Raw genomic sequence first — 72089 nt, 5'->3', positions numbered from 1 at the left:
TGAGACACACTATGACACTCACTGAGACGCACTGTAACACTCTGTGACTCTATCTGCCACACTGGAACAACTATGTCACTCTCTGCCCCTCTCTGAGAGACTGTGACACACTATGACACTCTCCAACACACTGTGACACTCTCTGAGACACACTGTGACACTCTCCAACACACTGTGACACTTTCTGAGAGACTATGACACCTTGTGTCATTCTCTGACAGACTGTGACACACTGTGACGCTCTCTGACACTCTCTGAGAAACACTGTGACACTCTCTCACAGACTGTGACCCTCTCTGAGCCAAATGCTGACACTCTCTGGCACTCTCTGAGACACAGTATGACACACTGTGACACTTTCTGACTCTCTCTGACACACTCTGAAATACAATGTAACATTCTCTGACAGACTGTCACAATGTGACACTCTCTGAGGCAAACTGTGACACTCTCTGACAGACGGTGACACCCTGTGATACTCTTTGACACCGACAGTGACCCTTTCTGACTTTACCTGACTCTTTGAGACACACCGTGACACTCACCGAGACACACTGTGACACGCTCTGACTCTCTATGAAAATCTCTTAGACACACACTGTGACACTCTTTGACAATCTCTCAGACACACTGTAACACTCTCTGACTCTCTCTGACACTTTGAGATGCACTGTGACACTCTCTTATCCTATCTGACAATCCCTGAGACACACTGTGACACTCTCTGACTCTGTCTGAAACACACTGTGGCACTCGCTGACAGGTTGCGACACTTTATATCTCTCCCTGAATCTTTGATATACATGGTGACACTCTCTGACTCTCTGTAAAACTCTCTGTGGCACTCTCTGACTCTGTCTGAGACACACTGTGACACTCTGTGACTCTATCTGCCACACTGGAACACACTATGTCACTCTGTGCCCCTCTCTGAGACGCACTGTGACACTCTCTGACAGACTGCGACACTCTCTGGGACACACTGAGACACTCTCTGACACAATGTGACACTCTCTGACAGACGGTGACATTTTCTGAGACACTGTGACACTCTGAGACACACTGTGACATTTTTGGACGCTCTCTCACACTCTCTGTGACACAATGTGACTCTCTCTGACACACTGAGATACACTGTGACGCTCTCTGACACTCTCTGGGAAACACTTTGACACTCTCTGACAAACTGTGACCCTCTCTGAGCCACATGCTGACAATCCGACACTCTCTGACACTCTCTGAGACACAGTATGACACACTGTGACACTTTCTGATGCTCTCTGACACACTCTGAAATACAATGTAACATTCTCTGACAGACTGTCACAATGTGACACTCTCTGAGACAAACTGTGACACTCTCTGACTCTCTCTCAGACACACTGTTACATTTCTGACAGACTGTGATAGACTGAAACACACTGTGAACTCTCTGACTCTCTCTGAGGCACACTGTGACACTCTGACAGACTGTGATACACTGAAGCACTCTCTGAGACACCCTGTGACACTCTCTGACACTCTCCAACACACTGTGACACTCTGCGAGACACAATGTAACACTCACTGATACTCTCCAACATACTGTGACACTCTCTGAGACACACTGTGACACTCTCTGAGACACACTGTGACACTCTCTGAGACAAACAGTGACACACTCTAACTCTCTCTGAGACGCACTGTGACACTCTCTGACAGACTGTGACACACTGAAATACTCTCTGCGAGACTGTGACAGACTGTGACTCTCTCTGAGACACACTGTGGCACTCTCTGACATTCTCTGAAACACACTGTGACACTCACTGACAGATTGTGACACATTGTGACACTCTCTGACACTCTCTGACACAGACTGTGAGACTCTCAGCCACAGGCTGAGACACACAGACACTCTCTGACACTCTCCAACATACTGTGACACTATCTGAGACACACTGTGACACTCTCTGACACTCTCCAACACACAGTGAAACTCTGAGCCAAACAGTGACACTCTCTGACACTCTCTGTGACATACTGTGACACTTTCTAGCACATCTGAAACACTCTGTGATACTCTCTGACAAACGGTGACACACTGTGACACTCTCTGACACCGACCGTGACCCTTTCTGACTCTACCTGACTCTCTGAGACACACTGTGACAGTCACTGAGACACACTGTGACACTCTCTGACTCTCTTTGAAAATCTCTGAGACACACTGTGACACTCTCTGACTCTCTCTGAAACACACTGTGACACTCGCTGACTCTCTCTGAAACTCTCTGTGACACTCTCTGACACACGCTGAGACACACTGTGACACTCTCTGGCACTTTCTCCTACTCACTGCGACACTCTCCTATCCTATCTCACACTCTCTGAGACAGACTGAGACACTTTCTGAGACACACTGTGACACTCTCCGACTCTCTCTGAGGCACACTGTGATATTCTCTGACTCTCTCTGAGGCGTACTGTGACACTCTCTGACAGACTGTGACTAACTGAAACCATCTGTGACACTCTCTGACTCTCTCTGAGGCACACGGTGACACTCTCTGACACTCTCCAACACACTGTGACACTCTCTGTGACATACTCTGACACATTCTAGCACTCCGTGACACTCTCTGACAGACGGTGACACACCGTGACACTCTCTGACACCGACTGTGACCCTTTCTGACTCTACTTGACTCTCTGAGACACACTGTGACAGTCATTGCGACACACTGTGATACTCTCTGACTCTCTATGAAAATCTCTGAGACACACTGTGACACTCTCTGACTCTCTCTGAAACACACTGTGGCACTCGCTGACAGATTGTGACATTTTATGACTCTCCCTGAATCTCTGAGACACACGGTGACACTCTCTGACTCTCTCTGAAACTCTCTGTGGCACTCTCTGACACTGTCTGAGACACACTATGACACTCACTGAGACGCACTGTAACACTCTGTGACTCTATCTGCCACACTGGAACAACTATGTCACTCTCTGCCCCTCTCTGAGAGACTGTGACACACTATGACACTCTCCAACACACTGTGACACTCTCTGAGACACACTGTGACACTCTCCAACACACTGTGACACTTTCTGAGAGACTATGACACCTTGTGTCATTCTCTGACAGACTGTGACACACTGTGACGCTCTCTGACACTCTCTGAGAAACACTGTGACACTCTCTCACAGACTGTGACCCTCTCTGAGCCAAATGCTGACACTCTCTGGCACTCTCTGAGACACAGTATGACACACTGTGACACTTTCTGACTCTCTCTGACACACTCTGAAATACAATGTAACATTCTCTGACAGACTGTCACAATGTGACACTCTCTGAGGCAAACTGTGACACTCTCTGACAGACGGTGACACCCTGTGATACTCTTTGACACCGACAGTGACCCTTTCTGACTTTACCTGACTCTTTGAGACACACCGTGACACTCACCGAGACACACTGTGACACGCTCTGACTCTCTATGAAAATCTCTTAGACACACACTGTGACACTCTTTGACAATCTCTCAGACACACTGTAACACTCTCTGACTCTCTCTGACACTTTGAGATGCACTGTGACACTCTCTTATCCTATCTGACAATCCCTGAGACACACTGTGACACTCTCTGACTGTCTGAAACGCACTGTGGCACTCGCTGACAGATTGCGACACTTTATATCTCTCCCTGAATCTTTGATATACATGGTGACACTCTCTGACTCTCTGTAAAACTCTCTGTGGCACTCTCTGACTCTGTCTGAGACACACTGTGACACTCGCTGAGACACACTGTGACACTCTGTGACTCTATCTGCCACACTGGAACACTCTATGTCACTCTCTGTCCCTCTCTGAGACACACTGTGACACTCTCTGACAGACTGCGACACTCTCTGGGACACACTGAGACATTCTCTGACACACTGTGGCACTCTCTGACAGACGGTGACATTTTCTGAGACTTTGTGACACTCTCTGAGACACACTGTGACACTTGCTGTTACTCTCTCTGACTCTCTGAGACACTCGGTCACTCTCTGAGACACACTGTGACTTTTTTCGACACTCTCTCACACTCTCTGAGACACCCTATGCCACTCTCTGACTCTCTCTGACACACTGAGATACACTGTGACGCTCTCTGACACTCTCTAAGAAACACTGTGACACTCTCTGACAGACTGTCACCCTCTCTGAGTAAATGCTGACATTCTCTGACACTCTCTAAGACACGGTATGACACACTGTGACACTTTATGACTCTCTGACACACTCTGAAATACAATGTAACATTCTCTGACAGATTGTGTCACAATGTGACACTCTCTCAGATAAACTGTGACTCTTTCTGACTCTCTCTGACTCTCTGAGACACACTGTCATCCTCTCATAGATACACTGTGACACTCTCTGACAATCTCTGAGGCACACTGTGACACTCTCTGACAGACTGTGTCACACTGAGACACTCTCAAACACAGGTTGTGTCACTTTCTGACTCTATCTCTCTCTCTCTGACTCTATGAGACACACTGTGACACTCACTGAGACACAATCTTACACTTTCTGACACTCTCTGACTCGCACTGTGACACTCACTGAGACACACTGTGACACTTTCTGACTCTCATTGAGGCGCACTGTGACACTCTCTGACAGACTGTGATACACTGAAGCACACTGTGACACTCACTGACTCTCTCTGAGGCACAGTATGACGTACTGTGACACTCTCTGACTTACTCTGACAGTCTCTGAGACACACTGTGACACTCTCTGACTCTCTCTGAGACACTTTGTGATACAGTCTGACTCTCTTTGACACTCCGAGGCACAGTATAACATCCTGTAACACTCTCTGACTCACTCAGACAACTCTTTGAGACACACTGTGACACTCTCTCACAGACTGTGAACCTCTCTGAGCCAGATGCTGACACTCTCTGACATCCTCTGAGACACAGTAAGACACGCTGTGACACTTTCGGACTCTCTCTGACACACTCTGAAATACAATGTAACATTCTCTGACAGACTGTCACATTGTGACGCTCTCTGCGACACACTGTGACACTCTCTGACTCTCTCTGAAATACACTGTTACACTCTCTGACAGACTGTGACACACTGAAACACTCTCTGAGAGACTGTGACACACGGTGACACTCTCTGAGACACACTGTGACACTCTCCAACACACTGTGACACTTTCTGACAGACTATGACACATTGTGACATTCTCTGACAGACTGCGACACACTGTGACGCTCTCTGACACTCTCTGAGAAACACTGTGACACTCTCTCACAGACTGTGACCCACTCTGAGCCAAATGCTGACACTCTGACACTCTCTGAGACACAGTATGACACACTGTGACACTTTCTGACTCTCTCTGACACACTCTGAAAGACAATGTAACATTCTCTGACAGACTGTCACATTGTGACGCTCTCTGAGACAAACTGTGCCTCTTTCTGACTCTCTCTGACTCTCAGTGACACACTGTGACACTCTCTGACTGTCTCTGAAATACTCTGTTACACTCTCTGACAGACTGTGACACACTGAAACACTCTCGGACAGACTGTGACACATTGTGACACTCTCTGACAATCTCTGAAACAGACTGTGATACTCTCTGACACAGGCAGAGACACACTGTAACACTCTCTGACACTCTCCAACACACTGCGACAATCTCTGAGACACACTTGACACTCTCCAACACACTGTGACACTTTCTGACAGACTATGACACATTGTGGCATTCTCTGACAGACTGTGACACACTGTGACGCTCTCTGACACTCTCTGAGAAACACTGTGACACTCTCTCACAGACTGTGACCCTCTCTGAGCCAAATGCTGACACTCTCTGACACTCTCTGAGACAAAGTATGACACACTGTGACACTTTCTGACTCTCTCTGACACACTCTGAAATACAATGTAACATTCTCTGACAGACTGTGACATTGTGACACTCTCTGAGACAAACTGTGACTCTTTCCGACTCTCTCTGACTCTCTGAGACACGCTGTGACATTCTCTCACTCTCTCTGAAACACACTGTTACACTCTCTGAGAGACTGTGACACACTGTGACACTCTCTGAGACACACTTTGACACTCTCTGACAGACTGTGACACACTGAAACACTCTCTGAGAGACTGTGACAGTCTTTGACACTCTCTGAGACACATTGTGACATTCTCTGACAGACTGTGACACATTGTGACACTCTCAGACACAGGCAGAGACACACTGTAACACTCTCTGACACTCTCCAACACACTGTGACACTCTCTGAGACTCACTGTGACACTCTCTGTGACATACTCTGACAATTTCTAGCGCTCTGTGACACTCTCTGACAGACGGTGACACACTGTGACACTCTCTGACACCGACTGTGACCCTTTATGACTCTACCTGACTCTCTGAGACACACTTTGACAGTCACTGAGACACACTGTGACACTCTCTGACTCTCTATGAAAATCTCTGAGACACACTGTGACACTCTCTGACTCTCTCTGAAACACACTGTGGTCTTGCTGACAGATTGTGACACTTTATGACTCTCCCTGAATCTCTGAGACACACGGTGACACTCTCTGACTCTCTCTGAAACTCTCTGTGGCACTCTCTGACACTGTCTGAGATACACTGTGACACTCACTGAGACACTCTATGACACTCTGTGACTCTATCTGCCACACTGGAACACACTGTGCCACTCTCTGCCCCTCTCTGAGACGCACTGTGACACACTCTAACAGACTGCGACACTCTCTGGGACACACTGAGACACTCTCTGAGACACTGTGACACTCTCTGACAGACGGTGACATTTTATGAGGCACTGTGACACTCTCTGAGACACAGTGTATCATTTTTTGACGCTCTCTCACACTCTCTGACTCTCTCTGAGGCACAATGTGACGTCACTCTCTGACTCTCTCTGAGGCACAATGTGTCTCTCTCTGACACACTGAGATACACTGTGACGCTCACTGACACTCTCTGGGAAACACTGTGACACTCTCTGACATACTGTGACCCTCTCTGAGCCACATGCTGACAATCTGACACTCTCTGACACTCTCTGAGACACAGTATGACACACTGTGACACTTTCTGACCCTTTCCGACACACTCTGAAATACAATGTAACATTCTCTGACAGACTGTCACAATGTGACACTCTCTGAGACGCACTGTGACACTCTCTGACAGACTGTGATAGACAGAAACACACTGTGACACTCTCTGACTCTCTCTGAGGCACACTGTGACACTCTCTGACAGACTGTGACACACTGAAACAATGTCTGAGAGACTCTGACAGACTGTGACACTCTCTGAGACACACTGTGACACTCTCTGACTCTCTGAAACACACTGTGACACTCGCTGAATCTCTCTGAAACTCTCTGTGACAATCTCTGACTCTCTCTGAGGCACAATGTGACTCTCTCTGACACACTGAGATACACTGTGACACTCTCTGACACTCTCTGACACTTTGAGATGCACCGTGACACTCTCTGATCCTATCTGACACTCTCGGAGACACACTGTGATACAGTCTGACTCTATCTGACACTCTCTGAGGCACAGTATGACGTACTGTGACACTCTCTGACTCTCTAAGACAAACTGTGACACTTCCTAACAGACTGTGACGCACTGAAACACGCTCTGACTCTATCTGACACTCTCTTAGACACACTGTGACACTCTCTGACTCTCGCTGACACTTTGAGATGCACTATGACACTCCCTGATCCTATCTGACACTCTCTGAGACACACTGTGACACTCTCTGACTCTCTCTGAAACACACTGTGACACTCTCTGAGAAACTGTGACACACTGCGACACTCTCTGAGACACACCGGGATCTTCTTTGAGATTTGGAGAAGCACTATGACACTCTCTGACAGAAAGTGACACACTCTGACACTCTATAAGACACACTGTGACACTCTCTGATCGTATCTGACACTCTCTGACTCTCTCTGAGACTATCTTAGACACATTGTGACATTCTCTGACTCTCTCTGAAACACACTGTGACACTCTGAGAAACTGTGACACACTGTGACACTCTCTGAGACTCTCTGAGACACACTGGGGCCCTCTCTGAGATTTGGATAAGCACTGTGACACTCTCTGACAGAATGTGACACACTCTGACACTCTATAAGACACACTGTGACACTCTCTGATCGTATCTGACACTCTCTGACTCTCTCTGAGACTATCTTAGACATATTGTGACTCTCTCTGAGGCACATATTGACACTATCTGACACGCTGTGACACTCTCTGAGACAGACTGTGACACTTTATGACTCTCTCTGTCTCTCTGAGACGCACTGTGAAACTCACTGAGACACACTGTGACACTCTCTGACAAACTGTGACACACTGTGACACTCTCTGACACTCTCTGAGACTGTCTTAGACACACTGTGACACTCTCTGACTCTCTCTCTGAGGCCCAATTTGACACTACCTCACACACTGTGATACTCTCTGAGACAGAATGTGACACGTTCTGACTCTCTCCAACTCTCTGAGACACAGTGTGAAACTCGCTGAGACACAATATGACACTCTCTGACTCTTTCTGACATTCTCATAGACACACTGTGACACTCTCTGACTCACTCTGAAATCTCTGAGACACACTGTGAAACTCACTGAGACACAATGTGACATTCTCTAACAGACTGTGACACTCTCCGACTCTCTGACAATCTCATAGACACACTGTGACACTCTCTGATTCTCTCTGACACTTTCTGAGACACACTCTGAAACTCTCTGAGAGACTGTGACACACTGACACTCTCTCACACTCTCTTCGACACACTGCCACTCTGACACTCTTTTTGACACACGGTGACATCCTCTGACTCTCTCTGTCACTCTCTGAGATACACTGTGTCATGCTCTGACAGACTGTGACAATTATTGTGACACACTATGACACTCTCTGAACGACTGTGACACTCTCTGACACACGGTGACATTTTCTGAAACACTGTGACTCTCTCTGAGACACACTGTGACACTTTCTATCTCTCTCTGACTCCCTGAGACACACTGTGACACTCTCTGACCCGCTCTGACACTCTCTGAGACAGACAGTTACACTCACTGACTCTCTTTGACACATACTGTGACACTTTCTGACTCTCTCCGACACAATTTGATACAGTCTGACTCTATCAGAAACTCTGAGACACAGTCTAACATACTGTGACACTCTCTGACTCACTCTGACATCTCTGAGACACACTGTGACACTCTCTCACAGACTGTGACACGCTCTGAGCCAAATGCTGACACTCTCTAACACTCTCTGAGACACAGTATGACACACTGTGACACTTTCTGACTCTCTCTGAGATTACTCAGCAATACACTGTAAGATTCTCTGACAGATTGTGTCACACTGTGACACGCTCTGAGAAACACTGTGACAATTTCTGACTCTGTCTTACACTCTGAGACACACTGTGAAACTCTCTTAGACTCACTGTGACCCTCTGTGACACTCTCTGAAAGACCATGACACACTGAGACACTCTCACAGACAGACTGTGACACATTCTTACTCTCTCTGACACTCTCTGAGGCACACTGTGACACTCTCTGACAGACTGTGATACACTGAGACAATCTCAAAGACAGACTGTGACTCTTTCTCATTCTCTCTGGCTCACTCTGAAATATACTGTAATCTTCTCTGACAGACTGTGACACACTGTCACACTCTCAGAGACAGACTGTGACACTTTCTGACTCTCTCTGAAACACACTGTGACACTCTCTGAGAGACTGTGACACACTGTGACACTCTCTGAGTCTCTTTGAGGCACACTGGGACCCGCTCTGACAATTTGAGACGCACTGGGATACTCTCTGACAGACTGTGACACACTGTGACACACTCTGACACTGTCTGCGGCACACTGGGCCCCAACTGATAATTTGAGACGCACTGTGACACTCTCTGATCCTATCCGACACTCTCTGAGAAACTGTGACACTCTCTGACTCGCTCTGAGGCTCACATTGACACTATCTGACACGCTGTGAAACTCTCTGAGACAGACTGTGACACTGTCTGACTCTCTCTGTCTCTCTGAGACGCACTGTGAAACTCACTGAAACACACTGTGACACTCTCTGACAGACTGTGACACACTGTGACACTCTCTGATACAGATTGTGACATTTTCTGACTCTCTCTGTCTCTCTGAGACGCACTGTGAAACTCACTGAGACACACTGTGACACTCTCTGACAGACTGTGACACACTGTGACACTCTCTGATACAGATTGTGACATTTTCTGACTCTCTCTGTCTCTCTGAGATGCATTGTGAAACTCACTGAGACCCTCTGTGACACTCTCTGACAGACTGTGACACACTGTGACACTCTCTGACTCAATCTGAGACTATCTCAGACACATTGTGACACTCTCTGACTCTCTCTGAGGCACACTTTGACACTATCTGACACACTGTGATATTCTCTGAGACAAACTGTGACACGTACTGACTTTTTCTGACTCTCTGAGACAAACTGTGAAACTCACTTAGACACAATGTGACATTCTCTAACAGACTGTGACACTCTCTGACTCTCTCTGACATTCTCATAGACACACTGTTACACTCTCTGATTCTCTCTGACACTTTCTGAGACACACTGTGACACTCTCTGACAGACTGTGACACACTGTGATACTCTCTGAGACAGACTGTGACACTTTCTGACTCTCTCTGTCTCTCTGAGACGCACTGTGAAACTCACTGAGACACTCTGTGACACTCTCTGACAGACTGTGACACACTCTGACTCTCTCTGAGACTATCTTAGACACACTGTAACACTCTCTGACTTTCTCTGAAACACAGTTTGACACTATCTGACACACTGTGATACTCTCTGAGACAGACTGTGACACGTTCTGACTCTCTCTGACTCTCTGAGACACACCCTGAAGCTCACTGAGACACAATGTGACATTCTCTAACAGACTGTGATATTCTCTGATTCTCTCTGACAATCTCATAGACACGCTGTGGCACTCTCTAATTCTCTCTGACACTCTCTGAGACACACTGTGACACTCTCTGACAGACTGTGTCACACTGTGACACTCTTTGAGGCACACCGTGACACCCTGAGAGACTGTGACACACTGACACTCTCTGAACCTCTCTTAGACACACTGCGACAGTCTTTCACTCTGTCTGACACTCTCTTAGGCATACTGTGACACCCTCTGACTCTCTCTGTCACTCTCTGAGATACACTGTGTCATGCTCTGACAGACTGTGACAATTTCTGTGACACACTATGACACTCTTTGAACGACTCTGACATACTGTGACAATTTCTGTGTCACACTATGACACTCTCTTAACGACTGTGACACTCTCTGACACAGTGACATTTTCTGAAACACTGTGACTCTCTCTGAGACACACTGTGACACTTTCTGTCTCTCTCTGACTCCCTGAGACACACTGTGAAACTCTCTGACCCGCTCTGATACTCTATGAGACGGACAGTTACACTCACTGACTCTCTGTGACACACACTGTGACACTTTCTGACTCTCTCTGACACAATTTGATACAGTCTGACTCTATCTGACACTCTCTGAGGCACAGTATGACATACTGTGACACTCTCTGACTCACTCTGACATCTCTGAGACACACTGTGACACTCTCTCACAGATTGTGACACTCTCAGCCAAATGCTGACACTCTCTGAGACACAGTTTGACACACTGTGACACTTTCTGACTCTCTCTGAGATTACTCTGCAACACACTGTAAGATTCTCTAACAGATTGTGTCACACTGTGACACTCTCTGAGAAACACTGTGACAATTTCTGACTCTCTCTAACACTCTGAGACACACTGTGAAACTCTCTTAGACTCACTGTGACCCTCTGTGACACTCTCTGAAAGGCCATGACACACTGAGACACTCCCAAAGACAGACTGTGACACATTCTTATTCTCTCTGACACTCTCTGAGGCACACTGTGACACTCTCTGACAGACTGTGACAGACTGTGACACTCTCTGAAACACACTGTGACACTCTCTGACCGACTGTGACACACTTTGACAATCTCTGAGACACAATGACACTCTCTGTCAGACTCTGACACTCTGACTCTCTCTGACACTCTCTTAGACACACTGAGACACTTTCTGAGACGCACTGCGACACTGTCTGACCTTATGTGACACTCTGTGAGACACACTGTCACACTCTCTAACAGACTATGATACACTGTGACAATTTGAGACGCACTGTGACACTCTGCGATCCTATCTGACCCTCTCTGAGACACACTGTGACACTCTCTGCGACACAGTGCTACACTCTCTGACACTCTGAGACACACTGTGACACTGCCAGAGACAGACTGTGACAGTTTCTGACTCTCCCTGTCTCTCTGGCACACACTGTGAAACTCTCTGATCCTATCGGACTCTCTCTGAGACACACTGTGACACTCTCTGACAGACTGTGATACACTGTGACACTCTCTGACACTTTCGTAGAGACACTGTGACACTTTCTGACTCTCGCAGACCCACTGTAACATTCTCTTAGACAGTTTGTGACACTTTCTCACTCTCTCTGACGCACACTGTGACACTCTCTGACAGACTGTGACACACTGAGACGCTCTCAAAGACAGACTGTGACACTTTCTGACTCTCTCTGACACTTTCTGAGGCACACTGTGACACTCTCTTTCAGATTGACACACTTAGAAACTCTCTGAGACAGACTGTGACGCTTTCTGACTCTCTCTGACTCATTCTTAAATATACTGTAAACTTCTCTGACAGACTGTGACACACTGTCACACTCTCTGGGAGAGACTGTGACACTTTCTGACTCTCTCTGACTCTCTGAGACACTCTGTGACACTCACTGAGACACACTGAGACACTCTCTGATCCTACCTGATACTCTCTGAGATAGGCTGTGACGCTCTCTGACACTCTCTGAGACACATTATAACACTCTGTGACAGACTGCGACACATTGTGACACGTTCTGACTCTGAGACACACGCTGACTCTCTCAGACACTTTCTGAGACACACTGTGACACTATCTGACTCTCTCTGATACCCTCTGAGGCACAGCACGACACACTGTGACACACTCTGACAGGTTGTGACAAACTGACATTCTCTGACAATCTCTTAGACACATTGTGACACTCTCTGACTCTCTCTGTCATCCTCTGAGATATACTGTGTCACGCTCTGACGAACTGTGGCAATTTCTGTGACACACTATGACACTCTCTGAACGACTGTGACACGCTCTGACACACGGTGACATTTTCTGAAACACTGTGACTCTCTCTGAGACACACTGTGACACTTTCTGTCTCTCTCTGACTCCCTGAGACACACTGTGACACTCTCTGACCCGCTCTGACACTCTCTGAGACAGACAGTTACACTCACTGACACTCTCTGACACACACTGTGACACTTTCTGACTCTCTCTGACACACTGTGATACAGTCTGACTATCTGACACTCTCTGAGGCACAGTATGACATGCTGTGACACTCTCTGACTCACTCTGACATCTCTGAGACACACAGTGACACTCTCAGAGCAAAATGCTGACACTCTCTGACCCTCTCTGAGACACAGTATGACACACTGTGACACTCTCTGGGAGAGACTGTGAAACTTTCTGACTCTCTCCGACTCTCTGGGACACACTGTGACACACACTGAGACACACTGAGACACTCTCTGACAGACTGTGACACTCTCTGACTCCCCCTGAGAGTATCTTAGACACACTGTGACACTCTCTGACACTCTCTGAGACACACTGTGCCACACTCTGACACACTGTGACACACTCTGAGATAGACTGTGACACTCTGTGATACTCTCTGAGACAGTCTGTGACACGTTATGACTCTCTCTGACTCTCTGAGACACACGGTGAAACTCACTGAGACACAATGTGACAATCTCTGACAGACTGTGACACTCTCTGACTCTCACTGATATACACTGTGACACACTCTGAGAGACTGTGACACACTGTGACTCTCTCTGACACTTGCTTAGACACACTGTGACACTCTCTTATCCTACCTGACACTCTCTGAGACACGCTGTGACGCTCTCTGACACTCTCTGAGACACACTATGACACTGTGACAGACTGCGACACATTGTGACACTTTCTGACACTCTGAGACACATGCTGACTCTCTCTGACACTCTCTGAGACAGACTGTGACACTTTCTGACTCTCTCTGATACCCTCTGAGGCACAGCACGACACACTGTGACACACTCTGACAGGTTGTGACAAACTGTGACATTCTCTGACACTTTCTTAGACACATTGTGACACTCTCTGACTCTGTCTGTCATCCTCTGAGATACACTGTGTCACGCTCTGACAAACTGTGACAATTTCTGTGACGCACTATGACACTCTCTGAACAACTGTGACACGCTCTGACATTTTCTGAGACACTGTGACTCTCTCTGAGACACACTGTGACACTTTCTGTTTCTCGCTGACTCCCTGGGACACACTGTGACACTCTCTGACCCGCTCTGACACACACTGTGACACTTTCTGACTTTCTCTGAGATACACTGTGATACAGTCTGACTCTCTCTGACACTCTCTGAGGCACAGTATGACATACTGTGACACTCGCTTACTCACTCTGGCATCTCTGTAACACACTGACGCTCTCTCACAGACTGTGACATGCTCTGAGCCAAAATCTGACACGCTCTGAAAATCTCTGAGGCACGGTATGAAACACTCTGACACTTTCTGACTCTCTCTGAGATACTCTGCAATACGCTGTAAGATTCTCTGACAGATTGTGTCACACTGTGACCCTCTCTGAGAAAAGCTGTGACACTTTCTGACTCTCTCTAACACTCTGAGACACTCTTTGAAACCCTCTTAGACTCACTGGGACCCTCTGTGACACTCTCTGAAAGACTGTGACACACTGCGACACCCTCAAAGACAGACTTGACACTTTCGGAGTCTCCATGAGACTCTCTGAATCACACTGTGACACTCAGACAGACTGTGGCACTTTCTGACACTCTCTGACTCACTCTGGAATATACTGTAGCCCTGTCTGACTGACTGTGACACTATCTGAGATAGACTGTGACACTTTCTGACTCTCTGAGACACACTGTGACACTCACTGAGACACACTGTGACACTCTCTGACAGACTGTGATACTCTCTGACTCTCTCTGAGACTATCTTAGACACACTGAGACAGTCTCTGACTCTCTCTGAGGTTCACTTTGACACTATCTGACACACTGTGACACTGTCTGAGACAGACTGTGACACTTTCTGACTCTCTCTGTCTCTCTGAGACGCAATGTGAAACTCACTGAGACACTCTGTGACATTCCCTGACAGACTGTGACACACTGTGATACTCTGAGACAGACTGTGACACGTTCTGACTGTCTCTGACTCTCTGAGACACACTGTGAAACTCACTGAGACACAATGTGACATTCTCTAACAGACTGTGACACTCTCCGACTCTCTGACAATCTCACAGACACACTGTGACACTCTCTGATTCTGTCTGACACTTTCTGAGACACACTGTGACACTCTCTGAGAGACTGTGACACACTGACACTCTCTCACACACTCTTAGACACACTGCAACACTCTCTGACACTCTGGCACACTGTGACATCCTCTGACTCTCTCTGTCACTCTCTGAGATACACTGTGTCATGCTCTGACAAACTGTGGCAATTTCTGTGACACACTATGACACTCTCTGAACGACTGTGACACTCTCTGACACACGGTGACATTTTCTGAAACACTGTGACTCTCTCTGAGACACACTGTGACACTTTCTGTCTCTCTCTGACTCCCTGAGACACACTGTGACACTCTCTGACCCGCTCTGACACTCTCTGAGACAGACAGTTACACTTACTGACTCTCTCTGACACACACTGTGACACTTTCTGACTCTCTCTGACACACTGTGATACAGTCTGACCAATCATGCCAGAAGAGAGCAGAAGAGACCAGACGATGAGGAAGGCGGAGAGGAGACAGGTGCAAGAGACCCCGGGAGAAGTACCTGTCAGGAACAAGTTGAAGCTTTTGGAAGCAGAGACTGATGACACTGCCAGTTCGCAAGGCAGCCACGTTTGTCAATCAAAACTTGCCGCAGAGGCAGAGCGGAAGAGTCGGACATCGCACAGAGCCGTGGTAATAGGGGACTCCATCGTGAGAGGAACTGACCGGGGTTTTGTAGCAGCAGACGGGATTTAAGGATGGTGTGTTGCCTTCCTGGTGCTAGAGGGAAAGACATCGCGGACAGAGTGCAGGAAATCCTCAAGGATGAGGGTGAAGACCCAGAGGTGATGGTACATGTCGGCACAAATGATGACGGGAAGAAGAGGAGGAACATACTACAGCGAGACTTCGGAGAAGTAGGAAGAAGTCTGAAAAGCAGGATGTCCAAGGTGGTTATCTCCGGTTTGCTTCCAGTTCCTCGGGCTAGTGTGGCCAGAAACAGGGAGATAATCGACTTGAACGTGTGGTTGGGGAACTGGTGCAGGAAGCAAGGATTTAAGTTCTTGGATCACTGGGGTATATTTTGTGGTAAGCATAAATTCTACAAGAGAGACGGCTTGCACCTTAATAGGTTAGGGACCAGCATTCTGGCAGGCAAGTTTTCTACTGCAACACCGCTACATTTAAACTAAGTAGCGGGGTGCAGGGGACAAGCTGGATGTTTAAAAAGGAAATTGAAGGGAAACTTAGAACAAGAGAAGTCAAGAAAGACAACTGTATCAATGAGGCAGAAAACTCGAAAAGGCATCATGCTGTAAGGTTGAGTGAAATAAGGTTTGATGGGAAGGGTTGAGAGCAGGAACAAATTAAAAATACTATACGTGAATGCACGAAGCATCAGACATAAGATGGATGAGCATGAGGCTCTTTTGAAAATTGTCAGATACGATATTGTGAGGATAACTGAGACGTGGCTTCAAGTTGACAGGGCCTGGGAAATGAATATTCAAGGCTACACGTGCTATCGTAAGGACAGACTGATGGGCAGAGAGGGTGGGGTGGCCAAGTTGGTAAGGGACGATATTCAGTCCCTTGCGCGGGGGGACCTAGAGTCAGGGAATGTAGAGTCAGTGTGGATAGAGATTCGAAATACTAAGGGTAAAAAGACCTTCTTGGGAGTCATCTACAGGCCCCCAAACAGGAGTCTGGATGTCGGATGTAAGTTAAATCAGGAGCTGAAATTGGCCTGTCGCAAAGATGTCACTACAGTTGTTATGGGGGATTGTAACATGCATGTAGACTGATAAAATCAGGATGGTATTGGGCCTCAAGAAAGAGACTTTGTGGAGTGCCTCAGAGATGGATTCTTAGAGCAGCTGGTGCTGGAGCCGACCAGGAAGAAGGCAATTCTGGATCTGGTATTGTGTAACGAACCAGAATTGGTCACAGACCTCGAAGTGAAGGAGCCATTGGGAAGTAGTGACCATAATACAATAAGCTTCAATCTGCAATTTGAGAGGGAGAGGGTACAGTCGGAAGTGACAGTACTTCTGTTGAATAAAGGGAACTATGGAGCTATGAGGGAAGAGCTGGCCAAAGTTCAATGGTGCAATACCTTAGCAGGGATGACCGTGGAGGAACAATGGCGGATATTTCTGTGTATAATGCAGAAGTTGCTGGATCAGTTCATTTCTAAAAGGAAGAAAGATCCCAGGAAGAGGCATGGGCGGCCGTGGCTGACGAGGGAAGTAAAGAAACATATCAAGTTAAAAGAGAAAAAGTATAACATAGCTAAGATAACTGGGGAAACTGAGGACTGGGAAGCTTTTAAAGAGCAACAGAGGATTACTAAGAAGGAAATACGCAGAGGAAAAATGAGGTACGAAGGTAAACTGGCCAAGAATATTAAGGAGGAGAGGAAAAGCTTTTTTATGTATGTGCAAGGTAAAAAAATGTCTAGGACTAAAATTGGGCCCTTGAAGACAGAAACAGGGGAATATATAACGAGGAACAAAGAAATGGCAGAGGAATTAAATGGGTACTTCAGATCTGTGTTCACTGGGGAAGACACAAACAATCTCCCTGAGGTAACAGTGGCTGAAGGACCTGAACTTAAGAGAATTAATATTTGCCAGGATTTGGTGTTGTAGAGACTGTTATGTCTGAAGGTTGATAAGTCTCCGGGGCCTAATGGTCTGCATCCCAGGGTACTGAAGGAGGTGGCTAGGGAAAGCGTGGATGCGTTGGTGATTATTTTCCAGAGTTCAATAGATTTGCGGTCGGTTCCTGATGATTGGAGGGTGGCTAATGTTATACCACTTTTTAAGAAAGGTGGGCGAGAGAAAGCAGGAAAATTATAGACCAGTTAGTCTGACCTCAGTGGTGGGAAAAATGCTGGAGTATATTATAAAGGATGAAATTACTGCACAACCGGGTAGGAGTAACAGGATAGGACAGAGTCAGCATGGATTTATGAAGGGGAAATCATGCTTGACTAATCTTCTTGAATTTTTTGAGGATGTAACTCTGAAGTTGGACGAGGGAGATCCAGTAGATGTAGTGTAACTGGACTTTCAGAAAGCTTCTGATACAGTCCCACACAGGAGGTTAGTGAGTTAAATTAGGGCGCATGGTATTGGGGGCAAAGTACTAGATTGGATTGAAAATTGGTTGGCTAACAGGAAACAAAGGGTAGTGATAAACGGCTCCATTTCAGAATGGCAGGCAGTGACCAGTGGGGTACCGCAGGGATCCGTGGTGGGACAGCAGCTTTTTACAATATATGTTAATGATATAGAAGATGGTATCAGCAATAACATTAGCAAATTTGCTGATGATACAAAGGTGGGTTGCAGGGTGAATTGTGATGAGGATGTTAGGAGATTACAGGGTGACCTGGACAAGATAAGTGAGTGGGCAAATGCATGGCAGATGCAGTTTAATGTGGATAAATGTATGGTTATCCACTTTGGTGGCAAGAACAGGAAGGCAGATTACTACCTCAGTGGAATCAATTTATGTAAAGGGGCAGTACAGAGAGATCTGGGTGTTCTTGACACCAGTCAATGAAGGCAAGCATGCAGGTACAGCAGGTAGTGAAGAAGGATAATAGCATGCTGGCCTTTATAACAAGAGGAATTGAGTATAGAAGCAAAGAGGTGCTTCTTCAGCTGTACAGGGCCCTGGTGAGACCACACCTGGAGTATTGTGTGCAGTTCTGGTCTCCAAATTTGAGAAAAGACATTCTGGCTATTGAGGGAGTCCAGCGTAGATTCACGAGGTCAATTCCTGGAATGGCAGGATTACCTTACACTGAAAGACTGAAGGGACTGGGCTTGTATACCCTTGAGTTTAGAAGACTGAGAGGGGATCTGATTGAGACATGTAAGATTATGAAAGGATTGGACACTCTGGCAGTAGGAAACATATTTCCACTGATGGGTGAGTGCTGAACCAGAGGACACAGCTTAAAAATACGGGGTAGACCTTTTAGGATAGAGCTCAGGAGAAACTTCTTCACCCAGAGAGTGGTGGCTGTGTGGAATGCTCTGCCCCAGAGGGCAGTGGAGGCCCATTCTCTGGATTCATTTAAAAAAGAGTTGGAGAGAGCTCTCAAAGATAGTGGAATCAAGGGTTATGGAGATAAGGCAGGAACAGGATACTGATTAGGAAAGATCAGCCATGATTATATTGAATGGCAGTGCAGACTCGAAGGGCTGAATGGCCTACTCCTGCACCTATTGTCTATTGTCTATTGTCTATTGTCACTCTGTTTTACCCGGCGAAAAAGTTTCTGATTGTCTACTCTCTCTATTCCTCTGATCATCTTATACACCTCTATCAAGTCACCCCTCATCTTTCTCCGTTCCAACGAGAAAAGGCCTAGCTCAACCTATCCTCGTACGACCTATTCTCCATTCCAGGCAACATCCTGGTAAATCTTCTCTGCACCCTCTCCAAAGCTTCCACATCTTTCCTAAAGTGAGACGACCAGAACTGCACACAGTACTCCAAATGTGGCCGAACCAAAGTCCTGTACAGCTGTAACATCACTTCACGACTCTTGAATTCAATCCCTCTGCTAATGAACGCTAATACACCATAGGCCTTCTTACAAGCTGTATCCACCTCAGTGGCAACTTTCAAAGATCCATGAACATAGACCCCAAGATCCCTCTGCTCCTCCACCTTACTAAGAACCCTACCGTTAACCCTGTATTCCGCATTCTTATTTGTCTTTCCAAAATGGACAACCTCACACTTGGCAGGGTTGAACTCCATCTGCCATTCCTCAGCCCAGCTCTGTATCATATCTTAATCCCTTTGCAGTCGACAACAGCCCTCCTCACTCTCCACAACTCCACCAATCTTCGTATCATCTGCAAATTTACTGACCCACCCTTCGACTCCCTCTTCCAAGTCATTAATAAAAATTACAAACAGCAGAGGACCCAGAACTGATCCCTGCGGAACTCCACTTGTAACTGGGCTCCAGACTGAATAGTTACCTTCGACCACCACTCTCTGACTTCGACCAGTTCGCCAGTTTTCTATCCAATTGGCCAAATTTCCCTCTATCCCATGCCTCCTGACTTTCCGCATAAGCCTACCATGGGGAACCTTATCAAATGCCTTACTAAAATCCATGTATACGACATCCACTGCTCTACCCTCATCCACATGCTTGGTCACCTCCTCAAAGACATATTTGTTTCTCAGTTTGCCACTTGTTATTAGGGATTAGTAGGACAATCAAATCGAGGTGATGACCCATTCTTATTTCTCTGTTCCACTAATATAGCTTTACTGGGTGATCCCACAGGAATATCCTCTCTAAGTACTGCTGGGATGAGTCATGCAATCAAAAGACATCACCACGCGTCCTCTCTTGCCTCCCCTTCGATGCTTCCTGCAGTTCCTCTACCTTGAAACAATGAGCTGCCAGTCCTGCCCCTCTCTCAGCTGTGTTTCTGTAATAACTATAATCTCCCAGTCCTATGTTCAAATCCATATCCTGAGTTCATCTACCTTAGCTGTCAGGCTCCTTGCATTGAAATAAATGCAGTTTAATCATCAGTTCCCCCTCCCCCATTTCCTGCTATGTTCTTTCCTGCCTTATCTCTTGAAATGGCTCTCTTTAACTTGTGAACCAGCCTCAATCGTCTTTCTGACCCTTCGACTGTTTAAGATACAATACCCTGCCAGATTAGATTATATCCTCTCTAGCAGCTCTAACAATTCGCCCCATCAGGATGTGGGTCCCCCTCCCGCTCCCAGTTCAGGTGCCTTCCCCACCCGGTCCATCTGTGCTGACACCTTCAGGGATCTTTGGGTTGTCCACTCAGGTCCCTGTGTTCCTCACCACTCCGCAAGGTCCGAACACTCATTATGTCTGTCCTTCGCTTATCGTACCTCCCACAGGTATGACCTCACATTGAACTGAACTAAACTCTGCTCAGATTATCATCTAATCGTCATCAGACTGTAGCCTGAGACCATCCCCCTCACTCTAAACAACATCTTCACCTTTCATGTCATCTGAAAACCGACTAATGATATCTTCTGCTTTCACATCGAAGTTATTATTCCCCAGAATAACCAGCGATCGTTCCTGCACAGATCCCTGTGGTATACCCGCTGGTGAAACAATTTCAAACACGAAAAAGATAATCCAAAAATTTTGTATCCAATTTGCCAACTTGCCTTGGATCCCATGGGCTCTTTCCTTTTGATCCTTGCATTTGCAAGTGTTGATTCATCCTCAGAATGGTATCCAATAATATCCCCCCACCCCCCACCCCTGCTGTCAGACTATCTGCTCTGTAATTACCTGGCCTATCCCTGCTGCCCTTCCTGAACAAATGAACCACATTCGCAATCCTTCAGTCATTCGGCACTTCACCTGTGGCCAGCAAAGTATTAAATATATCCACCAGGCCCCAGCAGTCTCCTCTCTTACCTGCCATAGCAGCCTCGGATACATTCATTGGGCACTGGGGATTTCTCCACCTTTATGCCTGTGAAAACATTTAATACCTCCTCCTTATTGATCTTACCATGTTCGAGAACATCACCATCCCGTCTGAAATCCCCGGCTACAATGTCTTTCTCCTGCGTGAATACAGATGGGACGTATTCATTGAAGATCTCACCTACTTCCTCTGGCTCCATGCACAGATTGTTTCTTTGGTTTCTATTCGGCCTCACCCTTTCCTCAGTTACCCTTTTATTCTAACTATTCTGACAAAGTACCTTGTGGCTTTTCCTTCATAGTATCTGACAAGGATTTTTCACAGCCATTTCTAAGGACCCCGTTGCACTCCCTGTACTTGTGAATGGCTTCACCTGGTTTTATTGCACTGTGGTTTCTTCATCAAACTCACGATATCGCTTGATCTCTATTCGCTGGACTTGCGGCCTTTACTACTCCCTCTTCATGAACACAATGGGATCGGGTCCTGTGAAATGAGTATCAGGCGTTAGGTCAGAAGTTAAAAAGCAGGACCTCAAGGGCAGTGATCTCTAGATTACTCCTAGTTCCACATGCCCCAGTGAGCATAGACATAGAAAGATAGGCCGGGTGGATGTATGCCTGAGGAGCTGTTGGAGGGGCCAGGGTTTTCAGTTCTTGGATCATTGGGGTCTCTTCTGGGATAGAGGTGACCTGTATAAGGGGGTGGATAGGTTAGAAATGAACCAGAGGGGCACCAGTATCACTGCGGGGAGATTTGCTCGTGTTACCCTGGGAGGTTTAATCTAGTTTGGCAGCAAATTGGGACTCTGATTAAGAGAGGGACCATCGAAAAGTCAGGGGAAAATACATTAGCCATCGAGAGCAAGTTTCCTATTCAGGATATCCAGGGGCACAGACGAGGGAGGGAAAAGACTTCTGGTTTAAAGTTCATTTGTTTCAATGCATGAGACCTGACTGGTGAGGCAGATGAGCTCAGAGCATGAATTAGTTCTGGGGACTGGGATATTATAGCCATAACCGAAACATGGCTGAGAGAAGGGCAGGACTAGCAGCTCAGTGTTCCACGATACAGAAACTACAGGCGGGACAGAAGGACAAGTAAGTGAGGAGGGGAGTTGACCTTTTGATAAGGGAGGACATAACAAAAGTGATTAGAAAGAATACGCTTAAAGAGTCATCAAATGAGGCCAAATGTTTAGAACTTAGAAACAAAACAGGGGTGGTCACTCTGTTGGGATTGTTTTATGGACTCCCAAATAGCCAGCAGGTACTAGAGGAGCAGATGTGTAGAGAGATTGGCGATACCTGTCGGAATAATAGAGTAGTATTGGTTCGAGATTTTAATTTTCCCAGTATTGACTGGACCACCCAAAAATTAAAAGCCCATACTGAGTGCAATTTGTCAAATATGTCCAAGAACGTTTCCTAAATCAAGATGCAACTCTAACTAGGCCTAACTCTACTCAGGTGGGTGCAAGACTGGACCTCCCCTCAGAAAACGAGGTCAGACAAGTGACTGAAGTGTCAGTCGGAGAGCACTTTGGGTCCAGTGACCACAACTGTCTTAGTTTTAACATAGTTATGGAAAAAGATCAGACAGGTCCACAGATTAAGGTGTGAAACTGGAGTAGGGCCAGGTTTGGTGCCATGAGGCAGGATCTAGCAGAGGTCGATTGGGTGAATTAAAAATAAAACAAAACCAGGTTATACTCCAACAGGTTTATCTCAAAGCACCAGCTTTCAAAGCGCAGGTGATCATCCTAAAAGATGAAAACTTAAACTAAATGTGTTTGATATTACATTTCATGACACTGCAATCCTGTTGCTATAAATTCTGTGCCTTATGATTGTGCTCCACAACCACGTGATGAAGCAGCGCTCTGAAACCTAGTGCCTCCAGATAAACCTGCTGGACTGGAAGCTGGTGTTGTGTGATTTTTAACTTTGCCCGTCCCAGTCACCACCAGCTCCTCCACATCATGCTACCGTCAACTGGGTGAGTCTGTTTGAAGGAAAAGGAATGACTGGCAAATGGGAGCCTTTTAAAAGTGTGATATTAAGAATCCAGGGCAAATTTGTCCCTGTTAGAGTGAAGGGAACAGCTGGCAGGTTTAGGGATTTGTGGCTTATGAGGGTAATTGAAGTTCCGGTCTGGAAAATGAAGGTGGTATACATTGGATTTAAGCTTTCCGAATCTACCTTACCTAGCTCACCAGACTGATTGACACAATCAATCTGTGAAGACCCTACAATCCTCTCAGGTCTCTGCAGCATTCCAATCTCTAGAACCCGCTCCAATGCCTGTGACTCTCCCGATCCAGCTCCTATAAGATTCCCTATCTGTGTGACATCCAACCGTCGCCAGCACACACCCTGTCAATGCAAGCTCCTCCAGTCTCTCTATCTATCCGCCCATCTCTATAACCTTCTCCAGCTCTTACAACCCTCTCTGTGTAAACGTCACCCTCCCCTACAACCTTTCCCACTTTGACCAAATTGTAAGAAATTACTAATGCTCCCTTATCAGTGAAACTGTCTCCAACCAAAATTGCCCTTGTTATCTCCAGGAAAATCTGTCTGATTCCACATCCTCCATGTCTAAATAACCTGCACAGCCTTCCTGTATCTATAAACATCTACTGTCACGACTACCCTCCATATATCTGTATGTTCTTCCAGTCTATACAAACGTCTTTATCTATGTCATCTGCTCCGTTCCCTAAGCACTCCCTATCTGTGTAAATCTCCCCAACCTAACAACATCCTTATCCCTGTATCCTCCCAATTTGCCCATCTCCATGAAACCCCTGTAGGTCGTCCAGCTCTCCACATTTCTGTAATACCCGGTGGCTTTATGGCCTTCCCTTCCTGTGAAACCACGTCCAGTCCCCACAACCCTCCCAGTCTGGGTCATCTGCTCCAGATCAGACCATTGCTGTCTCTGTAAGCTCCGACAATCCTCGCCACCTTTCCTATATGTGTCTCTTCCTTCAGACCCCATCCTTTCCAGCTTTCTTGAATCTCTTCGTGCCGTTGTAACCGTCCCTATTTAGAACATGGAACAGCACAGCACAGTGCAGGCCCTTCAGCCCTCGATGTAGTGCTGATCTTTTAGCCTACACTAACCTATGAAGGTTTTCTGCAGAATCCTCCAGTTTTAAACCCGCCCTGTTTCGTACATTCCTCCAGTCCCTACAACACTCAAACTGTGAAACTTCTACAAGTCCCTACAATCCTCCTTAGCTCTCTGACCTCCTTTATGAGCATCAACCCACAAAATTACCGAAGCCTCTTTTGGTCACTGCAATGTTCCTAATATCTGCAAAACCCTCCAGTCCTGATATCTCTCTTTCTCCATAACATCCACTTTTTCCAGTGCCTTTCTGGGGAACACTGCAGAAGATGGAAGAGTTGTAGAGACCGGGCCATGTTACAGTGGCAGGAAGGGCTGCCGAACCTGGAGGGTGGTTCTAATATAGGAAGGGACGTGGATCATGCAGGAGGTTAGAGGTAGCAGGATTCATAGAACCTGCAGGATGGGATCGAGAATCGGTTGTGGAACCTGAAGAATGTTACAATTTGAACCACAGATCTTTTTTGACTGGACCATTGGACTGATCGTAATGTCGTAATTCTGGACATCATTACCAGAATGGCTGGGCACAGTTGCAGGTTCCCAGGCTGGGAGATGTGAGTTCAGATGTGAATCTATTTACCCATTCTGTCTGTGTGCCTGACACTGACCTGGTGCGGCTATGGTACACAGCACTCTCCATTCATCTGGTAACCTCCAGATCTATGTAACTGGCAGAGCTCACCTCATGGAAGCCTTCATTTGGAATGTTCTTTATTTTAATATTTTTAAGTGGCAGTTGCATGAGATGCAGGATTGGGGAGTTTCCATTTTGAGAAAATGAAAGTTTTACCTTTAACCCTGACCCATGCAATGGAGTTTTGTTTTTGTTTTTGTTTTCTGCAGACTGCCACTCAGATGATTGTGTAACCAGGGAATCTGAGTGCAGATGGTCTTTGCATGGGAGAGTGTGTATTTACCAGTTTATGTCGGCTAGGAGAATATATAACTGTGTAAAAACCTCACCGACCCGTTAAGGGGTGAGTGCACTGGGTCTTGAGCACCAGGAGCTGGGAAACCTCATGCTGTTTTTATGTGGGGCTTGACACCAGACTGGGTGAGAGCAGTTCCCTTAGTAAATAACAGGTATGGAGCTTGGGATCCTCCTGCTGTGTTTGACCTTGTGCCATATCGTTACCTCCCTCTCATGAGTGAGCGTGACATGTTCTCCAGTCCTGACAGTGTCCACACCCTGTAAACCCTTCCAGCTGTTGAACACTCCCTTCTCTCTCACGCTGTCCAACCCTTCCAACCTGACCTTCGTCTCGTATCTCCTGCAGCCCCAAACGACCTTGCTCTTTGTTATTGCATTGCCTTGCTTTGAGCTGTGTGGAAGTAGGTTTGGGCCACTGACAAATATGATAACGCCCCCACTCTCCATTTTGGTCAAACATTTCTGCTTGTTTGTCTCTCTCCCATAAGGGGAAGTGGGCATCGTTTCAGCATCCACCCTGCCCATTTTCCTGAGGATCTGTACATTTTAATGAGGACAACTGTCCTCCTGATGACCGTCAGTGACACAGCACTGAAGTGACATGTTTATGGTCCTCTATTCTCTGCGACTGTTTCCTTTTGCTCTACCCCTCCCTCATTCTGAAACCTCCCTCAGTCTGGACAGTGCTCCAAACCAATAAGTCCTGAGAATGCTCCAACCTCCCTATCTCTGTAAACTCCTCACACTCCTACAATTCTCTTTGTGTTTATGAACCCCTCCAGCTTCTACAGTCCAATCAAATTATTGCATCTCCTACAGCCCTCACCATCTCTGTATCCTCCAGTCACTACATTTCTCCATGCCTCTGTACACCACTCCAGCCCCTTCCAATCTGTCAATATCTGCAAGGTCCTGCAGTTCCACAAAACAGCCATCAACATGGAACCTCCACCAGAGACCACTACCCTATATATCTCTGTAATCCCCTGCTGTTCTCTCTATCTCTGTTCCCAGCTTCAGTCCTGACAACCCTTCTTCCATGTACAACATCATCAAGACCCTGTAATCCTCCCAATCGGTGCAACCTCCACCAGACCTTACAACACTGCCATGGTCTCTGACTGCTTGCAGTAAATTCAAACTTCCGGAATTGTATAACATCTCATTTCTCCATGTGCCTCTCTATCATGATGAGCTGCTCCAAACCTTACAAACTTTCCTGCCTATGTACACCATTACGTTGATACATCACTTCTATTTCCTGTAATGTTCTGCACACCCTACAATCCTCCCTGTTTTTGTGAGTACTGCCGACCACAAGTACTCTTCCTATCTGTGTAAATGTCTCTAGTCACTCCAACCCCTTTACTGTGTAGCCCCCACCAGACCCTAAATCCATCGCTATGTGTGTAACCTTCTTCAGGTCTATATCCTCCAACTTGCTGAAACCTGCTCTCACCGTTGCAACCCCCATTATTTTGTAACATTAATTAGTCTGTAAAACCATCCCTATCAGTGTGTTCTCCTCCACTGTGTATCACAAAATCATGAAGGGTGTAGACACAGTGGATAGAGACAAGCTTTTTCCCAGGGTGAAGGATTCAATAACAAGAGGTCACGATTTCAAGGTGAGAGGTGGAAAGTTTAAGGGGGATACACGCGGCAAGTACTTCACACAGAGGGTGGTGGTTGTCTGGAATGCGTTGCTAGCAGAGGTGGTAGAGGCAGGCACGGTAGATTCATTTAAGATGCGTCTGGACAGATGCATGAGGAGGTGGGGAGCAGAGGGATACATATGCTTAGGAATTGGGCGACAGGTTAGACAGTAGAGTTGGACCGGCTCAGGCTTGGAGGGCAAAGGGTCTGTTCCTGGGCTGTAGATTTTCTTTGTTCTTTGTGTACAACACTCCTGGTCTGTGTAATCTCTTTAAATCCTTCATTTCCTATATGCCTATGTATTGGTGTAACTGTTTTGAGGCCATTATATTCTCCTTTCTATGTGTAAACAGCTCCACACACGCTGCAGCCTATCCTTTGCTCATAAGCGACTCAAGTCTCTCTCAACCCTTTCTATGACTGTAACCTCCTCCAGTCTCAACACACCTCCCTATCCCTATCATATTTTCGTACATGCACAACACTCACGCTCACTGAAATATCTTCCAGTGCTTAAAACCAGCTCTCCCTCTAACTTTCTCCAGTCTATAACTCCCTCCCTATCCCTGGAACATTGTCTAGTCCATACAACACTCCCTAACTCTGTCAAATTCTACAGTCCACAACTTATTCCCTATCCCTGTAACATTCTCCAGTCCATATTATCCACCCTATGCCTGTAGCATTCTCCTATGCATACCATCCTTACTGTCCGTTTAATATTCTGGAGACCACACCAATTTCCCTATCCCTGTAATATTCTCCAGTCCATACCATCATCCCTATCCCTCTTACCTGTTGTTAAATGTACCACATCCTCGTATCCTGTGAATGATTCTACACCCTGCTCAATGTAATCCCTATAATGAGCCACAATTCGACACAAATCCCTATCTGGAATCTATTCAAATCGGCTCTATTCTGTAATTTCCTCCAAACAATAAATCTTATCTCCAGCGAACTTTATCTAGCACCTGTAACTATCCTTCACCCTGTCCAGCCCCCAAACGTCTCTCTAACTTTGTGACCTCTCTCCATCCCTCAAAGCCCCACTTTCAGCAAAACGCGCCCTGCATTTGCAACAGGCAGATGGAATGACAGCATTACGTGTCGAACTATGATTATGGAACTATGATATGATCGAAGTATGATTATGGAGACGTGGCTGCCGAATAACCATGGATAGGATGTGATTGTTGAAGGGTTTCAGCAGCATCAGCAAAACGCCAATCAAGGTCCAGTTGTTAGGTAAGGATACAGTCAGTGCATCAGTGAGACAGCCAGTTTAATCTGGGAATCAAAATTTAGAGTCACTTTGGGTGGAGGTGAGAAATAGCAAGGGAGACCTGGAAGATCAAACTACAATCCATGGAATCCATGGTGGTTGATAAGTTGGATACAACATTTTCTTGGTGTTAGTAAACAGAGGAATGTGGAGCAGTGAATTTCGGATTGGAGGTCTGTAGCCAGTGGTGTTTCACAAGGATCAGTGCTGCGATTTTTGTTTGTAATTTATCTCTGAGAATAAGATGAAAAGGTCAGCAGTTTGATAAGGAATTTTGCAGATGACGTTTGGAAAGACATGTAACGTTTAGGGGAAGTTAGGTGAATTAAAGATAGTGAAGAAGATTGTTAAAGGTTGCAGCAGTGGAACTACTGGAACTCTGGGCACCGAAATGGCAAATCGAATTTGATCGGGACTAGTGTGAAGTAATGCATTTATGAAGTCAAATGGAAGAGGGAAGTACTCTAATTGGAAACATTGATAAACATTGATAAACAGATGACCTTGGGTGCAAATCCGTAGCTCCCTTAAAATAACAACACAGCAGGATGTGGTGGTAAAGGAGAAGTGTGGTATGCTTCCTTTCATTGGTCACAGTATTGAGTTCAGACGTTTGCATGTCATGTTGTGACTGATTGAAACTGAATTCGGCCATGTCTGGAATGTTGCATGTAGTTCTCATCGCCACACTAGAGGAAGGATGTGGAGACTTTGGGCAGGGTGTAACAGGGGGTTACCAGAATGTTGCCTGGATGAGAATGTGTTCACTATAAGGAGCTTGGACATAGTTAGATTATTTTGCGTGAGTATCGGAGGCTGAGGGGTGACCTGCTACAGTTATATAGCATTAGGAGAGAGGGGAATAGTGTTGGTAGTTAGAATTCTTCTTCCAATGTAGAAATATCAAACACTAGGGCGCCTCGGTTTAAGATGAGAGTGAGAAATTTTAAGTGAGATGAATGAAGCTGGTTTTCTGTACAGAGAGGGTGGAAGCTGCTCAGGAGATGGGAGAGGTGGCAGGGAGAGTAAAGATATGAAGTGGCATTTAGACAGAAACATCAACAGGCAGAGAATAGAGGGATATGGACCATGTGCAGGCAGTTGAGATTAGTTCAGAAAGCAACATGGTCAGCACAGCCATGGTGTGCCGAAGGACCTATTACTCTGCTGTACTGTTCTCGTTTCTAACTTCATGGTATCCACCCTGTCAAAGCCCCTCAGAATCCTCGATGTTTCATTCAATTTCTCTCCCATTCTTCAAAACCCCAATGGGTTCAAGGTCAATCTACTCCACCTCTTCTCATTGGAAAATCCCGCCATCTCCAGGATCAGCCGAGTGAACCTTCCCTGGCCTGCCTCCAATACAAGAATGTCTTTCCTTACGGCACTCATACTATTCATTATAATCTAGGTGTGGTCTGACTTGTACCTTGCATCGTTTTAGAAAGACCTCCCTATTTTTAGACTCCATTCCCTTTGTAATAAATGGCAGCATTTGATTTGCCTTCTCTATGACCTGCTGATCCTGTAATCTACCATTTTCAGATTGATTCACAAGGATTCCCAAAACCCTTTGTGCAGTCAGTCTGAAACCAATCGGTGTTAGCCTGACAGTAAGTCGGGAACATGCTGGAGTGTATTGTAAAGAATACAGCAATAAACAATAAATAGACTCTCAGAAACATTGGGCAACACGTGATTTTACAAAAGGGGAATATTTTTAACGCCGTTGGATTGGTGTGACCATGAATGGCAGAATAGATAAGGGTGGGGAAGGCAAGTAGCGGTAGGGGGATATTTTAACTTTCAGAAGCATTTTGACAAGTTTCAACAAGGGCTAAATTATAATGACGGAGAGAATAGGGCCCCTGAAAGGTCAATGATGCTGTTTGTGTGGAATCACTGCTGATGGGAAAGATCCAAAACAAATATTTTGCTTCAGGATTTATTATGGAGAAAGACATGGAAGCTCGGGAATTTTGGAAAATACATAGTGATGTCTTGAACAAAGTTCACATTGGAGAATAGGAGGTGTTGGATGTCTTAAAATGCAAAAAAAAGTTCATTAAACCATGGGATATGATCAGATGTATCCCAGCGTCTTTTGAGAAGCTAGGGAGGAAATTACAAGGCTTATTGCAGAGACATTTTTATCATCGACAGCCACTACAGACCAGTGAGACTGATGGCGGAGGTGGGTAAGTCGATGGAGGAAATTCTGAGAGAAAGGACAATGGAAGTAGACAAGTGACAGATCAAAGCAGAGCAGTACACGATGTCCATATGAACTTTACCAAGGTATTTGACAAGGTTCTGCATGGCAGACTGGTTAGTAAGTTGAGATCACACATAACCAGGGAGCGCTCACCAACTGGATACAAAACAGATTAACTGTAGGAGACAGAACATGTTCGTAGAGGTTGCTGCTCAAACTGCAGGCCTATGACCAACGGTGTGCCATGGGGTTCGCTGCTGGGTCACTGTTGTGCATCATTTATATAAATGGTTTGGATGAGAAAAGAGGAATCATGGTTAGTAAGTTTGTGAGTGACACTGAAATTGATGGAATAGTGGACAGCAAAGAGGGTTATCTAAGTGTACAATGGGATCAACAGTACTGCTGGGCCAATGATGTTAGGAATAGCAGGTGGAGAAATGCACGATGTTGCATTCTGGTAAAGCAGACCAGGGCTGGACTTGTACAGTTAATGTTCTGGCCCTGAGTAGTGTTGTCGGTCAGTGACCCAGGGATGCAGGTAGACAGTTCTTTGAAAGTGGCGTCACAGGTAGACGGGCTGTTGATGCAGGCGTTTGAGGAGGTTACCTTCATTAGGTCACAGCATTGAGAGCAGGAGTTGGGATGTCATGTTGTATTCGTACAGGACATTAGTGATGCCAGCATATAAGCATTGTTGATTATCTGGAAAAGCGCAACTTGTTCACATATGTCCTTTAGGGAGGGACATCTGACATTCATACCTGGTCTGGCTCACATGTGACTCCCGACTCACAGAAACATGGCTGACTCTGAGCTGCCTCTGGGCAATTAGCAGTGGGGCAATGTATGCTGGTCGAACCGGTGACATTCTCAGGTCATGAATGAATCAATGAAATGCATGACCCTCCCTATCTCAGCAAACAGCTGTAGCAATTCGTACTTGTTTTGTAACACTGTTCAGGCCCTGGGCACTCTCTGCAACACTCTCACCACCTCCAGCACCTTTAATTCTCCCTGTTACTATCACCTGATTAAACGCTGACAATGTGTCCTCTTCCTACTGCACTCCTGCTCGGAGATTCCTTAGCGATCTCTTTAACAAATGCGTCCACATTTCTAAACATTGGGTACTTTAGAATTGATCGTTTTTTTCATCTCTTAATCAAATCTGGTAACTCCTGGGAATTACTTGGCCAAGATCTTCTAAAGTAGGCGAGGGGCATTGGGTAGGTGTCGAGCACCTTGAGACTTGCTGTGGTGAAAATGGGAACCCAGGAGGAAACAGCACAAGAAGCTTGCTGTCACACCAACGCCCCACCCACCCCCTTCCCACGGCCACCATCTGCCCCAAGTGTAACAGAGTCTGTACAGCCACCTACAGACTCCCCCTGAGAGTGGGAGAGAGTCAGCCTCAGCTGTGACCCATCACCAATGAGATAGTGAGATAGGAAGATTGAATTCACTCACAATTATCCCAGTTCCTTTCTTACAAATTCCAATTATTCCCTGTTAATGCAGTGTCTAACAATGGAATGCTGTGAAAGGGCCTTAACACTATCATTCCAGTTTTGAGTTCTGACTCTTATTACTCAGAATTTGGTTTCCTATTGTTTTATAATCTGAGGCCACATATTTTCCTGGTAATCCCAATTGGTATCCCAAACTGTGGGACTCCCCCATCCTGCTTCCCATTCTGTCTGGTTTTAAAACATAGAACATAGAACAATACAGCACAGAACAGGCCCTTCGGCCCACGATGTTGTGCCGAACATTTGACCTAGCTTAAGCACCCATCCATGTACCTATCCAATTGCCGCATAAAGGTCACCAAGGATTCTGACTCTACCACTCCCACAGGCAGCGCATTCCATGCCCCCGCCACTCTCTGGGTAAAGAACCCACCCCTGACATCTCCCCTATACCTTCTACCCTTCACCTTAAATTTATGTCCCTTTGTAAAACTCTGTTGCACCCGGGGAAAAAGTTTCTGACTGTCTTCTCTATCTATTCATCTGATCATCTTATAAACCTCTATCAAGTCACCCCTCATCCTTCGCCGTTCCAACGAGAAAAGGCCTAGCACTCTCAACCTATCCTCGTACGACCTATTCTCCATTCCAGGCAACATCCTGGTAAATCTTCTCTGCACCCTCTCCAAAGCTTCCACATCTTTCCTAAAGTGAGGTGACCAGAACTGCACACAGTACTCCAAATGTGGGCTAACCAAAGTCCTGTACAGTTGCAACATCACTTCACGACTCTTGAATTCAATCCCTCTGCCAATGAACACTAATACACCATAGGCCTTCTTACAAGCTCTATCCACCTGAGTGGCAACTTTCAAAGATCTATGAACATAGACCCCAAGATCCCTCTGTTCCTCCACCTCACTAAGAACCCTACCGTTAACCCTGTATTCCGCATTCTTATTTGTCTTTCCAAAATGGACAACCTCACACTTGGCAGGGTTGAACTCCATCTGCCACTCCTCAGCCCAGCTCTGCATCATATCTCTTTGCAGCCGACAACAGCCCTCCTCACTATCCATAACTGCACCAATCTTCGTATCATCTGCAAATTTACTGATCCACCCTTCGACTCCCTCATCCAAGTCATTAATAAAAATTACAAACAGCAGCGGACCCAGAACTGATCCCTGCGGAACTCCACTTGTAACTGGGCTCCAGGCTGAATATTTGCCATCCACCACCACTCTCTGACTTCGATCGGTTAGCCAGTTTTCTATCCAATTGGCCAAATTTCCATCTATCCCATGCCTCCTGAATTTCCGCATAAGCCTACCACGGGGAACCTTATCAAACGCCTTACTAAAATCCATGTATTCTACATCCACTGCTCTACCTTCATCCACATGCTTGGTCACCTCCTCAAAGAATTCAATCAGACTTGTAAGGCAAGACCTACCCTTCACAAATTCGTGCTGGCTGTCCAGAATCAAGCAGTGTCTTTTCAGATACTCATAAATCCTATCCCTCAGTACCCTTTCCATTACTTTGCCTACCACAGAAGTAAGACTAACTGGGCTGTAATTCCCGGGGTTATCCTTATTCCCTTTTTTGAACAGGGGCACAACATTCGCCACTCTCCAGTCCCCTGGTACCACCCCCGTTGACAGTGAAGACGAAAAGATCATTGCCAACGGTACTGAAATTTCCTCTCTTGCTTCCCACATAATCCTAGAATATATCCCGTCAGGCCCGGGGGACTTGTCTATCCTCAAGTTGTTCAAAATGTCCAACACATCTTCCTTCCTAACAAGTATCTCCTCTAGCTTATCAGTCCGTTTCACACTCTCCTCTTCAACAATACGGTCACTCTCGTTCGTAAATACTGAAGAAAAGTTCTCAATCAAGACCTCTCCTATCTCTTCCGACTCAACACACCGTCTCCCACTACTGTCCTTGATCGGACCCACCCTCGTTCTCGTCATTCTCATGCTTCTCACATACGCATAAAATGCCTTGAGTTATACTTGATCTTATCCGCCAAAGGTATTTCATGCCCTCTCTTAGCTCTCCTAACCCTTTCTTCAGGTCCCTTCTGGCTATCCTGTATCCCTCCATTGCTCTGTCTGAACCCTGTTTCCTCAACCTTATGTAAGCCTCCTTCTTCCTCTTTATAAGACATTCAACCTCCCTCGTCAACCAAGGTTCCATCTCACGACCATTTATTTCCTGCTTGACAGGTACATACATATCAAGGACACGTCGTATCTGTTCCTTGAAAAAGTTCCACATTTCCACGACATCCTTCCCTGACAGCCTATGCTCCCAACTTACGCTCCTCAGATCCTGTCTTACAGCATCGTAATTACCCTTCCCTAAATTGTAAAACCTACCCTGTTGCACGCACCTATCTCTCTCCCTAACCAACGTGAAAGTCACAGAATTGTGGTCACCATCACCAAAATGTTCACCCACTAACAAGCCCATCACTTGTTCCGGTTCATTATCGAGTACCAAATCCAATATGGCCTCCCCTCTGTTCGGACAATCTACATACTGAGTTAGAAAAGCTTCCTGGACACACTGCGCAAACACCACCCCATCCAATCTACTTGATCTAAAGAGCTTCCAATCAATATTTGGGAAGTTGAAATCGCCCATGACTACTACCCTGTGGCTTCTGCATCTTTTCAAAATCTGTTTCCCAATCTGTTTCTCCACATCTCTGCTGCTATTGGGGGGACTATAGTAAATACTCAACAAGGTGACTGCACCTTTCCTATTTCTGACTTCAGCCCATACTACCTCCAAAGGCAGATCCCCCTCGAACTGACTTTCTGCAGCCGTTATACCATTTCTAATTAGCAAAGCCACCCCCTCCTTTTTTTACCACCCTCCCTAATCTTACTGAAACATCTGTAACCAGGAACCTCCAACAACCATTCCTGTCCCTCTTCTAATCACCTTTCCGTGATGGCCGCAACATCGTAGTCCCAGGTACCGATCCACTCCTTAAGTTCACCCACCTTATTTCTGATACTCCTTGCGTTGAAGTATACGCACTTGAACCCATCTCTGTGTCCGCAAGTATTCCCTGTCAGTGCTACCTTCTTCACAGCCTCCCTACATTCTTGGACATCCTGACAAACAGCTAGCCTACTTGCTGGACTACAAGTCTGTATCCCATCCCCCTGCCAAATTAGTTTAAACACCCCCCCGAAGAGTGCTGGCAAACCTACCCCCCAGGATATTGGTGCCCTTCTGGTTCAGGTTTTCCACAATGTTGTGTGGCTGTGAATATTGATGACCATCTTTGTGTTAACCCTGTGACCATGTCTCCGTGATGGCGAGTAGATAGACATCACAAATTAAGAAACAGTAACTTTTACCACAATTTCCTGTCACAAACCTAATTTCAGTTAAACTCAGTCCCTTCCTGTTTCTTCCTGTTTGTCTTTAGCCACATCTCCATGTTTTTCCAATATTTCAAGCTTTCTCTTTGGATTAGGGAATTTCCTTTATCCTAAGCCCTGTCCCTCCTCATCTGTGTCATTTTAAAGCAATTTGATTGACAAGGGCACAGTTCCAGTGGAGCCCATCCCAATATAATGGCTGACTCCTTCCTGAGGACTGGGAGCAGTTCCCACTGCATCAGAACCACGTCTTCTGACACGATTGTGTGATCCTGATACCTTCCTGCACTCTGGTAGTATCACCCAGTGTCTCTCCATGTAGTATCCCTCGATGTGTAGGTCAATTTGCTGCCTCTGTCAGTGTTTCTCCCTCTTACTGCTGGTCTGAGATCCTGAATCAACAGAATTCTCCAAACCAGAGAGCCGCAGCAGCACAGGCCAGGGATGGAGACTGGGATTTTCCAGATCTCTGCTGAACTCTGTGCCACTCTGCACGAGTTATCCTCATTGCATCAATCTAATTTCCCATTCTGTCTATTTCTCTGTCTCATGCAGTTAATCAGGATATTCCTAACTCCTGTCTCATCCATCACCTCATTGAAGACGCTTCGTCAGCCAGAGCGAGATGGAGAGGGAGATCTGCAGCCTTCAGTAAATCCTGCAGCTGGTAAGATCACTCACAGTAAACAGCACATGGAGGAGTTAGTGGCCTTCTGTATTCAGACCTGGAAGACAGGACACAGGTATAGTGCTGGGCAAGGAGCAGCAATATTCTAGGCTTCATTCCCACCAGCTTGTGAGGGTCCTGCTTTCACCTCTGCTGTGCTGGTCCTCTCTGAGACAGTGCAGGGGATCACAGGCATCAATCCTGGCCCATGCTGTATTCGTGATCTCTGTAATATCCTCCAGTCCCAATAATCCTTCCTCTGTTTGGAATCTCCTCTCGTCCACACCATTCTCTCTGTCTCTGTCTTTATCAGGTTCTCCAATCCCTAACAACCTAATTCCTAAACTTCTCCAGTAGATACTAAATTCCTTCATCCCTGTAAACCCCGACTGTCCTGTTTATCCCTGTAAGCTCCTCCTACCAATACCACCCTCCCTGTCAATGTATGTGTCTTTAACCTTTCCATCGGTCCCTACCTATGTAATCTTCTCCAGCTCCTACAACCCTTCCTTAGCTATGGACAAATTTGTAATCTCCTTATCGTTCTCCAATTCTACGATGTTAATCTTTTAAAATTTCACCCTAGTTCCCAACTCCAAACCCCTCCCGAGCACAGGACCCTCTTTCAGTTTGTGCAACCTTCCCTATCTGTATAACTGTCTCCAACCCAGTAACCTGGCATTCTCCATTGCCTTCCTATCTCTGTAGCCTCCAGAATCTTGAAGCCTTCTTATATCTGTAAACATCTTCAGTCACGACAACCTTCCATATCTCTGTTAGTATATACAATACTCTTCTCCCGAAACATCCCCTGTCTGTGCCTCTCAATCTGCCTGCCTCTCCCTACATTCATCCCTACCCCATCTCCAGAATCTATCCCAGCTCCCTCTATCATTGTAAATTCCTCCAATTCCCAAACATCTTTGGCCCACTGACATTCTTGTCCAGATGTAAATCTGTTTAATTCTAACATTCTTGAGCCCCTGTAGGCCTCCCTGTCGCTGTAACCTCTCCACATCCGTTCAAACACCCACTACTGAGGAATGACTCCCTGCAGTCGCCATAAGGCAGGTGGAATGATAGTGAACAGATATGATGGAAAAGCCAGGAAATTACAGCCCCGTGAGCCCAGTGTTGGGGAAGTTGTTGGAGGAGATTCTGAAAGAAAGGAGCTATGTATATTTGGAAAGGCAAGGGCTGATTCAAGACGGTCAGCATGACTTTGTGAGTGGGAAACCTTGTTTCACAAACCGGATTGACTCTTCGAGGAGGTGGCCAAGAGAGAGATGAAGGCAGAGCAGTGAACATTGTCCACGTGGACTTTAGCGAAGCATTTAACAAGGTTCAAAGGGATGTAGAACATCTAGCCATGAGGAAGAAGGAAGCTTATTTAAGGTTGAGGATGCAAGAATCAGACAGGTTTCTAGAGGGTAACATGGAGCAGCACGATGGCTCAGTGGTTAGCACTGTGACCTCATAGCACCACGGACTCTATTTCGATTCCAGCCTCAGGCGACAGTCTGTGTGGAGTTTGCACATTCTCCCTGTTTCTGCGTTGGTTTCCTCCACGTGCTCTATTTTCCCCCCACAGCCCAAGGATGTACATGTTAGGTGACACAGCCATACTACATTACCCATAGAGTTCACGGATGTGTAGGTTCGGCGCATTAGTCAGGGCAAATGGAGAGAATTAGGTTGGTGGGATGGTTCTAGGTGCTGCACTGTTTGGAGGGTTGATATGGAGGTGTTCGACCAAATGGCCCGTTTCCACACTGTAGTGAATCCCTGGAGATACCAGGAAGGAACTGAGGAATGGACGTAGGACAACTAGAAGAGGGCATGAAAAAGCTTTGTTGGGAAGGATTAAGGAAAACCGTAAGGCATTCTCCAATTATGGGAGGAAGACGAGGATGACAAGAGTGAGGGTAGGGATAGTGGAGGGAACTTGTGCCTGGAGTCACAGGAGGTAGGGGAGGTCCTTAATGAATACTATGCCTCAGTATTCACTGCTGAGAGGGACCTTGTTATTTGTGAGGACAGCGTGAAACAGGCTGATATATGTGAACAGGTGGATGTTAAGAAGGAGGATGTGCTGAGAATTTTGTAAAACACAAGGATAGATAAGTCACTGAACCAGACTGGATGAACCCAAAGTTACTACAGGAAGCGAGCGGCGAGATTGCTGCACACTTAGCGATGATCTTTGCATCTTCACTGTCTACTGGAGTCGTACGAGATGATTCGAGGTTGGCAAATGTTATTCCCTTGTTCAGGAAAGGGAATAGGGATAATCCTGGGAATTACAGACCTGTCAGTCTTCTGTCCGTGGTGTGCAGATGATTGGAGAGGACTCTGAGAGAGCGGATTTATGACTCCGTAGAAAACCATCGTTTGATTAGAGATAGTATGGTTTTGTAAGGGGCAGATCATGCCTCACAAATCTTATTGAACCTATTGAGAATGTGACAAAACACTTTTATGGCTCATTCAGAAAGTACGGAGGCATGGGATACAGGGGAACCTGTCTGTCTGGATACAGGATTACTCGCCCACAGAAGACAGATGGTGATGATAGATGGAAAGCATTCACCCTGGAGCTCAGTGACGAGTGGCTTTCTGCAGGGAGAGGTTACCGGGGCTGATCTCTTTGTGTGTTTAGGAATGACTTGGATGTGTGAGTGGAAGAGTGGGTTAGAAAGTTTGCCAATGAAACGAGGGTTGGTGGAGTGGTTGATAGTGTGGAGGGCTGTTATAGGTTGCAACAGACAATGACAGGATGTAGAGCTGGGCTGAGAAGTAGCAGATGGAGTTCAATCTGGAAAAGTGTGAAGTCATTCATTTTGGAAGGTTGAATTTGTAAAGCAGAATGCAGGGTTAAAGGTATGATCCTTGGGCAGTGTGGAGGAACAGAGGGATCTTGGGTTCCAAGTCCCTCGATCCCTCAACGTTGTCACCCAAGCTGAGAGCCTTGTTAAGAAAGAATATATTGTGTGGGATTTCATTCGTGTGGGGATTGAGTTTTAAAGCTGTGAGGTTATGCTGCAGCTCTATAGAGCTCTTGTTAGACCACTCTTGGAATATTGTGTTCAGTTCTAGTCCCCTCATTACAGCAAGGATGTGGAAGGTCAGAGAGGGTAAAGAGGAGATTTACCAGGATGCTGCCTGTACTGGAGGGCATGTCTTCTGAAGAGAGGTTGAGGGAGCTAAGGCTTTTCTCATTGGAGTGAAGAAGGGAGAGGGGTGACTTGGTAGAGGTGAACAAGATGATGAGCGGCACAGAGAGAGTGAATATTGAGAGACATTTTTTACCTTGACATAACTAGGGGGTCTAATGTTAAGGTGATTAGCCAGTGGTTAAGGGGAGATTTCAGAGGTAGGTTTGTTACATTTAGAGTGGTGGGTGAGTGGAATTCACTGCCAGCAGTGGCAGTAAAATTAGATGCATTTGGAACATTAAATATACTTCTGGATAGGCACATCAATGGCAGTAAAATGAAGGATATGTAGGTGAGTTTGATCTTACATTCGGATAAAAGATTGGCATGGCATCATGGCCGAAGGGTCTTGTGCTGTACAGTTCTGTGTTCTACTTTCCATGTGGTAAACTGGGTAATAAGCTCAGATCAATGTAAAAGGATATGACATTCTGGAGGAGCTAGTCAACTGGATATAAAATTGGCTGGATGGTAGGAGATAGAGGGTGATGGGAGACATGTTGTTTTTCTGACTGGAGGCATGTGACCAGCGGTGTAGAGGGTCCACTGTTTTTTGACATTTGGATAAATGGTTTGGATGGGAGTATTGGTTTTGTGGTAAGTAAGCTTTTTTTGGGTGACACTGACATTGGTGGTAAAGTGGACAGTGAAGAAGGTTATCTGCGATACAACAGGATGAACAGTACTGTTGGGATAGAGGGATAAAGAATAGCAGATGGAGTTTAATTAGATAAAGGTGAAGTGTTCTTTTGTGGTGAAAAAAACAGGGTGGGACCTGTACAGTTAATGCTCGGACCCTGGGTAATGTTGTCAGTCAGAGACCCAGGGATGCAGGTACACATTTCTTTGAAAGTGGTGTCACAGGTAGACAGGCTGGTGAAGCTGACGTTTGGGATGGTTACCTTCATTGGGTAGAGCATTGAGAGTAGGTGTTGGGATGTCATGGTGTGGCTGTACAAGACATTGGTGCAGCCACCATAAAAGCATTGTTGATCAGTAGGAAGAACTCATCTGGTTCACTTACATCCTTTAGGGAAGGACATGTGACATTCTAACCTGGTCTGGCTAACATGTAACTCCAGACCCACAGCAGTGTGTCTGACTCTGAGCTACCCTCTGGATAATTACCATTGGGGCAATGTATGCTGGTCCAGGCAGTGACACCCACATTCCATGAATGAATAAATAAAATGCTTATGTCCATCCCTACCTCTGCAAACCCCTCCAGCTGCAACGTACCGTACTGGCTTTGTTTAGGCCCTGACCACTCTCTGTAACATTCTCACCACCTCCAGCATCTTCACCTCTCTCTGTTCCTATTGTGCCAATAAACCGTGACAATGATTTCCCGTCCCACTGTCCTCCTCCTGCTAGCAGACCCTTTGCAATCCCTTTAATACTTACTCCTAAAACACTCTGTCAGTTCAGGATTTTAAGTAGTTTTGGTGACCTTCTCAGCCTCATAATCAAATATGATCCATTTTGTCCTGAGTGAGGGACCAGTGGGGATTTCTTGCTGAGGTTTTGTCTGTTTCAATGGAATGTCCTTTTGTTCAGTGTTTTACACTTTTCCTTCAAATGATTTCCATTATTCATTTACAGACACATATTTCAGACTGTTTAGCCTGTTTATCTCTGAGTCTTAAATCATCTACCTTATTACAGCGACATTATCCATTAAAAAAACATAACTTACTCTTTCCTACAATTTTCTGTCACAAATCTATTCACTGATGTACAGTTTTAGTTATACTTTGTCCCATCCTGTTCCTTTCTGCTTGAGTTCAGTCACATCCCCATGCTGTTCTGATGCTTCACCTTTTCTCTTTGGATTTGGAAAGCTCCTTTCACCTGTACCCTGTCCCTGCATCCTCTCTGTCAGTTGAAAGCCATGTCCATAAACCTACCGACATGATTGGCCAGTACACTGCTCCCAGCATATTCCCGTGGGACCATCCTAATGGATTATTTATTAAATCAGGATTAAATCAGGCATGGGATGTGGGTGTCTCTGGCTGACCAGCCTTTCTTGCCCAGCCCTAGCTGCCCTTGATCTGAGTAGCTTGCTCAGCCATTTCAGAGGGTCATTGAGAGGCAAACACTTTGCTGTGGGGATGTCGTGCAGACCACGTGAGGATGGGCAGATGTCCTTCTCTAAAGGACAAGTGTTTGGGTTTTTTGTCCAACAGCAATGGGCTCATACTTATTTATGGATTATTATTATTTTTGAAACTATTGATTTCAAATGTCGCAATTTCAGATGGTGGGATTCAAACCTGCCTCCCCTGAACATTAGCTGAGGTTTTGGATACATTCTGTAGCAATAATATCACTAGGCCATCACTTCACCTGCTCACTGGGTGCTCATCCCTGAGCACTGATACCAGTGCATCATGAAGCTAAACCCATTCTTCCGACACAATTGTGTGATCCTGACATCTTCCAGCAATCTGGTGCTCTTTCTTAATATCGCTCCATTTTCCAGATCTCTGTGGGGCCCAATGCCATTCTCCCTGTGTAACCCTCACTACATCAGTATAATTTCCCATTGTGTCTATTCCTCTGTCTCCTGTATGTATTCAGGAACGTTCTGACTCAATAGTCTTGCTAGCTGCGGGGTGGATCGTCCATCACCACATTGAACACAGTTAGTCAGCCAGAGACAGACAAAGGGAAAAGAGATCTGGAGCCTTCAATAAATCCTGTAGTGAGGTAAGATCGCTCACAGTGCATAGAGCAAATAACTATGAGAGGGCTCCAAACATCTGTGAACAAGACATGACATTGATACAGTGCTGGAGGGGTAGCACAGTACAGACACACCCCAGGCTCAATCACCACCCCTACAATAAGTTCAGTTGTACTAAGACTCAGTACTCTGCAACACTGTATCTGTGCCATGTCTTGTGGTCCAGTGTCTTTAATAATTTTTAATTCCTATAACATTTCCTATCTCTGTAACCTCCTCCCTTCCCGATAGTCTCGCCACATATTTGAAACATACTGCATTCCAGCCAACCATCCCTATCTCTGTAACTTGCTTCAGTGTCTACAACATGCTTTATCTCGGTAGTCTCCTCCTCCAATAACTGGAGACAGAGGCATGCAGCACGGAAACAGTTCTTTCGATCCAACCACTCCATGCTAACAAGAGTCCCTGAATGATACACGTTTCTCTACATTTAAACCATATCCCTTCAAACCTTCTCCTCTCCATGTGCCTACCCAAATGTCTTTTACATATTGTTATTCGACTTCTCTCCACCACTTCCCCTGGAAGCTCATTCCACACCTGCACCATTCTCTGTGTTAAAAATGTTCTCCAATTGCTTTAAAGTCTTTCCTCTCTCACCTCATATTTATGCCCTCTAGGCCATAGAACATGTAAGCGCACTACAGGCCCTTCGGCCCTCAATGTTGTGCCAACTTCTGGAACCAATCTGAAGCCCATCTAACCAACACTATTCCATTATCGTCCATATGCCTATACAACGACCATTTAAATACCCTTAAAGTTGGTGAGTCTACTACTGTTGCAGACAGTGCGTTCCACGCCCCCTACTACTCTCTGAGTTAAGACGCTACCTTGGACATCTGTCCTACAATTATCTCCCCTCAATTTAAAGCTATCTCTCCTCATGCAAGGCATTGCCTTCCGAGGAAAAAGCCTCTCAACCCATCTCACCCTGTGCTTGTCCTATATGCCTCAATTAATTTGCCTCAAATGTTTTCTCTCGAACGAAAACAGCTTCAAGTCCCTCAGCCTTTCCTTGTAGGACCTTCCCTCCAGACCAAGTGACATCCTAGTAAATCTCCTCTGAACCCTTTCCAAAGCTTACACATCCTTGCTGAAATGTAGTGACCTGAACTGTAACCAATACTCCAGTTTTGTACAGCTGCAGCATGATCTCATTGATCCGAAACTCAATCCATCTACCAATAAAAGCTAACACACCGAATGCCTTCTGAACAAACTTATCAACCTGAGTGACAATTTTCAGGGATCAATGTACATAGACACATAGATCTCTCTGTTCACCGACACTATCAAGAATCTTACCATTAGCCCAGTACTCTGTGTTCTTGTTACTCCTTCCAAAGTGAATCACCTCACACTTTTCCATATTAAACTCCATTTGAGAACTCTCAGTTTAGCTCTGCAGTTTATCTCTGCCTCTCTGTTACCTACAACATCCTGCATCACTATGCACAACTCTACCAACCTTAATGTAATCCGCAACTTCACTCATCCTTCAATGACAAGCAACAGTGGATCCAAAACACATCGTGGCGTTACCCCACTAGGAACTGAATTCCAGGATGTATATTTCCCATCAACCACTACTCTCTGTCTTCTTTCATTGAGCCAATTTCTGATCCCAACTGTGAAATTACCCACAATCCCATGCCTCTGTATTGTCTGCAATAGCTTACCATGGGGAGCCTTAACAAACTTAACAAACAAGCCTTACTGTCATCCAAAACACTACATCAACTGCTTTACCCTGATCCACCTCATTGGTCACCTTCTCAATGATCTCAGCGGTTTGCGATGCTCGACCGTGTTGACTATCCCTTATCAACTTATTCATCTCCAGATGGTTATAAATCCTATTTCTTATAAGCCTTTCCAACACTTCATCCAGAATCAAAGTAAGGCTCACAGCTCGTATAGTTACCAGGGTTTTCTCTGCTTCCCTTCTTGGACAAAGGGACATTTGCTATCCTCCAGCCTTCTGGCACTATTCCTGTAGACAATGACAACATAAAGATCAAAGCCAATGACTTAGCAATCTCCTTCCTGGCTTCGCAAAGAATACGAGGATAAATCCTATCCAGCCCAGGGGACTTAGCTATCTTTACAGTTTGCAGAATTGCTAACACGTCCTCCTTATGCACTTCAATCCCATCTAGTTATGGACTCCACTACCCTGAGGTAAAGATGTTGGCTAATCAACTTACCTGTATCCCTCAAGGTTTTCTAAACCTTTATACGATTACCCCTCAGCCACCTACGCCCAATGGAATACGAAGGACAATGATAGAAACATCTCTGTTCCTGTCCCTGCCACTACTTTGCCACAATGTTCTGGGATACACTTGTTCAGGACCTGGGGCTTTCTCTATCTTTGTGTTCTAAGACCTCCAGCGCTACCTGTTCTGTAATGGGAACTATTTTCAAGACATCATTATTTCTTTCCCTTTGTTTCTTAGTCTTTTTCCACAGTGCGTTCTGACATGAAGTATTCATTTAGGGTCGCGCCCATCTCCTGTGGTTCCACATATGGATGGCCTCACTGATCTTTGAGTGGCCCCATTGTCTCTCCATTTGTTTTTTTGTCCTTGTATGCTATGGAAAACTCTTTGCATTCTCCTTAACCTTATCGGCCAAAGCAATCTCGTTACCTCATGTTGCTTTCCAGCTTATCCAGATTCTCGGATTCTGCCAACTCTCCAGCATCAGTAACATCTTCGTCAATCTTTGCTCCAATTACAATTTCAGATAATGCTTCCTAAATCAGGATGATCAGAATTCTATGTAATACTCCAAAGCTGTGCTGACTATCCCCAATTAATCCTTGCTTTGTAAATGCATGTAACTCCTGTTCAGCAGAATCACTCCCAACAACTTACGCACCACTGACATCAAGCTAATTGGTGTTTATGTCCCTGGCTTTCCCCTGCAGACTTTCCTAAATATTGGCACAACATCAGCCACACTCCAGGCTTCCAGCTCATCACCCGTGGCTGTCAGTGATAGAAAAAAACTCTTTCCGGGACACCACAATTTCTTCCTGAGCTTCCCACATTATCCAGGGATGTACCTGATTGGTTCCCAGGGATTCGTCTACCTTTTATGCATTTTAAAACCTCCAGTACCTCCTGTTCTGTAATGTGGACTCTTTTGAAGACATCACTGTTTATTTCCCTGACTTTGCCAGTCTTTCTTTACAGTAAGTTGAAACGTGAAATTTTCATTTAGGATCTCAGCCATCTCCTCTGGTTCCACACTTGGTTGGCCCCATTGATCATTAAGGAACCATATTCTGTCCGTATTTAATCTTCTGTTCTTAATATACTTATATTTTCCTCAGTTTGATCTGCCAGAGCTTTCTGTGGTTCCCTTTGGGCCCTCCTGAATTCCCACTTAAATGTATTCCTCCACCCGCAATGTTCTTCAATGGATTCCTTTAACCCAGCTGGCTATATGTGTCATGTGCTCCATTTCTCTTGATGTCAACCTCAACATCTCCAGTCATTCAGTGTTTCTTACTTGTATCAGCATTGTCCTTCACACTAACAGGAATATGCTGGCCTGAACTCTCATTTTATCTCAAGTTTGAAAGCTTCCCATCTGCCTGACGTCCCTTTACTTGCAAATAGACTCCACAATCAATTGTTAATTGCTCTTGACTAGTACCTTCTGGATTCAGGCAGGGCCAGTTTTGATCAATAACTTGTGATCCAACCATGTTCTTTTCCATTGCTATTTTCAAACTAATACGACTGTTGTGAATTTGCCGATGTGTTTCCCCATGAACACCTCAGTCCCTTTCCCTCCCTTGTTTCCCAAGCGAAGGTCAGGTTATACCCCTTCCTGCAGTCCGACCATTGACATTCTGACTGGGACAGTTTTGTTGAACATGCCTAACAAATCCCTCCCATCCAAGCTCTGAACACTCTGGCAGTCCAAGTCTAAGTTTAGAAAGTTAAAAACCCCGACCATTACAACGCTATCATTCTTACAGATATCTGAGATCTCCCGACATATTTGCTACTCCTTTTCCCGCTGACTATTGACGGCCTGTAGTGCAGTCATATCAAAGTGATGACCAATTCTCATTTCTCATTTCCACCATTACAGCATCACTGGGCGATCCCCAGGAATATCCTCGCTAAGTGCTGCAGTGATGTTTCACTGATCAAAAACTCCAATCCTCCTCCTCTCTCACTCCTGTTCTCTCCATCCTGTAGAATCTGTACCCTGGAACATAGAGCTATCAATCCTGTCCCTCCCTCAGCTGTATTTCTGTAATATCTATGGTGTCTCAGTCCCATGTACCCGTGCATGCACCAAGTTCATTTGCCTTTCCTGTTAGGCCTGTTATGTTGAAATAAAGTTGTTTAATTGATCAGTTTTCTCTCATTGCCTGCTGTGCTCTTGCCTGCCTTGTCTATTTAAATGACTCTCTTGAAATTCTGTCCCAGCCTCAACCTTCAGATAGTAGCCTGAAACTATCCCCTTCACTGTGGGCAACACATTCACTTTTCATGTCATCTGCACACTGGATAATGACCCCTTCTGCTTTCACATCCAAGGTATTCATGTACATACAAACAGCAATGGCACCTGCACAGATCCCTGTGGTATACCCACTGATGAAAGAATTTCAAACACAAAATCAACACTCCACCAATTGTGAATCCAATTTACCAACTTGCCTTGGATCCCATTGGTCTGTTGGACCAGCCTTCCATGTGGGACCTTGTCAAAGGCCATAGTGAACTCCAATGAATCCACATCATCTGCAGAGCCATCTTCAATATTGTTATTCGTGATTTCAAAGAAAACTCAGCTGAATTTATCAGACAGAATCTTCCTTTACCAAATCCGTGCTGACTATCCCTAATTGTTTCCTGCCTTTCCAATTATTGATTCATTCTGTCCCTCAGAATTGTTTCCAATAATTTCCCTCCCATTGCTGCCAGACTATCTGCTCTGTAATTACCTAGCCGATCCCTGCTGCCCTTCTTGAACAAAGGAACCACATTAGCGATCCTCCACTCATTCAGCACTTCACCTGTGGCCAGCAAAGTATTAAATATATACGCCAGGGCCCTAGAAATCTCCTCCCTTTCCTCGCATAACAGCCTGGGATACATTTCATTGGGCACTGGGAATTTCTCCAGTGAAATTCCCTGTGAAAACATTTAATACCTCCTCCTTATTGATTTTAACATATTCTCGAACCTCACCATATCAACAGAAATCCCCTGCTACAATCCTTTCTCCTGTGTGAACACAGATGGGAAGTATTCATTGAAGACATCACCTACTTCCTTTGGCTCCATACACAGATTGTCCCTTTGGTTTCCAGCAGGATGCAGTCTTTAGCTGGGACTCCTCTGACTATAGACACAAAATATCTGCTAGCTTTTCCTTAATACTGTCTACCAAGGATATTTCATGGCCATTGCTTGCCCCTTATTTTTTAAGGACCCCTTGCCCTCTCTATACTTGTGAATGACTTCACCTGATTTTATTGCACTGTATGTTCTTTATCAAACTCACAATATCACTTGATCAGTATTCACTGGACTTGCTGCCTTTGTCATTCCCACTTTATTAACAAACTGGCCATGGATTCTCACTGTTTCACTTTAACATATTCCACTTTCCACATATAGCCGTAACTGCAGATAGTTCCAGCCAGTCTCTGTTTGCCACTTCCTGTCTCATTATTGGAGACTCAGTTGTGAGCGGGACAGACAGGAGACTGTGTGGCTGCAGAAGAGACCCCAGGATTGTGTGCTGCCTCCCAGGTACCAGGGTCAAGGATGTCTCTACCCGGTTACTGAACATTCTGAAGGGGGAGGCGAACAGCCAGAGGTCATTGTGCACATCGGTCCACATAACAGAGGTAGACAAAGTGATGGGGTCCTGTGCAATGAGTATCGGGCGTTAGGTAAAAAGTTGAAAAGCAGGACCTCAAAGGTAGTGATCTCCAGATTACTCCCTGTGCCATGTGCCAGTGAGGATAGACATAGAAAGATAGGCCAGATGGATGTGTGGCTGAGAAGCAGATGTCGGGGGCAGTTCTTGGATCATTGGGATCTCTTCTGTGGTAGAGGTGACCTGTCAATGGGGGGCGCGGGTTGGACTTGAACCAGAGGGAAATCAGCATCCCTTGGTTGAGGGTGGGGGGAAGGTTGGCTGACTGGCAACGCACGAGACCTGACTGGTAAGGCAGATGAGCTCAGAGCATGGATTGGCTCTGTGGACTGGAAAATACCAGCATAACAGAAACATGGCTGACAGATAGAGGTATTAGACACAATGCTGGGCAAGGAACAGCTACATTCAAGGCTACAATCCCACCATCTTGTGAGGGTCCTGCTTTCCCCTCTGCTGTACGGTCCTCACTGAGACAGCACAGGAGGTCCAAGGCATTAATCCTGGCACATGCTGTATTTGTGATCTTTGTAATATCCTCCAGTCCCGATAATTCTTCCTCTGTTTGGAAACTCCTCCAGTCCACACAATGCTCTCTGTCTCTGTCAGTTTCTCTAACCCCTAACACCCTAATCCCTAAACTTCTCCTGTAGATACTAAATTCCTTCATTCCTGTAAACCCTGACAGTCCTGTCTATCCCTGTAAGCTCCTTCTACCAATACCACCCGCCATGTCAATGCATTTGCCTTTAACCTCTCCATCCGTCCCTATCTGGGTAAACTTCGCCAACTCCTCCAACCCTTCCTTATCTGTGAAAAATTATTCTGTCCATGGAGCTGTCCAGATCTGTGTAATCACTTCCAGACCTGAACTGCCTCCCTGTCTTTGTAACTATGTCAGGCTCCTACCAGAGAATCTAACTATATGTGAAATCTCCCAAGGAATCCTGACCTTAGGAACCTCCTCCACCTGTTAACATTCTCCATGGCTGTGGATACCATCCAGTTCTACCGTCCCTATCATGGGATTTAGTCTCTACAATCCTAATGATGCCAATAAACTCTTCCCCTCTCAACCAGACTCAGTCTCTGTAAACTCTAGTAGTCCCTAATCCCCTTGCTGTGCATATAATCTCCTTCAGACATTACAAATCTTTATACCTTTAATGTGCTCCCCTTATCACTACACGAGTTATTTGTTATATTCATGAGCTGCTGTAATTGCCACTGTGACACTCACCATGTTCCATCCCTACATCCTTCAGTTTGTCTGAAATGTCCTCCTTATTCTTAAACCCTCCCCCTCTATGTCACCTGTTCAAGTCTCCACAACCCTCCATACCTCTGGAGAAACTATACAGTTAAAGCTGCTGCAATAACCTCAAATCCTCCTGATCTTTCTAACTCCCTTTAGTTGTGAAATTCTCCCCATCTCTGTAACATACTATCCTACAGGGTTGAAAGCCCTCCCTATCTTTGCTCCTCCAATCCCTAGAGCTGTCCCAGTCTTTGTAACTTTGTCCTGCACCTTGAAACCTCCTGGTTGCTGAACCCTCTTCAGACACTGTACTTTGTCGATTTCTGTAACTTTCCCCTGCTCTTAGAAATCCCCTGTCTGTATGATCCCCTGCAGTTTCTGCAATGCTCCCTATCTCTAACCACCAACTGCTTCCACAACCATCCCTACATTTTTTTACCACTTCCAGTTCCTTCAGCACCTTCTATAGTTGCAAACTCGCCATTTTCCAAGGCTATTCCACTTCGTACAATGGCTGCCATAATCTGAAGCCCACACTCTCTCTAACCTGGAACTCTCTCTATAATCCGTTAACATCTGCAGCCACCACTGCTGTCTGTATCTTTCTTCGCTCCTCCAGTCCTATTAAGCTTCCCATTATTGCACTAACGTAAGTACTAAGTGTATCTTAGTACTGTCCTAAAAGTTTTTATGTCACTGCAAACTGCTTCAGCCCTGCCACTATCTCCATAAACATCTACAGCCCTTAAAGCCCTCCCTTTCTGTGTAACCTCTTCCAGTCCTGACAACATCCCAATCTATGCAGCCCCTTTAATCTTCACTTGTTGGGTAATCCCTTGGAATCCCTGACGATTTCCCGATCTTAGTACAAACCCCAATCTTTGTGACTCTACAGTTCCCATAAGACTCACTTTCAATGTCAGCTCACCCAATCCATACATCCACCTTTAACCTCCTTATCCTTCTCTAATTCTTCGATCTTAACCTATTTAAACCTCCCACTCCCCCCCACCCCTCAACCCTCCTGACCACAGGAACCTCTTTCAGTTTGTGCAATCTTCCCCATTTGTGTAACTCTCCCTAACCCAGTAACCTGGCATCCTTCATTTCCTTCCTATCTGTGTAGCCTTCAGAACCTGGAAGCATCCTTATAACTGTAAATGTCTTCCGTCACTACAACGTTCCATATCTCTGATAGTATATACAATACACTTCTCCATGAAACACCCACTGTCTCTGCCTTTCGGACTGCCTGCCTCTCTCTACATCCATCCCTATCTCTAGAATCTAATCCAGCTCCCACTATCTCTGTGAATTGCTTCAATCTCCAAACTCGTTTGTCCCACTGACATTCTTGACCAGATGTAACTCTATTTAACTCTAACAGCCTCGATCCCATGTAAGCCTATCTCTGTAACCTTTACCCATCTGTTCAACCACCCCCCCCCCCCCCACTACTGAGGAATGACTCCCTGTATTCGCCATAAGGCAGATAGAATGACAGTGAACAGATATGATGGAACTGTCATTCCGGAGATGTAGCTGCAGAATCACCATCGCTGGGAAGGGAATATTGAAGTGTTGTGGGGTTGAGTCATAAAATCAATGAGATGTACAGCATGGAAACAGATCCTTCAGTCCAACTCATCCATGCCGACCAGATATCCCCACCCAATCTAGTCGCAAGAGGTAGACGAGGCAAAACATCAACAAGTTGTGAAGAAAGGATGAGGTTAATGCATTAATGAGACATTACGTGGATCTGACGATCAAAAGTTGGAGTCTAGTTGAGTGGAGCTGAGAATAAGCAAGCAGCAGCAATCATTAGCAGGAATTCTTTTATATGCACCAACCAGTGATGGTAATGTAAATGTGGTTACAGTCAGGACACTGAATGTACTTGTAGCAAAGGCAGTACAGTGACTGTGTATGACAGTGGTCTCCATTGCAACTGGATAACTAATGAGTATCAGGGCTGTAATGGATGGATTCCTGGATTGTATATGAGATGGTTTTCTATAATATCATATCAAGGAACCATCAACAAAATTGTCTTGTGTAGATCAAATGCTGTGTAATAATAAATATCCAATAATGCCATTATAAAGGGGTTTTCTGAGCAGAGACCCATAATGTTATGCAAGACATACTGAGTTTGAGTTCAGACCACGAGATGTAGGAGCGGAATTAGGCCATTTGGCCCATTGCGTATGCTCTGCCCTTCAGTCAGATCATGGTTGATCTGATGATCCTCTACTCTATTTACCTGCCTTTTCTACAAAACTCTTGTTTCTCTGTTTAATTAAAATCTGACCATCTCTGCTGTAAATATTCTTAAGGGCGCAGCCTCGGCAGCCCCCTGCAGTCAGGAATTCCCACAGAGTTACTATCCTCTGAGTGAAGACATTCCTCCTCATTTCCATCTTATATGGGTGAGCCCTTGCTGGGGCTTTCTGCCCTCTGGTTACAGATTCTCTCACAATTGAAATGAAAGGGATGACAAATATAATTATTGCAGATGAAATGAAAATTGGTGGAGTTGGGATTAATAAGGCGATCCAAGGTTGCAGGAGGTTACAGATCAGTTGGAAAGATGTGCAGAGAAATGGCAAATTGAGTTTAATCTGGACAAGTGTGAGATGATGTCAAAGTCAAGAGGAAAGTTAGGATACTGAGGGACATTGATATACAGAAGGATCTTGGTGCAAGTCAGTAACTCCCTGAAAATGGCAACAGAAGTGTTTCAGATGGGAAAGAAGGCAAATGGAACACTGGCCTTCATCGGTTACAACGTTGGGTATAGTGGGTTGCATCTGATGATGGAATTGTACAAAATTTCTGTTTGACCACATTTGGAGCACTGGGAGCAGTTGTCATCTCCACACAATAGGGAGGATGGGGAGGCTTTGGAGAGGGTACAAAAGGGGTTTATCAGCATGTTACCTGTTTTATGTTTTTAAGGGTGTGTTAGGTGTTAAGAGGAAATTAAACAAAGTTGGAATGCATTGTGAGATTATCAGAGGCTGACAGGTGACCAGGTACAGGGATATAACGTTAGGACAGGGACAGATAATGAGGATAGTCAGAATCTCTTTTCCAATGTGTAAGTTTCAAATACTAGAGCGCAGAGGTTTAAGGTGAGAAAGAGAAAGTTTAAATGAGGTGCGTGAGGCAAGTTTTTTTTTCTTTACAGAGAGTGGAAGTTTTCGAGGAGAAAGTGAGGACTGCAGATGCTGGAGATCAGAGCTGAAAATGTGTTGCTGGAAAAGCGCAGCAGGTCAGGCAGCATCCAAGGAGCAGGAGAATCGACGTTTCGGGCATGAGCCCTTCTTCAGGAATGAGGAGAATGTGCCAAGCAGGCTAAGATAAAAGGTAGGGAGGAGGGACTTGGGGGAGGGGCGTTGGAAATGCGATAGTTGGAAGGAGGTCAAGGTGAGGGTGATAGACCGGAGTGTGGGTGGGAGCGGAGAGGTCAGGAAGAAGATTGCAGGTTAGGAAGGTGGTGCTGAGTTCGACGGATTTGACTGAGACAAGGTGGAGGGAGGGGAAATGAGGAAACTGGAGAAATCTGAGTTCATCTCTTGTGGTTGGAGGGTTCCTAGGCGGAAGATGAGGTGCTCTTCCTCCAACCATCGTGTTGCTATGGTCTGGCGATGGAGGAGTCGAAGGACCTGCATGTCCTTGGTGGAGTGGGAGGGGGAGTTGAAGTGTTGTGTCACGGGGTGGTTGGGTTGGTTGGTCCGGGTGTCCCAGAGGTGTTCTCTGAAATGTTCCGCAAGTAGGCGGCCTGTCTCCCCAATATTGAGGAGGCCATATCGGGTGCAGCGTATGCAATGAATGATGTGTGAGGAGGTGCAGGTGAATTTGTGGCGGATATGGAAGGATCCTTTGGGGCCTTGGAGGGTAGTAAGGGGGGAGGTGTGGGCGCAAGTTTTGCATTTCTTGCGGTTGCAGGGGAAGGTGCCGGGAGTGGAGGTTGGGTTGATGGGGGGTGTGGACCTGACGAGGGAGTCACAGAGGGAGTGGTCTTTTCGGAACACTGATAGCGGAGGGGAGAGAAATATATCCCTGGTGGTGGGGTCCATTTGGAGGTGGCGGAAATGACGGCGGATGATACGATGTATATGGAGGTTGGTGGGGTGGTAGGTGAGGGCCAGTGGGGTTCTGTCCTGGTGGCAATTGGAGGGGTGTGGCTCAAGGGCGGAAGAGCGGGAAGTCGAGGAGATGCGGTGGAGGTCATTGTCGATCTCGATTGGCGGAAATTGCGGTCTTTGAAGAAGGAGGCCATCTGGGTTGTACGGTATTGGAACTGGTCCTCCTGGGAGCAGATGCAGCGGAGACAAAGGAATTGGGAATATGGGATGGCGTTTTTACGGGGGGCAGGTTGGGAGGAGGTGTAGTCTGGGTAGGTGTAGGAGTCGGTCGGTTTATAGTAAATGTCCGTGTTGATTCGGTCGCCCGAGATAGAAATGGAAAGGTCCAGGAAGGGGAGGGAGGAGTCTGAGACGGTCCAGGTGAAGGTGCTGGTAAAGTGGATGAACTGTTCAACCCCCTCGTGGGAGCACAAGGCAGCGCCGATACAGTCATTGATATAGCGGAGGAAAAGGTGGGGGGTGGTGCCAGTGTAGCTGCGGAAGATGGACTGTTCCATATATCCTACGAAGAGGTAGGCATAGCCTGAGTCCATGCGCGTGCCCATGGCTACTCCTTTGGTTTGGAGGATGTGGGAGGATTGGAAAGAGAAGTTGTTCAGGGTGAGGTCCAGTTCAGTCAGTCGAAGGAGGGTGTCAGTGGAAGGGCACTGGTTGGTACGGCGGGAAAGGAAGAAGCGGAGGGCTTTGAGGCCTTCGTGATGGGGGATGGAGGTGTACAGGGACTGGATGTCCATGGTGAAGATAAGGCGTTGGGGACTGGGGAAGCGAAAATCCTGGAGGAGGTAGAGGGCGTGTGTGGTGTCCCGAACGTAGGTGGGGAGTTCTTGGACTAAGGGGCACAGGACCGTGTCGAGGAATGCAGAGATGAGTTCGATGCGGCAGGAGCAGGCGGAGACAATGGGTCGTCCAGGGCAGTCAGGTTTGGGCAGGAGGTAGAAACGGGCGGTGCGGGGTTGTGGGACTATGAGGTTGGAGGCGGTGGATGGGAGATCCCCTGAGGTGATGAGGTTATGGATGGTCTGGGAGATGATGGTTTGGTGGTGGGAGGTAGGGTCATGGTCAAGGGGCCAGTAGGAGGAGGTGTCTGCGAGCTGGTGTTTAGCCTCAGCGGTCTAAAGGTTGGTGTGCCAAACTACTACCGCACCTCCCTTGTCTTCCGGTTTGATAGTGAGGTTGGGGTTGGAAAAGAGTGGAATTTGCCAAGCGAGGTCATAGAAACAGAAATGTGTGTAAAGTTTTGAAGTGACATTTAGACAGAAACATGAACGGCCAGAGAATAGAGGGACATGGACCATGTACATACAGATGGGGTGAGTTGAGAATGATATCAAGGTGGGCCAAAGGGCCTATTGCTGCACTGTTCTTTTTTCTACCTTCCCAGCATTTAAGCGCTCAAAGCACTTCAGAATCTTGCATGTTTCATTCAGTTTCTCTCTAATTTTTCTCAACTTCAATGGGTTCATTCTCAATCTACACTACCTCTAATTATATAATCCCTCCATTTTCAACATGAGTCGAGTGAACCTTCTCTGGCCTGCGTCTGATACAAGAATATCTTTCCATCGGGCACACACACTGTTCATAATATTCTAGGTGTAGTCTGACTTGTACCTTGCATCGTTTTAGTAAGACCTCCCTATATTTAGACTCCATTCCCTTTGTAATAAATGGCAGCATTTGATTTGCCTTCTCTATTACTTGATGACCCTGTAAGCTACTTTTTTCAGATTGATAAACAAGAACTCCCACAACCCTTTATGTTTCCAGTCTAAAAACAAATACTGTTAGCCTGACAGTAAGTCAGGAGCATGCTGAAATGAGTAAGAAACAACATATCAATAAAAAACTGGACCCTTAGAAACACATTTTAAAAAAGAGAATTTGTTTTTGAGCCTGTTGGATTTATTTGTTGGTGTGAATATAAATGGCAGAATAGATAAGGATGTTGGGGGGGTGAGGGGGAGATGGTGTTGGTACGGAGAATATGGTTTATTTGAATTTTCAGAAGCCTTTGTGCAAGTTTCAATAAGGGTTAAAGAGTAACTTGGTAGAGAATAGGGCCCCTTAAATATCAATAAGGTCGCCTATGTGTGGAACCAGAGTAGGTTGGTGAGATATGAAACGAAAAAATAGTCTTGTCAGTATTTACTGTGGAGAAAGACATGGAAGCTCGGGAACTTGGGGAAATAAATAGTGATGTCTTGGAAAGAATCCTCAACAGAGAAGAGAAAGTGCTGGAATATTAAAATAAGTAAAGGTAGATCTATTCTTAGTAGCTCATGAGGTCGATCTGAAAATATTGTTGGAAGCTAGGGAAGAGATTGTAGTATTCCTAACAGAGATATTTTAATTTATATTATCAACAGACGCAGTGATGTGCCGAAAGACTGGAGGGCGGCTAATGCTGTTCCATCAGGAAAGGATTGCAGGGAAAAGCCAGGAAATTACAGCCCCGTGAACCCAGTGATGGGGTAGTTGTTGGAGGAGATTCTGAGAGAAAGGAGCTACATATATTTGGAAAGGCAAGGGCTGATTAGAGATAGTCAGCATGGCTTTGTGAGTGTGAAACCGTGTTTCACAAACTGGATTGACTCTTCGAGGAGGTGGCCAAGAGATAGATGAAGGCAGAGCAGTGAACATTGTCCACGTGGACTTTAGTGAAGCATTTAACAAGGTTCAAAGGGATGTAGAACATCTAGTCAAGAGGTAGAAAGACGCTTACGTAAGGTTGAGGACGCTAGGATCGTTAGACCTCTATAGGGTTATATGATGGCTCAATGGTTAGGACGGCTGCCTTATCGCAGCAGGGAACCGATTTCGATTCCAGTCCCGGGCGACTGTCTGTGTGGAGTTTACACGTTCTCCCCGTGTCTGCGTAGGGTTCCTCCAAGTGCTCCAGTTTCCACCCAAAGATGTGCAGATTAGGTGAATCAGCCATGGTAAATTACCCATAGTATTCAGGGATGTGCAGGATTGACGCATTAGTCAGGGTAAATGGAGAATAATAGGGTGGGGGAATGGTTTTGGGCGGGATGTTCTTCAGACGGTCCGTATGGAGTTGTTGGGCCAAATGGCATGTTTCCACACTCTGCGGACTCTCTGAAGGTATCCAGGAAGGAACTGAAGAATGGACTTAGGACAGCTAGAATGGGACATGAAAAATCTTTTTTGGGGAAGGATTAAGGAAAACCTTAAGGCATTGTCCACTTATGTGAGGAACAAGAGGATGGTCAGCGTGAGGTTAGGGCCGGTCAGGCATAGTGGAGGGAACATGTGTCTGGAGTCACATGAGGTAGGGGAGGACCTTAATGAATACTTTGCTTCAGTATTCACTACTAAGAGGGACTTTGTCATTTGTGAGGAAGCGTGAAAAGGACTGATATATGTGAACAGGTTGATGTTGAGAAGGAGGATATGCTGAGGATTGTGTAAAACTTAAAGACAGATAAGTCTATTGGACAAGACCAGATATGCTCAAAGTTACTGCGAGGGAAGGGATTGCCTTTGGCGATGACCTTTGGACCCACACTAGGAGAAAGGGCTTGAAGAAGAGCTTATGTCCGAAACGTCGATTCTCCAACTCCTCGGATGCTGCCTGGCCTGCTGTGTTTTTCCAGCACCACACTTTTCAACTTTGCACCCACACTGTCCACCAGAGTCGTACCAGATGATTGGAGGGCGGCACATGTTGCTCCCTTGTTCAAGAAAGGGAATATGGCTAATCCTGGGAATTACAGACCTCCACTTTCTTATGTCTGTGGTATGCAATTCATTGGAGAGGACTCTGGGAGAGCGGCTTTATGACTCCGTAGAAAACCACAGTTTGATTAGAAATAGTCAGCATGGCTTTGAAAGGGACAGGTCATGCCTCACAAATCTTATTGAATCCTTCGAGAATCTGACAAAACACATTTATGGCTCATTCAGAAAATACAGAGGCATGGGATACAGGAAACCTGTCTGTCTGGATATGGAATCCTGCCTCATAGAAGACAGAGTGTGATGATAGATGGGAAGCATTCAGCATGGAGCTCGGTGGCCAGTGGGTTCTGCAGGGATCGGTTGCAGGAACTCTGCTCTTTATGATTCTTTTTATAAACTACTTGAATGTGGTTGTGGAAGAATGGGTTAGTAGTTTTGCCAATGACATGGAGGTTGGTGGAGTGGTGGATAGTGTGGAGGTCTGTTGTAGGTTGCAGCAGGATATTGCCAGAATGCGGAGCTGGACTGAGAAGTGGCAGATGGAGTTTAATTTGGAAATGTGTGAAATGATTCATTTTGGAAAGTCTAACTTGAATGCAGAATACAGGGTTAAAGGCAGAATGCTTGGTAGTGTTGTGGAACAGAGAGATCTTGGGTTCCACATCCATCTATCCCTCAAAGTTGCCATCCAAGCTGATAGGGTTGTTGAGAAGGAATATGTTGTGTTGCCTTTCAATTGCAGGGGGATTGGGTTTTCAGGTGTGAGGTTATGCTGCAGCTCTACAGAGCCATGGTTAGACCCCACTTGGAATATTGTGTTCAGTTCTGATCCCCTCATTACAGGAAGGGTGTGAAAGCTTTATGGAGGGTAAATTGGAGATTCACCAGAATGTTGCCTGTACTGGAGAGCATGTCTTACGAAGAAAGGTTCAGGGAGGTAAGCCTTTTGTCATTGAAGTGAAGAAGGGTGAGGGACGACTTGGTAGAGGTGATCAAGATGATGTGAAACATAGAGTGAATAGTGAGAGACTTCTTTATACCATGGCATAAATGGCTATTGTCATTGGGCATAAATAATTTTAAGGTGATTGGTGGATGGGTAAGGAGAAATTTCAGAGAAAGGTTCTTTACAACGAGTGTTGCATGGTTGGAATGCACTGCCAGTGGTGGTAGGAGAGTCAGATACATGAGGGACATTTAATAGACTCTTGGATAGGCACATGGATGGCAGTAAAATGAAGGGTATGTAGGTTAGTTTGATCTTACACACGGATAAAAGGTTGGCATGGCATCATGGCCGAAGGGTTTTGTACTGTACTGTTCAGTGTTCTACGTTCCGTGTGGTAAACTGGGTAATAAGCCTCGACCATTGTAAAAGGATACGGAATTCAGGAGGAGCGAGGAAACTGGTTACAAAATTGGGGTTGATGGTAGGAGACAGAGGGTGAAGGGAGACATGTTGTGTTTCTGACTGTAGGCATGTGACCAGCGTTGTAGTGGGTCCCCTGTTGTTTGTCATTTGGATAAATGGTTTGGATGGGAATATTGGTTTCCTGGTAAGTAAGTCTTTTGGGTGACACCGAAATTGCTGGTGATGTGGACAGTGAAGAAGATTATCTATGAAACAACAGGATGAACAGTACTGCTGGGATAGTGGCCTGAAGAATAGCAGATGAAGTTTAATTAGATAAATGTGAAGTGTTACATTTTGGTGAAACAAACCAGGGCGGGATTGTACAGTTAATGTTCGGGCACTGGGTAGTGTTGTCAATCAGAGACCCAGGAATGCAGGTAGACAGTTTCTTGAGAGTGGCGATACTCGTAGACAGGCTGGTGAAGCAGTTGTTTGGGATGGTTATCTTCATAGGGCAAAGCATTGAGAGTAGGAGTTGGGATGTCATGTTGTGGCTTTACAGGACATTGGTGCGGCCTCCATAAAAGCATTGTTGATCAGTAGGAAGAACTCAACTGGTTGACTTAGCTCCTTTTAGGGAAGGACATCTGACATTCCAACCTGGTCTGGCTGACATGTGATTCCAGACCCACAGCAGCATGTCTGACTCTGAGCTACCCTCTGGGTAATTCGCAAAGGGGGCAAAGAATGCTGGTCCAATCACCCTCATCCCATGAATGAATAAATAAAAAAACATACGTCCCTCCCTACCTTTGCAGCTGGCTTTGTCAGACTGTTCAGGCCCGGACCACACTCTCACCACCTCCAGCATGTTCACCTCTCCCTGTTCCTATTGTGTCATTAAACCCTGACAATGATTCCCCTTCCCATTGCCCTCCTCCCTGCTAGCAGACCATTTGCAATCCCTTTAAAACTTACTGCTTAAACTCTCTCTCATTTCAGGATATTAAGTACTTTGTGGTAATTGTCTAAGCCTCATAATCTGATATGATCCATTTTGTCCTGAGTGAGGGATGGGTGGGAATTTCTTGCTGAGGATTTTCTATTTCAATGGAACGTCCTTTTGTTGAGTGTTTTACACTGTTCCTTCAAATGTTTTCCACTGTTCATTTACAGACACATATTTCAGTCTGTTTAGCCTGTTTACCTTGGTCAGGTCTCCTCTCAAACTCATGTAATTGGCTGTTTTTGTTTCCAGATGTAGCTTGTCCTTTCTGTGATTCACTTTAAAACTTTGTATTTCTTTAAACTGCACTTTACACAATTTCCCAGAGGATCTCCCCAGGTGGCATTACTCACTAAGTTTCATGACACAAGGGTCGCACTGAGATAGTGACGTCTCTAGCCAGTTGCATAATGTGTTATTCAAAGAAACACTGAAAACAATTCCACAATCTCTTCTTCGAATATCACTCTTGCCAGTATGATTGCCAAGATTATATGAATACTCAAGTTTCACTAAATTATCACAATGCCTTTATTAAAATTCCAATGAGTTCCTCTTTCATGCAAATGATGAGTAATGAAATGTTGTTAAGTGGCCGAAAACTGTTCTGCCGCTTGTGTCCTTCGCAAGTAGTAGCCAGAATTTAGATTCAGACTGACTCTACTTCATGATCTGATGCCAAATGCTTTCTCTGTATGGCCTTCCAACTGTTGTTCGTCCTGTAACCATGTCTCCATGGTGTCTAAATCTCTTTTATCTCTTTATCACAAATCAGTCTACCTTGCTGCACAGACTTTGTCCATTCCAAAAAAAAAGATAATTTTCTCTTTCCCACAATTTCCTGTCACAAATCGATTCACTGATACACAGTTTTAGTTAAAATCTGTCCCTTCCTGTACCTTTCTGCTTGTCTTCGACCACATCCCCATGCTGTTCACATGCGTCATCTTTTCTATTTGGATTTGGAAAGCTCCTTTCACCTGAACCCTCTTTCAGTTTAAAGCCCTGTCCATAAACCTACCTACATAATTGGCCTGGACACTGGTCCCAGCTCAGTTCCAGTGGGACCCCATCCTAATGGATTATTTATTAAATCAGGTATGGGATGTGGGTGTCTCTGGCTGACCAGCCTTTCTTGCCCATCCCTAGGTGCCCTTGAGCTAAGTAGCTTGCTCGGCCATTTCAGAGGGCAATTGGGAGGCAAACACTTTGCTGTGGCTATGTCGTGCAGACCATCTGAGGGTGGGCAGATGTCCTTCTCTGAATGACAAGTGTTTGGATTATTGTACATCAGTAATGGTATTTATAGATGGTCAATTACTATTTTTAAAATAATTTATTTCAAATTCCACCATTTCAGATAAGGTGGTTCAAACCTGCCTCTCCTGAACATTAGCTGAGGTTTGGGATACATGCTCTGGCAACAATATCACTAGGCCATTACTTTGTCTGCTCACAGGCTATTTATCCCTGAACACTGATACCAGTGTATCATGAAGCTAAACCTGTTTTCCTTCATGATTGTTTGTTCCTGATACCTTCCTGCAGTCTGGTGACATCACTCAGTCTCTCTCCATGTAGTATCCCTCACTGTGTGGATCTCATTGTTACCTCTGTCAGTGTCTCTCACTCTTACAGCTACTCCAGATTCTGAGCCAACAGAATTCTGCACAGGCCAGGGATGGAGACTGGGATTTTCCAGATCTCCGTGGGACACAGTACTATACTCCATGTGTAACCCTCACTGCATCAGTCTAATTTCCCATTCCGTCTATTTCTCTGTCTCCTGTAGGTACTCAGGAAGTTCCTGACTCAATAGATTTCCCAGCTGCTGGGTGTCCCATCCATCACCACGTTGAAGATGGTTGATCAGGCAGAGAGATAAAGGGCAGGGAGATCTGGAGCCTTAAACAAACCCTGCACTGAGGTAAGATCACTCACAGTGCACAGAGCAGCGAGAGGGCTCCAAACATCAGCTAACAGTGCTGGAGGGGGAGCAGTGTACAGACACACCGCAGGCTCAATCACCACGTCTACTGAAAAGTTTGTTGTTCTGAGACAGTATCAGGAGTGTCACAGTTATCAATCCATGCCTGTGACGTCTTCGTGAGCATCAGGACAACAGAGGGGAAAGCAGGCTTCCCATGAGTGGGTGGGAAAGCTGCCTGGGATCTTTCTATTCTGTGTTCTCCCTCCAACACTGTACATATTCCATGTCTCGTGGACCAGTGTCTTCAATAATTTGTAACTCCTACAACAGTGCCTGTCCCTGTAGCCTCAACCTTCCCTATTGTCCCTCCCCATACTTGAAATGTACTGCATTTATTATCCTTCCATGCAACTAGTCCATGCTGACTACTGTTCATGAACGAGTCGCATTTGCATGTATTTGGTCCATATCCCTTCAAACCTTCTCTTCTCCATGTATCTGCCCAAATGTCTTTTCCATGTTGTAACCTTACTTTTCTCTACCCCTTCCCCAGACGCTCATTCCATACATGCACCATTCTCTATGTGGAAATGTTCTCCTCTGGTCACTTTTAAGTATTTCTTCTCTCACCTCATATTTCTGCCATTTAGTAATGGATTTCCCCTACCCTGGGATAGAAACCTTCACTATTCGGACCAGTTACATACTGCCTGAGACAGTTTTCTTGAACACACTGAACAAATTTCTTCTATCCAAGCTGTGAACACTCTGGCAATACCAGTCTAGGTTTAGAAAGTTAAAATCCCCGACTATTACAGCCCTATCATTATTACAGATATTTGAGATCTCCAGCAATTTCCCGCTGACTGTAGTACAGTCATATCAAACTGATCATTCAGTATAATTTCTCAGTTCCACTAATACAGCTTCACTGGGCGATCCCCAGGAATATACTCTCTCAGTGCTGCAGTGATGTTTTCACTGATCAAAAACTCCAATTCCCCTCCTCTCTTGCCTCCCCTTCTATCCTTCCTGTAGCATCTGTCCTGGGAACATTGAGCTGCCTGTCCTGCCCGGCACTCTCAGCTGTGTTTCTGTAATTCCTGTGATATCCCTGTCCCATGCTCCCATCCATGCCGTGCGTTCATCTGTATAACCTGTTAGGCCTTTTACATTAAAGTAGATCCAGCTTAATTGATACGTTTTCCCTCATTGCCTGCTGTGTTCATGTCTGCCTTGTCAATTGAAATGACTCTCTTGAAATTCTGTCCCAGCCTCAAAGTTCAGACTGTAGCCTGAGACCATCCCCTTCAATGTGTTCAACATCCTCACCTTTCATGTCATCTGCAAACCTACTAATGATACCTTCTGCTTCACATCGGAGTGACTAATGCCCATAAGGAACAGCAATGGTTACTGCACAGATCCCTGTGATACACCCGCTGGGCAAAGGCTTTCAATCACAAAACCAACCCTCACAACAATTTTAGATCTAATTTCCCAACTTGCGTTTGATGCCATGGACTCTTTCCTTCTGGACCAGCCTTCAACGTGGGAAATTGTCAAAGGCCTTAATGAACTCCATGTAAACCACAACATCTGCACAGCCCTCATCAATCTCTTCAATCGTAATTTCAAAGAAATCTCAGCTGAGTTCATCAGACATTATCTTCCTCTTCCAAATCCATGCTGACTATCACTAATCGATCCCTGTCTTTCCAGTTATTGATTCAACCTGTCCCTCAGAATTGTTCCCAATAATTTCCCTCCCCCTGCTGTCAGACTATCTGCTCTGTAATTACCTGGCCTATTCCTGCTGCCTTTCTTGAACAAAGGAACCACATTAGCGATCCTCCAGTCATTCGGCACTTCACCTGTGGCCAGCAAAGTATTAAATATATCCACCAGGGCCCCGGCAATCTAATCCTTACCTCCCACAACAGCCTGTGATACATTTCATTGGGTACTGGGGATTTCTCCACCTTTATGCCTGTGAAAATATTTAATACCTCCTCCTTATTGATCTTAACATATTCTGGAACCTCAGCATCCCAACTGAAATCCCCGGTTACAATGTCTTTTTCCTGTGTGAATACAGAAGTATTCATTGAAGACCTCGCCTACTTCTTCTGGCTCCATGTACAGATTGTCCTTTTGGTTACTCACAGGCCGCCCTCTTTGCTGGGAATCCTCTTACTCTCACGATGCTGATAAAATACTTGTGGCTTTTCCACAATCGTGTCTGCCAAATATATTTCATGACTATTGTTTGTCCCTCGTTTTCCACAATCCCCTTGCACTCTATATACTTGTGAAGGGCTTCACCTGATTTTATTGCACTGTATTTTCTTTATCAAACTCACGATATCACTTGATCAGTATTCCCTGGACTTGCTGCCTTTACTGTTCACTCTTCAAGGAGCACACTGGCCCTACGTTCTCACTGCATCACTTTAAAATACTCCACTTTCCTAACATGGCCCCAACTGCAGGGAGTTCCTCCCAGTCGATGTTTCCCAGATCCTCTGTAATAATCGCAATACTTATGGGAGACTCAGTTTTGAGGGGGACAGACAGAAGACTGTGTGGCTGCAGAAGGGTCCCCAGGACGGTGTGCTGCCTCCCAGGTACCAGGGTCAAGGATGTCTCTGGGCGGTTACTGAACATTCTGAAGGTGGAGGGTGAACAGCCAGAAGTCATTGTGCACATCGGCCCACGTGACCGAGGTAGACAAAGGGATAGGCCCCTGTGAAATAAGTACAGGGATTTAGGTAAGAAGTTTTTATAAAATGGTTATTGACGTTAATGATCTCCAGATGACTCCCAGTCCACGCACCAGTGAGGATAGAAATAGAAAGATCGGTCAGATGGATGTGTGGCTGAGGAGCTGGTGTAAGGTGCAGGGTTTCCAGTTCTTAGGTCATTGGGATCTCTTCTGGGGTAGAGGTGACCTGTACCAGGGGGATGGTTTGCATTGGAAGCAGAGGGACACCAGTATCCCTGGGAGGAGATTTGCTAGTGTTACCTGGCAGGATTTAAACTAGTTTGGCAGAAAGTTGAGACTCTAAATAAGCTAGGGGCCATCAACTAGTCAGGGGAAAATACATCAGCCATCGAGAGCAAATTTCCTATCCAGGATATCTGGGACACTGTATAGGAGGGAAAATACTTCTGGTTTTAAAGGGCATTCATTTCAACTCATGAGGCCTGACTGGTAAGGCAGACAAGTTCAGACCATGGATTAGCTCTGGGGACTAGGATATTATAGCCAGAACAGAAACATGGCTGAGAGAAGGGCAGGACTGGTAGCTCAGAGTTCCAGGATACAAAAGCTACAGGCATGACAGAAAGACAAGTAAGTGAGGAGGGGGAGTTGTCCCTTTGATTAGGGAGGACATAAAAATAGTGCCAAGAGACGATATTGTTAAGCGATACTCAAATGAGGCAATATTGTCAAAAGTTAGAAACAAAAAGGGGATGGTCAGTCTGCTGGGATGGTGTTCTAGACCCCCAAATAGCCAGCGGGTACGAGAGGAAAAAATGCGTAGTGAGATTGCAGGTACCTATAAAAATAATAGAGTAGTATTGGATGGAGATTTTAACTTCCCATGGATTGACTAGGTCACCCAGAGTGTAAAAGGACCATACGGGGTGGAATTTGTCAAATATGTCTAAGAAAGTTTCCTAATTCAAGATGTAGAGGGCTCTATGCTACTCAGGTGGGTGCAAGACTGGACCTCCCCTCAGAAAACGAGGTCGGCCAAGTGACTGAATTGTCAGTCAGAGAGCACTTTGGGTCCAGTTACCACAACTGTCTTTATTTTAACATAGTTATGGAAATGAGTATACATTAGATTGTAAAGGGGGGATTTGGGTTCCTTAATTGAGTGCAAGACAAAAGATTGACAAACAGGGCAAGTTCATTGGGAGACCAAGAGAAGGAATGTAAGAAGATTTGAGTACAGCCATAATGACGTCATGTTGTGAAGTTATGGAATTGAATACAAACTCCTACAGGCTGTAACGTACCAAAGTAAAATGTGAGGTGTTACTCGAGCCTGAGTTGTGCTTCATTGGAACATTGCAGCTGCCCCGGACTGAAATGTTAGCATGAGAGCAAGGTAGGTTATTAAAATGGGAAACAATGAGATGGTCAGGGCTCTTCCGACAGACAGAGTGGGAGTGTTCGTCAATGCAGTCTCTGCTTGGTCTCCCCAATTTAAAGGAGACTGAATTGTGAGCAGCAATGACAGGAGACAGGATTGAAAGATTACCAGTGAAATGCTGCTTCATCTGGAAGCTGTGTGTTGGGTTGTTAAGAAATGAGGAATGAGTCAGCGATCTTTTCAAATGTCCAAATGTATTTCTTCTTACACGTAGACGACATAGTTCCACAACTTGGAGAGAGTAAGTACTACAGGTGCGAGAGGCCAGATTTAATAAACTTGGAGCTGGATAAACACAGCAGACCAGACAGAACGAGAGGAGCAAAAAGGCAATATTTTGATATTGGACCTTTCGTCAGGACTGGCGAGGGGGAGGGGAGCCCAGAAACGGAGTGATGGGATATGGAAGGGTGAAGGGTAGGTATGATGGTGGTGTATACATGTAGTTATGAGGTTACTGTGATTGGTTAGTGGGAAGGATGGAGCAGATATGTGAGTGAGAAGATGGACAGGTGTGTCTGGTCAGGGAGAAGGGACAGGGGATAAGGCTGCGTGTGGAGGGATTTTGAAGCTTCTGCAGTCAATATTGAGGCCATTGGGTATCAGCTTCAAAGGTAGACTCTCAGGTGGTGTTCCTCTGACAGTGGACAGGCTAAGGATGGGCATGTCCCCGGAAGAGTTGAAGGGGGAATTGAAATGGAAGTTAACTGGAACGTCGGGTTGGTTGTTGTGTTTGGAGCACTGGTGCTCCATACAGAGCCTGATCCTGCACCACCAAGCACGCCTCCAACTCCCGATGTGGTCTCCTCTCTATCAGGGAGACCAAAGGGAGATTCAGGGACATATTCATGGAGCAGCTGATCTCTGCACGCTTTAACCAACCCTACATTCCAGTTGCCATTCAATTGCTCCCTCACACCCCCCCACCCCAACCTTGCTCATCCAGCGACAGATCCATCCTTGGCCTCCTCCACTGTCAGAGTGAGGCCAAATAGAAACTAGGGAACAGAACCTGATCTTTCAGCTTGAGTGCTTACCTTTCACTGGTCTCAATATTGACTTCACTGGCTTCAGAACTCTCCACCCACAGCCTTATTCCATGTTCCCCTTCCCTTACCTGACCTAAGCTGTCCATCTTTCTATTCGCATATCCGCTGCACCCTTCCCACTGACCAATCACATTATCCCCCTACTTGCATCCCCTATCGTCATCCTATCTACCCTTCCCCCAGCTCCACGCCTCTCCCTCTATTTTCTTCCCGGCTCCCCTTCCCCCGGACCAATCCTGATGAAGTCTACCAGCCTGAAACGTTGACTTTCCTGTTCCATGGATGCTGTCTGACCTGCTGTGCTTTTTCAACTTCATATGTATTGCTATATCCGCAGCAACAGATTTTATTGTGCTTTCTATACATTTTATTTTAGTCTGTTTACTGACAAGCTTATCTCAACATTCTCACTACAGGGTCAAGGAAACGGTCTCTTTGTCACGAATGCTCCTGTCTGCTTCGAAATGATTTCCTTTGTTTTAACCGTACTTTCACAATAGTATTGTAAATTTCACTATTGTTATGCTGTAGCTTAATCACACCACGCCCAATATACTTTAGAACTTCCTTGTTCTTATACTCCACGCATCTATTCATAAACGTAAGGATTCATTAAGTCCTTTTATACAACAGTTTGAACTTGCCTGGCCATTGGTAATTTCCTGTCTTCTATGTCTGTCTCTCCTTACATTTGCCAGTCCTCCCTCACTCCAAAATTTCCTGAAAAATCACCAGCAATGTCTCCACAATCACCTTCGGCATCTATTTACAACTACGGGGTGTTCTCCAACTGGTCTCACTGATTGATCCAACTTCATGTTCCCCAGCTCCTTCTCCTTACTGGTGGTCACTATACTCACCTCTACCCTCTGACTGTCTTGAAGTTCTGACATTTTGCTGGTGTCTTCCACCGTGAAGACTGTTGCAATGTATTCAATTCCTCTGCCATTCCATTGCTTCCCGTAACTATTCAAGCTTCATTTTCCAACATTCCTCTGTTTGCTCTTTACTCCTTGTCTTCCTTGTTATATATCTAAAAATCTCTTTCAATGTTCTTTTACATGATTAACAAGCGTAATATCATACTTCATCCTCTCCTCCCATTTGCTGTTCTTAGTTATCCATGCTGGAATTTATAGGCTTCGTAATCGTCTAAATTCCCAATAATCTTCACCACATTGTGCGCATTTTCTTTTACTTTTATGCTGTCCCAGAGTACATTATCACGCACGGCTGACTTGTCTTCCGCTGAATATCTTTCTTCTTACTTGGGATGAATTTCTGACGTGCTCCTGAATTATTTCCAGAAACTCCTGTCATTGCTGCTTCACCATATTCCCGTGCTCACCTCCCCTTCCAACTAACTCTGGCCAACGCCACCCTCATGTCTTTTTAGTTACATTACTCAATTATAAGCCATCTCATCCAAAAGTGAGAAATAGATGTAAACTGAAGGAGGGAGGTTTGAGAAATGGGACACGAAGAACGATTGGAGGACTTATTAACTAGACGGAAAGATAGAGACAGAGAGAGAGAATATAGACGTGGAGAGGTAAAAATAGGGAAGTCTACATGATTGATGGAAGTAGATGTGCTTCCGTATTTGGTTTGATAATTCCTTTGTGCTATGGTCCTTTGTACAGTGTATGTGCAACAGATTAATCTGTTGAAATCCTGGGTTTGATGCCAGAACCTTTATCTCCATCAATATGACAGGCACCAACTGTTGACAGAACCCAGTATATGTTTCCTGGTAGAAAATGGATTAACTGAAGCAAGTTGGAACACCAGAAGCAGGAATTTATAACATCCATCCGGTAAGAATGAAAGATTAGATCAGGTAATGCCAGAAGGAGGCAGGAGGCAGACGGTGCGTTGAGAGTAGGGGAACATAACATCTCAGCTGAAGATTACATAACATATTAGTATTTTATAAATTTTGTACATCACATGCATCATTTTTGTTAAGTATGTCTCTCGTTCATTCTGAATGTTTTGCACACATATGAACAATCTTATCTATCTACATACTCACACACAGACACACACACACACACAGACACACAGATGCACACACACCATCACTGTTCAGCCATTCCATTTGAAATGATGCTGTTTTGTTTACATCGTCACTTGCAATTCCTTCTTCTGAATATATTCTGTTTCTTTCACTGCATTTTATTTTATTCTGTCTGTCAAGGAGACATTGGGGACGTCACTTTACTCCTCATCAGTCTCCACAGCCACTGTCTTCGAATCCTTTCTGTTTCTTAACCCATGAAAAATACGTGCTGTGTCTGACCCTTGAATCCCAATAAACAGGTCAATTTTAAACAGAACACTTACTTTTGCGCTAAGGCCAAAAAAAATCTCAAAAAGAAAAGGCATATAAATTGTGCAATCATATGTTTGCATCTTTACAAACAGATTATAGAATTGCATTGTATAAACGATAAACAATTAACTGATAAGAGCTGTGAGTGTAAAATCCAGGGGAATCTGTATTTCTTGTGTATGTTCAGGGCAGTCGTGCCCAGAAGCAGTTTTTATATTGGAAGTTGTTGTGGTGGAGGAGATTTCAGTGTAGCAACAACATCTCGATTGATGCTGTGTAATTATGACTTTTCAAGCAGGTTACTATCCCATCCTCGCTATTGTTGGTGTTCCTGGTGAGTCGATCTCTGCCCATTTACTAATTCTCTAACCCATTGTGAATGTTATCGTTTTCTCTGTAGTGTATATTTGGCAAAGTTCCAAACTATTGTCTTCGCTTTCAATCACAATCTCCATTTCTATGCCATGAATTTCATATCCCTGCCTTACAAGCATCTGAGGAGAAACGAAAGTGTTCATAACCATGATTACCCCATTTTATCCTGAATGGATTCATATCGCAATATTCCATCTACCACAAAACCTGTCCACTCCCACCTTCACAATATACCTAGTCTTCACTTCTGCCTCAGCACTGTTTCTGAATAAATCGTCATCCACACCTTTCCGTTACAATTCTCTTCTGGCAACTCTTCTCGTTACACATATTCAGATCACAATCTTTTTCTTACCTCGACCTGGACCTATGCCAGGTGCAAAGTCTGAATTCAGTTTGATTCTAAAATGAGTTTCAGCATAACCTGTAACCTCACACTAGGGAGAGGACTATGCTGTCAGTGACCAGGAAGTGATAGTTTTATTGAACTGTCTGGATTCGGGAACTTTCTGAGCAGGAATGGGTGTCACGTCCATCATCTCCCATTGCAGTGTTCCAATGTATTCACACAGTGACGGAATCCATGTCTGCCTGCTGCTGAGGGTAATACCTTCGTGCTGTCTCTATAATGGAAGGTACTGAAAATGTTCTACATATAATATGGGACAGATTGACTGGTGAAAATAAGAACATGATTAGAATTAATAAAGTGAACTTACTCAAATACTAATTGAATTGAAGGTTGGCAAGTTACTGCACCAAATGAGTACCATCCAAATTTTCGGGGAAGTGGCAATACAGCAAGTGAATGAGTTATAGAGTCAGACAGGACAGAAACAGACGCTTCGGTCCAACCAGTCCATGTTAATTATCCCAATTCCAAACTAACTTCGTCCCACCTGCCCGCGCTTGGCCCATATCCGTCCAAGATGGAAATGTGTTGCTGGAAAAGCGCAGCAGGTCAGGCAGCATCGAAGGAACAGGAGAATCGACGTTTCGGGCATTAGCCCTTCTTCAAGAATGAGGAAAGTTGGTCCAGCAGGCTAAGATAAAAGATAGGGAGGAGGGACTTGGGGGAGGGGCGTCGGAAATGTGATAGGTGGAAAGAGGTCAAGGTGAGGGTGATAGGTCAGACTGGGGTGGGGGCGGAGAGGTCGGGAAGAAGATTGCAGGTTAGGAAGGCGGTACTGAATTTGATGGATTGGACTGAGACAGGCTGGGGGGAGCGGAAATGAGGAAACTGGTGAAATCCGAGTTCATCCCTTGTGGTTGGAGGGTTCCTAGGCGGAAGATGAGGCGTTCTTCCTCCAACCGTCGTTTCGCTGTGGTCTGACGATGGAGGAGTCCAAAGACCTGCATATCCTTGGTGGAGTGGGAGGGGGAATTGAAATGTTGAGCTACAAGGTGGTTGGGTTGGTTGGTCCGGGTGTCCCAGAGGTGTTCTCTGAAACGCTCCGCAAGTAGGCGGCCTGTCTCCCCAATATAGAGGAGGCCACATCGGGTGCAAAGGATGCAATAGATGATATGTGTGGAGGTACAGGTGAATCTGTGGCGGATATGGAAGTTTCCTTTGGGGCCTTGGAGGGAGGTGAGGGGGGAGGTGTGGGCGCAAGTCTTGCACCTCCTGCGGTTGCAGGGGAAGGTGCCGGGAGTGGAGGTTTGGTTGGTGGGGGATATGGATCTGACGAGGGAGTCACGGAGGGAGTGGTCTTTACGGAATGCTGATAGGGGAGGGGAGGGAAATATATCCTTGGTGGTGGGGTCCGTTTGGAGGTGGCGGAAATGGCAGCGGATGATGCATTGTACATGGAGGTTAGTGGGGTGGTAGGTGAGGACCAGTGGGGTTCTGTCCTGGTGGCGGTTGGAGGGGCGGGGTTCAAGGGCGGAGGATCGGGAAGTGGAAGAGATGCGGTGGAGGGCATCGTCGACCACATCGGGGGGGAAATTGCGGTCCTTG

General features: G+C 45.6%; 1 long non-coding RNA gene across 1 annotated transcript; it reads left to right on the top strand.

Moving 5' to 3' along the window:
• The first annotated feature begins 36817 nt into the window (after nt 1–36817).
• LOC148138498 (uncharacterized) lies at nt 36818–69324 on the top strand. Its single transcript, XR_015754009.1, has 4 exons — nt 36818–36914; nt 53255–53433; nt 62070–62204; nt 69139–69324. It is a non-coding gene; the product is annotated as an uncharacterized LOC148138498 (long non-coding RNA).
• The last annotated feature ends 2765 nt before the right edge of the window (nt 69325–72089 follow it).

Source organism: Chiloscyllium plagiosum, unplaced genomic scaffold (assembly GCF_037043375.1).
Source record: "Chiloscyllium plagiosum isolate Xiang-an unplaced genomic scaffold, Cpla_swu_hap1 HiC_scaffold_40, whole genome shotgun sequence".
Lineage (NCBI taxonomy): Eukaryota > Metazoa > Chordata > Chondrichthyes > Orectolobiformes > Hemiscylliidae > Chiloscyllium > Chiloscyllium plagiosum.
This window is presented reverse-complemented; position numbering and strand designations above follow the sequence as displayed.